This window comes from Notolepis coatsorum, assembly GCF_963971535.1.
Source record: "Notolepis coatsorum genome assembly, chromosome: 10".
Taxonomy (NCBI): Eukaryota; Metazoa; Chordata; class Actinopteri; order Aulopiformes; family Paralepididae; genus Notolepis; species Notolepis coatsorum.
This window is the reverse complement of record NC_140174.1, coordinates 20,169,482-20,241,570: the sequence shown is the minus strand read 5'-3', so window position 1 is coordinate 20,241,570 and position 72,089 is coordinate 20,169,482. Positions and strand designations below refer to the sequence as shown.

The 72,089-nt window shown below is 45.2% G+C and overlaps 1 protein-coding gene across 1 annotated transcript; it reads right to left on the bottom strand.

Moving 5' to 3' along the window:
• Positions 1-34,195: 34,195 nt before the first annotated feature.
• LOC311236061 (carbonic anhydrase 4-like) lies at positions 34,196-48,872 on the bottom strand. The gene is made up of 9 exons (XM_084323651.1): positions 48,815-48,872; positions 44,559-44,631; positions 44,428-44,454; positions 42,729-42,899; positions 41,588-41,736; positions 39,909-40,004; positions 39,727-39,805; positions 38,970-39,133; positions 34,196-35,627 (listed from the first exon to the last, which is right to left on the bottom strand). The coding sequence occupies exons 1-9, from the start codon at positions 48,833-48,835 to the stop codon at positions 35,409-35,411; spliced, it is 999 nt and encodes a 332-aa protein (XP_084179777.1). The 5' UTR covers positions 48,836-48,872; the 3' UTR covers positions 34,196-35,408.
• Between the last annotated feature and the right edge of the window lie 23,217 nt (positions 48,873-72,089).

Sequence of the window (72,089 nt, the reverse complement as noted above, 5' to 3'; positions counted from 1 at the left end):
TCTCATCCAGTTTTAGGAAAACATCCTCACCTGTGCATGTTCCCTCCAGTGCAGTGCACACAAGCATGTCCTCCTCCAGCTTCCCATCAAATGTGTACCTCACAAATACAAGCAACTGGGCACAGTTCGAGATATCTGTCGATTCGTCTAGTTGCAAAGCATATTTGCCTTGCTTCACTCTGTCAATAAGCTGACACTTGATGTCCTGGGCCATATCTGTGATGCGCCGGGCAATTGTGCCGTTCGAGAGCGGCACGGATTCAATTTCACGAGCCAGTTTATCCCCATGCATATTCCGACTCAAAGCTATAGCAGCGGGTTTGATGAGAGTTTCCCCGATTGTGTGTGGCTTTTTTGCCCGAGCAATTAAATATGCCACCTCATATGAGGCCTTTTGCGCTTTCGCAGGGACTGATGTTTGTGTATATATCACCTTGTTTTGGCCTAGCAACTCTCGCTCTTTTCGGCGAAAAAAATCAACGTGTTTCTCAGCGAGAGAGGGGTGCTTTGTTTTTAAATGCCGTATCATTTTGGAAGGCTTTAAGCTTTCATTTGAAAGGACCTCGGCACACACGACACATTGAGGAAGTTGCACCTCGTTCACAACTTTACATATGAATCCATGTTGGATATATTCCTCACGATATTTTCGATATCTATAGGTAGGCTGTCGCTGGTCCAACTTTGGGTCGGTGCTTCTTTGTGTCGCACTTGGCCCTGGTCCCACATCATCCACATGGCTACTTTGACTATCACCTCCTCCCAATCCCGTGTCAGTTGATGGCCTTTCTGGCGGTGGAACTGTTTCTCGACTCTCCTCCGCTGGCTTCTCTGCTTCTCTGCTTTTTGCCGCAATTAACCAACGTTTCATTTTGAATTTGAGCTAGCTAGCAACAAGTATACATTTGCAACCGAAATTCAAATAACCACAGTGTGTGTCGCTAGTGTCTCGCCGTACCTCAAGTCAATCAAGAGTTTTATTTGTCACGCATACGAGTATATAAGGTGGTCTTGCCCGCAACGATTGTGCATAATAATATATAATAGAATCCAATAATACCTGTCACGTGCATTATGTATACGGACCATGGAAATTCATAGGCTGAATATTATTTATTATCATTTATTAGCATTTCTTTTTACCAGTAATGTAATTTTTTTTTTTTTTTTTTTTATTATTATGGGACATTCTGGAAATCATCTCGCGGCCCTCCCGTGGCTGCTCGCGGCCCACTTTTGGGTCGCGACCCCAACTTTGGGAACCACTGAAATAGGTGACCAGCTTTAGAGAAGTGTTTATTAAAAGCAAGGCGAATGTCATTCGGATCAGAGATCACGCAGTCATTTATTGTAATACTAAGGGGCAGAGTGCTAGAAGGCCGATTTTTGGTCAAATTAACTGCACCCCAGAATTTAGCAGGATTAGAATAGGAGGTGGTTACAAGATTTAAAAAGTAATCCGTTTTAGCTTTCCTTACAGCTGAAGTGCATTTATTTCTGAGCTGTCTAAATGACAGCCAGTGCTGGGGATCATGTGTGTGTCTGGCACGGGACCAGGCATTATTCCTATCATTAAGGAGGGTAGACAGCTCATGAGTAACCCATGGCACCACCCTATCTTTGATCCTAGTCATTTTATATGGGGCATGCTTATCTACAAAGCAATTAAATGCACATATAAAGGAGTTAAGAGCGTCCTCTATCTCATCGAATTGGCCCACGCAACTCAAATCCCAGTTATCCATATCCCACAGGAACCCCTCTGCAACAAACCTCTTAAAGTTCCTCTTAGAAACCAGTTGAGATGTAGTCTTTTTCACTTTTATATTTCTCACACATGCAATGGGACGGTGGTCACTGACTCCCAATGCAAAGACACCACTGGTATATTTGCTAGTCCTGTTGGTGAAGATTAGATCTAAAAGGGAGGATTTTGAGTAATCTTTGGGGTTTGGTCTGGTTGGTTCAGTAATTAGTTGTGATAAGTTGATGCTGCAGGTTTGATTTTTAAGCTGCAGAGAAACATCACTAGCCAGTTGAGATTTAGGTCACCTAAAACGAGCAGTTCATCTTCACAGAACTTCGACAGCAGATTCACCAAAGTGTCGGTTGCATGAGAGTCAGCTGAAGGAGGGCGGTAAATGCCGACTACTGTTATTGGGTCCGGACCATGGTAGACTTTAAGCGCGAGAAATTCAAAACAATTGGGAAGAGAAACTGATTTAAAAATTGATGCTGAGAGATGAGATTTAAGATAAATTCCAACCCCACCCCCCCTACTTGAACGATCCATTCTATAAAAATTATAATTACAGGGAGCTCCAGTAGCTCACCACGTGCCGCGAGTGCTATTTCAGCGCCGTGGACAACCGCGCTCGCGCGGATCTGGGGCTGAGCGCGTTCGAATCCCGGACGGCAGCCGTGCCTTTCCCAGAGTGTCTTTCCCCCCATCTGAACCCTTTCAGCCTGCTTCTGTCGGTCGAACTTGACCAAGTATGAATGCGAAGAAAAAGCGATAAACGCTAAAAAGAACCAGCTGACTGGTCAAAGTTTAAAAAAAAAAAAATTATAATTACAAAGTGCCACATCAGCACTATCTATATTCTCCCTAAGCCAGGTTTCACTCAACACAAGAACATCAGGAGAAGTCCGCTCCACAAGAATGGTTATGTGGTCCAAGTTCTTAAGCAGGCTTCGTATATTCATATGTATTAAACCCATATAAGTCCATTGCTTGTCTTAAAACTTAAAGGAGTAAAGGGAGGGTCAGTGGCAACAGATGTACTAGGCCTAACCGCGGGAGTAGGCCGTGGACACACCGTGATTAAATTGGCTTTGAAGAATTTTGTTTTTCTGTGTCTTTTCACAACTGGATTCCTTTGTCTGGTTGGCATGGTTTCTTTGTCCATTTTATGACCAACAAGGCTGCGACTGTTCCAATGGGACACAATATTTACAGGGGAGGGAGGGTGTTGGTCCAGCTGAGCATCCAACACAGAGAAGGTGTTATGTCAGGCCACGATGTTGGAGATGTGACATGCAAAGTTTTTGGCCAGAACTGCAATTCCATTGTGATTGGGGTGGAGTTTGTCATGTTTGTAGAGTTTAGACTCAGTCCAAAATGAGTCAAAGTGGCTGATAAAGCCGTGTCCACAAGGTGAGCTGAAATGTCGCAGCCACTGATTGGCACTGTATAGCCGACTAAAATATTCTGAGCTCTGTCTAAGGGTGGGAATTAGACCGGAGAATGTACAGGTTTTCCCAAGGCTCTCTATCAGCTCTGCCAGCGCTTTGTAGTCTTTGGTGAATTTGATGTGCCCATATGTCTCGCGATGGTCTTGTAGTGACTACATTATTGGTTCGTGTTCTCCTCTGAATGTGTTGTGTAGTGGGAGGGAACGAATGATCTGGCGCCGCGGCCAGAGGGGACATCTATTGCGGTTGCACTCGCTGTTATTCATTCATTGATTCATGTGCTCTTGTGTTCTTGTTTACTGACGTGGCTTTGTATAATAAACAAGCATTACATTACCTCCGTTCATTCCTCTTTCCTCCGGCACTACAGTCTACTGATTGTTTACACCTGAGGCTGACGTCATTCACTCCCACATGCACAATTACTGTATGAGCAGATGGGTAGCGCTCCACAATGGATGGGATATGTTTGATTAGGTCAAGAACTTTTGCACCAGAAAAGGAGTAAGAGATACCCTTGGGAATCGGGACGTTTCTCACGATGGAATCCCCCACGAGGATGTATTCGGGAGGAGAAAAGAAAGAGGGCTTGCCATTATTTGCGGTAGCAGGAGGAGGTGGGTGACTAGCATCAGCTATGCTAGCTGTAGCAGCGTTAGCAACATGTGAGGAATCGGGAGAGGCTGTGGGGGCCAGCGGGGAACATTTTCGGGGACGCTTACCGGAGGGAGAGAGAGAAGTAGACCGTGACCTGGAAGCGTTGCTGCTGGCAGAAGTGCGTTTTCTACGCGGGGTAGCCCCGTCACTCTTCACCGTCTTGGACCAGGCAGCTAGTCCAGCGGCGCTGCACGGCCGAATTGGAGATATCTCAGGGCAGTGAGACGGTGGCGTTTCACCGTGGAGATGAAAGGGTTCCTCATCACTCAGGGGATCAGGAATCAGCTGCGAGGTCAGCCTCCTTTTCTTTGGTCCCGATCCATTTGTTTCCACCGAGGCCCTTGAGAGAAAATGGTGGTTTTTTCAATGTATATTTGGTTTATAAAACTGATATAAAGAGACGCTTTAAGAGGGTAATATCATTATCATCACGGGATGATATTGACGGTGGAGAAGAAGAGGTTTCACAAGCACACTGCCAGCGAGGGTGTTTGTTTTGAATTCCGATTGGAAGACAAAACAAAGATAAGGGGCCACAGAGGCAGAGCGCGATGGAGGTTTTGACAGTAACTGCGTTTTGATGTGTGTAAAGGTTATTTAGCAGTTGTCATGACAGCGCGGCACATGACAACCAGAAAGGGGTGGGCCGTCGTTGCTACGACGAAGATCTATAAGTCGAACAGTGTTTCCGGGTGTGAGGCAGACCAAAGAAACGAATCCCACAGGAGGGAAGGGACCAAGAGACTCTCTCCTCTTATCACAGAGGGGGGGGGGGGGGGGGGGGGAGAATGCCACACCATCATTAGCTCCGGCTACCACGAGGATGGTCTTGGCTAACGAACAGGCCTGACCACTGTTGGACTGAGAGACAGAGGGACAATAGACTGGACTGAAAGATCATTAGATAGACTGAACACACCGAAAGGTCATTAGAATAGACTTTGCAAGGACAATACAATCTGTTAACATCTGAGCTGAGGTTCCTGTTTATAGCAATAAACAACGCTTTTCCTCATAAGTTATTTCACGTTGTCGAAGTGTCGAATTCTTACGGAGGTGGAGAATTATTATGGTTTGCGGATTGTACTAACGGGGTGAGATAAGGATTTAATCAACCGGTATCGGAGACGTCAGGACCATTAAAATGACACAACGCAGAGGAATTGGATGGAGAGCCAAACAGACGAAGACGTGATACTGGCCAGTTTGATCAGGATCTAACACCCTGGAGTATGCGGTGTGGGGTTTGCTACCTGTGGCTAGCGTTAGCCCAGGGTAGGCAGCCAGCGAAGCAACGCTGCCACGCCGGGGAGTCCGATCTGGCGAAGCTGCTCCCTGGATAACACCATGCACGCCAGAAGAAGGTAATCCTGAGGCGTCTAAGCGTTCTGACAGTGGAGCATAATGGTTAGAGAGCAGTGGGGAGTCCATGGGGTCGAAGAGAGGAAGGGATACCTTTCTTTTCCTCCTCACAACTGTTGCCCAGGAGGAGCGAACAGGCGAGGTGACAGCGGCCGATGGCTCCGGACTATCCAGCCGGATCAGGAGCTTGTTTTGACGACTGAGAAGTTCCACAATGAGGTGCTCAATGGATTTAAGCTCAGCCCAAACAGAACACAAACAGGTTCATTAGTTCATTAGTTATATATCAACTGGCTATCGCGTCTCGCTCTGCCAACTGAGATAACCCCTTATCTCCACGCACCTAGTGTGCTCCGGGGAACAAAACAAATGCACCCACTTGCACGTGACCACGCCACTCCCATGCGTCCCCTATATCAGTGGTTCCCAAAGTCGGGGTTGCGACCCAAAGGAGGGTCGCAAGCCGCCGCGGGTGGGTCGCCAAATGATAAAAAATTAAATAATAATTTTTTTTTTTTTATGCCACTGAACTTAGGACAGGACAGTGTTTCTAGTTGCAGCAGCGCAATAGTTAGATAACCTAGGTGGGGAACAACCAGGAGATCACTGCAACTCACACAAGTTGGAGAACTACTGTATCTCTCTCTCTCTCTCTCTCTCTCTCTCTCTTGCTCTCTCACACACACACACACACACACAAAAGGAGCCGCATGTGATTGGTGGAGGCGGGACCCTTACAAAAAACTGTTGTTGCTAATCATTGACACATGCTAGCCTGTAATAATCCCCCCTAGAAAAATCTACTTTGCATTTGATATATTGCAAATATATGCCATCACACACACTGGCATTTAAAGGGTTAGAATTATAAAATTAATATGTGGTGTTATGATCAGGGCTGAAGTTGAATAAAAGATTGTATTATTTTCAATCTGACATTACAAAAAAACTGAAAATCCATCAAAATCAGTGTTGTTGCTACTCATACATATTATGCTAGCCTGTTTTTTAACAATAATTTGTGATGCCATCACAAACACTGGCATTTAAAGGGTACAAATAAAAAAAATCCTGCACCAGAATGCAGGAAATTAAGTCTTTTTAACAAGAAATGTCCTAGTGGGGGACCCCCAGACCCCCTGCTTAAAAAGTGGCCTGACTGGGGCTATATTTTGCACCAGTGGCGGCTCGCCACTGGGGGCGCTAGGGCGCCGCCCCCCCCTGGTAAAGAGAGCAGGAGAAGAAGAAAATGTTTTATTTTTATTTTAGACCCCTAAAAATTTAATAAACATGTTTAAAATGAATAATATTTACTCATTTTAAGTATGTTTGTGTTTCCAATGCACAATATAATGTTAAAATATCAAATATTAATAATCGTTTTCCTGAACAGGAAGTGACGATTCTGTCTGATAAAGAACGTTCCATTACCGTAGCCGCATTTCTCCTGCCGTATATCTCTCGGGCTAGACGCAATAGCGCTCTGAGTGCGCGTCACTGTTTCATCGCTGTATCCGTCGCAGCCAATCAGTGCGTAACGCGCTGTGCGTTGAATATGATGTATTATGATGGAACTCGGGCGCGTTTTGAAGCGGTCTGCAAGCAGCCGAGCGTCTATAATTTCCATAGCATAGCCGCATTTCGCGGAGAAGCTCTCTGATTGGCCGACGCGGCGATGCCAGTTCTTTCCGTAGCCGCAGTTTGCAACATGTTCGAGGCTGTGTGTTGTGATTCAGTCTGGAGTCTGGACAGTGGGCAGTGAGTGGATATACATCGACAACAGTCTGGGGGACAGTCAGTGGACATACACTTTATTAAGCCCTCCGGCTGGACCACGTTTCAATTAAACAAAGTGAGTTAATTCTCTCTCTCTCTCTCTCTCTCTCTCTTAGCCAACTCAGCTAACGTTAGCTGCTGTTAGCCACTCAGCTAATGCTTAACTAACGCTCTCTCTCTCTCTCTCTCTCTCTCTCTCTCTCTCTCTCTCTCTCTCTCTCTCTCTCACTCTCTCTCTCTCTCTCTCTCTCTCTCTCTCTCTCTCTCTCTCTCTCTCTCTCTCTCTCTCTCTCTCTCTCTCTCTCTGTGCCTATGCGTGTGTTTGGAGACGGAGCGAGTTTGTTTCTAGCTTTTCTATTTATATATTGTATTTCAAGTTGTGAATTAGACTGTACTTTATTTGGCCAATGCGTGGTACATGTTTGCAAAATGTTTGGTATAGCGCCCCCTCTGGAGAAGAATTCAGGAGCCGCCACTGTTTTGCACTATATTTCCTGGCCTGAATGATTTCCCCAGTCCGGCCCTGGTTAAAAGCCTCCAATGCTTATTAGTGTGTGTGCGTTTGAACGTGTGCATGTTTCAACCATACATTTCCATTTATAAAAAAAATAAAAAATAAACGTAACCCCGTTATTTTTGGGTCGCGGCCTGAAACGTTTGGGAACCCCTGCCCTATATTACGCTGGAAGTGGTCACACCTCACCCTCCCTCTTTCGTTTCCAACGCGGAAGCAGCTCAGTGCACTTCTGAACTGGAACAACTTAGTATGTAGTGGATGTTGGGCTTCGCCAGAGGTACGTCAGCCCCCGGATCCTTCTCGGCGCGTCCACAGCACGGCGGTCCTATCCTGTGTTTTTTCCTCGTCGCTTGACAGCGGACCGATGGTCAGCAGGCACACGTAATTTGGGTGGTAGTAATATCACTACAGGGCTACGGTGTGTAGAGACTAGGGCTGACCCCTATTAATCGATTAGTCGACTAATCGGTCGAAAGGAGCCGTAGTCGACTGGCCAACCTCTTAGTCGAATATAATTAAAAAAAAATATATATATATATATAATTTTTTATTTAAATTTTTATTTTTTTTATCATTCTTTCCAAAAGAAAAGAGGCCTAGAAGCGTGGCTAACGCTAATGGCACGCATACCAGAGGCTAACTGCCTACGAAAACAGGCACAGAGGCACTGAAAGAGGATTTCAGCCATCTAATGAACACACTAGACTAGACAAATATCAAGATGTATCCATCAGTGGACCAATGGCATGCTTTTGCAGAGGACAAGAAGCCTTCAGTCGACTCCTTCAGACATTAAGCACCCCCCACAGCCCAAATGGAATGATAAAAAATGTATATATTAGCAGTCGAGCTACGTCATGCCCAGGTAGGACCTGCGCTAGCAGGCATTGATACTGGCATGGGTAATACTGCTCGTTGTCTCGTGAGACGACCGAGTGATGTATTGGTGCAGGGGGCGGGATATTTGGATAAATGTTTTCTCTGGTCTGCATCCCCTTAACAATTGTATTGTTAAGCCCATTGGGATAGCCCATTCTGCAATATGTTAATGGATTTTTGTTCATTCATTCATTTATCCCTTACACGGGTGCACCGCAGTGGAGGTTGTTAAATGACTACTAGTGGAGCAGTGCTTCACTAGTAATAGACTTTGGTCAGCAGCTGCCTGGTGTTGTATCTGTCGACGGAGCAGGGTTCCCTGTATCTACAAAATGTTGTCAGAGGGGGAACTCTAGGCCCAGGAGGTCGCAGCGTGGGTTCCCCCCAGCCTCGCCCTCGCCAGGCCGGGTATTACGTTAGTGCCTCCCCCGTCTGGACTTCCGATCCCGCGGTGGTCAGCAGGCACACGTAATTTGGGTGGTAGTAATATCACTACAGGGCTACGGTGTGTAGAGACTAGGGCTGACCCCTATTAATCGATTAGTCGACTAATCGGTCGAAAGGAGCCGTAGTCGACTGGCCAACCTCTTAGTCGAATATAATAAAAAAAAAATATATATATATATAATTTTTTATTTAAATTTTAATTTTTTTTATCATTCTTTCCAAAAGAAAAGAGGCCTAGAAGCGTGGCTAACGCTAATGGCACGCATACCAGAGGCTAACTGCCTACGAAAACAGGCACAGAGGCACTGAAAGAGGATTTCAGCCATCTAATGAACACACTAGACTAGACAAATATCAAGATGTATCCATCAGTGGACCAATGGCATGCTTTTGCAGAGGACAAGAAGCCTTCAGTCGACTCCTTCAGACATTAAGCACCCCCCACAGCCCAAATGGAATGATAAAAAATGTATATAAAAGAAAAAGATTTTTTTTTTTAATATTATATATTTTATTTTTTTTAAGTCGACCAATAGTCGACTAACGGCAAATTTTGGCCAATCCTAGTCGACCATCCAAATCCTTAGTCGGGGACAGCCCTAGTAGAGACCCACCCTATCAGGCAGTGTGGGACCACACACCATGCATGTCCAGCTGCAGAGCAGGCTGTCCTCAGCAAGCTAAGCCGGGAAGATGCTCAGCGGGGGAGCCTATGTTACCAGGGGTGATGGCCGCTTCCCCCGTATCAGACCGCCCCTTCTGTCGGGGTCCCCCCCTTGGGTGCGATTGCCTCGTTGGTAGAGTCAGGGTGCGATATCCCGGCTCCGCGGTTGGCGAGACCAGGGTTGACGACGTACAGCGGGAGGGACCGGGCCACCTATCTACGATTCCTAGCGGACCAGCGGCATTTGGCGGCGGGGGCGCTTTTGAATTTTTTACCACGTATGGCTGCAGTAGTAGCCATATGTCGGTGTGGATGGAGAGAATGCTGAGGGCGGCGCTTGTCTTTCAGTTTACACACCCCCGCCCTCCGTTTTTGGGGGGGGGGGGGGGGGTGTCAGACCCATACTGGACCTGTCCCATGGAAGGTTCAGAATGTGACCGTCACCCACCTGTTAAGCGCTGTCAGGTGGGGGACTGGTTCACCTCCATAGACCTGAAGGATGCGTATTTGCATCCCGATCTTCCCTCCTAGGACATACCTACGCTTCCTTTTTCTGGGCTTTTTCTGCCATTCGGCTGCTCTCTGGCTCCTCGCATCTTCACCAAGTGCGTGGAGACCGCGCTGGGGCCTCTGCGTCATCAGGGGATACGAATTTTATTCTACCCTGGACGATCGCCAGGTCTCATACCAGGCAGGTGGTGGAATTCCTCACCAGCCTCGGTTTTGCTGTAGACTGGAAGTAGAGTACTCCTCTTCCCAGTCAACGGGTGGAGTACTTGGGCTTATTTCTAAGCTCAAGGTCTATATGGGCATCCCTCTCAGAGCGGCGGCGAGTGGATGTTCTCGGCGCACTCTGGAGGTTCCGTCCTAGGACGTTACGGCGCTGTCCGTGATGCGCCTGCTCGGTATGATGGCATCTGCTCACTCTGTGGTCCCTCTTGGCCTCCTCTTCATGAGGAGGATACAGAGGTGGTTTTCCAGTATGGAAATAGACCCGGTGAGAGACAAGTGGAAGCGGCTGAAGGTTCCCATGTCAGTACTGGGGGACCTCGCCCTCTGGGGAGGGCCTGGGGCCCTCACCGGCGGGGTCCCCATGGCAGCAGGCTGTCACACATCACAGTCTTCACCGACGCTTCCCTCATGGGATGGGGGGGGACGTGTCGGGCCAACGCAGTAGGGGGCAGCTGGCAGGACCATGCTGCCCGGTCTGCACTACATTTCAATGTGTTGGAATTGAAGGCAGTCCTTCTGGTCCTCAAACGGCTCGGCCACCTTGTGGTGGGCAAGCATGTTTTGATCAGGACTGGCAACACGACGTCAGCGTCGTGTATCGACAGACAGGGAGGAGTACGCTCCCCCCGTCTGCACTGGGCGGCGGTCAAGCTCTGGCTATGTGGGTGCAGATGTGATGTCGCGGGCGGTCCTCACCCCGACGAGTGGGGACTACGTCCAGACATAGTCAGACAGGTCTGGGACCGATTCGGGAAGGCCACGGTGGACCTGTTTGCGAGCAGACAGTCCCACCAGTGCCCCTTGTGGTTCTCGGTCAGTCGGAAGGACAACCCCTCTCTGGGGGTGGTGCCTTCTCGATGTATCCGTCGCCGCCCGGGATTCTGTATGCGTTCCCCCCCATACACCTGATAGCTCAGCTGTTGGGGCGGGTACGTCAGGAGCGCGGGACTTTGATCTTGGTCGCGCCGGGCTGGGGCTCAGCTGTGTGGTTCCCGGCCCTGATTAAGCTCTTGGTGGCCCCGCCGTGGCCTGTTCCGTGGTCACCGCGGAACTCTGTTCTGCCTCCTGTTCTGGGGCAGCCTCTAGGCTTGGCTGCTGAAAGGGTGAATCTGGTGGGGATGCGTCTTGACTCTTCTGTGGTTAACGCCATCCGGAACGCGCACGCTTCGTCCACTACCGCAGCTTACGCAGGGAAGTGGCGTATGGTCGAGAGTGGGGGGCAGAACATTGTTCAGCCACCCTCTCGTGGGACTTTCTTGCTTGGCGCACGGCGTCTCAAGCCTGTGGAACGTTCTCTGTCTCCGAGTCGGGACCTCCAACTGTTCTGGAAAGGCTGTTGGGGGCCCCGTTTGAGCCTCTTGAACAGGCGCCATTGGATCGTCTGTCTTACGACCGCGTTCCTTTTTTGGGCCAGCACCTCCGCTAAATGCGTGGGTGAGCCATGTGCTCTCTCGGTGCAGCCTGAGTGCCTGTCTATTCGGCCGATAGCGGGGCGACTCTGAGGCCTAATCCGGTCTTCGTGCCAGAGACTATCCGGAGCTCTTTTCGCTCCAGGGATATTGTGATTCAGGCGTTTCATCCTCCTCACGCTAGTGGGTTGGAGTCGAGCCTTCGCCTGTCGTGTCCTGTCCGTGCACTGGGGGTTTACCTTAGGGTCTCAGGGCATCCGATCAACTGTTTGTTTGTTACGGTGGCCCTCGCGCGGGTGAGGCGCTGTCCAAGCAGCGCCTGTCACATTGGTTGTGCGAGGGCATTGCCCTCTGCTACACGTTGGCTGGACAGGTCCCCCCCGGGGGCGCCAGGGCGCACTCCACTCGTGGTGTGGCGGCCTCTGCTGCCCTGTTAGAGGGGGCCTCGGTGGAGGACATCTGTGCTGCGGCCTCCTGGTCCTCCCTGAGTCCTTCGTTAGGTTTTACCTCATGGACATGACTGGGGGTTCTGTCTCCCAGGCGGTCCTGAGGTCCGGGACCTCTCCTGCATCCCGCCATCAGGTGGGCTAGCAGGGGTGTGTGGGTGTGGACCGCGGGGTGCTGTGTCACACGTGGTCCCGCTTGCGCTGTACGTTTGAGGGTGCCTGGTTCCCCCTTTTCGCACTTTGGTGGAGTTGACTGCCTCCTCCCCTTTCGTTAGGACGGGCGGGTGGACGGGACTCCCCTCCTCCCTGGCTGGGGCTTACGGGCCCTCAGGGGGTGCATTTGTCGGGGCCACGCGTCCGCTCTGCCCTTATCTCAGTTGGCAGAGCGAGACGCGATAGCCAGTTGATATATAACGTAAGGTTATCCTATAACCCTATTTATATGATACTGGCTGAGCGTTTCGCTCTTAGCCCCCTGAGGTCCCTTGGATGTTCCGCTTATGGAAATCGAACAGGGAAGGGTGAGGTGTGACCACTTCCGGCGTAATATAGGGGACGCATGGGAGTGGCGTGGTCACGTGCAAGTGGGTGCATTTGTTTTGTTCCCCGGAGCACACTAGGTGCATGGAGATAAGGGGTTATCTCTGTTGGCAGAGCGAGACGCTCAGCCAGTATCATATAACTAGGGTTATAGGATAACCTTACGTTATTGTTCATCATATCTGAACACAAACAGGTTCATTTAGTTATTGTTCATCATCTCTGAACACAGCGATGGTTACTGACAGGCGTTATGGCTTCCCGGGTGTCTCCTCTAACCCTAACTCCCCGGGTGTCTCCTCTAGCCCTAACTTCCCGGGTGTCTCCTCTGGCCCTAACTTCCCGGGTGTCTCCTCTAGCCCTAACTTCCCGGGTGTCTCCTCTAGCTCTAACTTCCCGGGTGTCTCCTCTAGCCCTAACCCTAACCACACATCGATACTGATTAGGGATGTCCGATATTATCGGCTGATATTGGCATTAAAATGTGATATCGGAAAATATCGGTATCGTTTTTTTTTTACATTTCTATAACCTTTATTTACCCAGGCAAGCAAGTAAGAACAAATTCTGATTTTATTTATTGTCAAAAGTATGCATAATGTTGTGTTAATTCCACAACAAGAGATATGTAATGTTAATTACCTGAAATTATTCGTATAGGTTTTTTGGGGGGGAAACCCTGCATACAGGGCCGCCTCAGGGGGTGTGCAAGCAGTGCGGTCGCACAGGGCCTCGCGGGAAGGGGGGACTCGCAAAAAAAAAAAAAAAAAAAAAAATTATTTATTCTTTTTTTTATTTTTAATTTTTTTAATTTTTAATTTTTTTTGCGAGGCCCCCCTTCCCGCGAGGCCCTTTTTCATCACAGACCTAAAATCTAGTTTTGCTTATATGCTTATATATTTCACATTAGACAAGTTTGTAGAATGTGTCTGACTTGTTCCTGGCTCTGCGGCTCTGCAGATACACTATTGGAAGCAGCTCTGAGGCTCTGCAGCAGAATTGGTTTCAATGAGGGGAGGGGTTACAGGTAAGGTAGCGTCTGACTATTTCGCGCGTGCAGCATTGGAGGTTATGCCAGCCAAGATGAAGAGGACATCGTTCGGCAGATGGACTGAAGATGAAAGTTGTTGCATGTTAGACAGTTCAGTCACACTAGCGGCTAGCCATCCCGGCTAAAGACAGGGACAGCTAGTTAGCTTTAGCTACGTTATAATATTGAGTGCTAACGTGTGGTTCAGTCGGAATAGCCATGATGATGTCGGCTAGTAGCTAGCTTAGCTAAAGGCTAACTAGCGTTAGCTAACCTAGAGAGAGCACGTGCAGCATTGTTATGCCAAGATGAATGAATGAATGAATGAAAACTTTATTTAACAGATTGCAGAATGGGTACAATACAGTACGGCTCAATACATACAATTGTTAAGGGGATGCAGACCTGAGAAAGACGTTTGTCTTGTTTCCATCAGGGTCCCCCATTTTCAATTCATATAGACATTTATGACATACATAACATACATGACATTTATGGCATAGGGACATATAGGTATTTAGTACTGATACATTTGTGACATAGGCGGTATTCAAATATACAGTACTGTTACCCCTAGATCCTGACAGAGTATATACATATGATGGGGAGGGGACTGTACATTAGGAGGGGGTGGGTGGGTGGGAGGGGAATATACATACGGCGGGGAGGGAATATATACATGCGGTGGGGAGGAGACTGTCTATTAGGAGGTGGTGGGGGTTTTGGGCATTTACGGTGGCCAGTTTCGAATTGCAGCCTCCCGTAGGTGCTCTTTAAGGGCGGTTTTGAATGTGGGCAGGGATTCACATTCCTTTACAGCTTTGGGTAGGGCGTTCCACATTGTTGTGGCATAATTGCGAAACGTGTTTAGTCCCTTGTTTGAGCCGAATCTGGGTTTAACATGATTTGTTGAGCTTCCTCTGGTGTAGTGGTTGTGGTATTCACTGACCTTTGGGAAGTATTTTGACATGTACATGGGCACCCCGGTCGTATAGTGTATCTTGTAGACCAGGCCCATTGCAAGTTGCTGTACTCTGTCGTCTACTCTAAGCCATCCTAGGTTGGCAAAGTGGGCAGGGGTGAGGTGGGTTCTGGGGTTCAGGTCAAGTAGTAGTCTGACCAGTTTGTTTTGTGATGTTTGTAATTTTGTTTTAAGCGCCTTTGAGGTGCTTTGGTACCATGAGGTGCACGCATAGTCATAGTACCCTTGAATGAGTGCTCCTGCCAGAGTCCTCAGGGTATTCTTGTTACCCCAGAGAGGAGATCCGGTACAAGAATCTAGTTCGTTGGTTGACTTTTTTTATTACATTGGATGCCATTTTGTCACAGGAAAGATTTGCCTCTAGGATGGAACCCAGGTAGGTAATTTCGTCTTTCCTTGTGACAATATTGTCACCCACTGTAACTGAGAAGCCGTCGGTCTTGCTGAGTTTGTTATTTGAACCGAAGAGAATGGACTCTGTTTTGCCCATGTGTAATGATAGTTTGTTATCAGCGAGCCATATGCAGATTTTGCCTAGTTCCGTGCTGAGGGTTTTTTCAACCTGCAATTTGTTCTTGTCAGAGACCAGCAGGGCTGAGTCGTCCGCAAACAGGAACAAGTTGCAGTCACAGGCTGACGACATGTCATTTGCATAAATTAGGAAGAGTAGCGGTCCTAGTATGCTTCCTTGTGGAACACCACAGCTCACTGTGAGGGGGGGGGATAGAGTACCGTTTACCTCTACCATCTGTTCTCTCCCCTCCAGGTAGGATTGCATCCAGCTCACTGATAGGCTATCAAAACCAATTGCTTTTAGCTTGTCCATTAGAATGGAGTGATTGACAGTGTCGAAGGCCTTTTGTAGGTCCAGCATGACCATGCCGCAGTATTTGCCAGCGTCCACCTCTTGTTTGATGTGGTCGTTCAAATAGAGGAGGCATGTGTCAGTGGAGTGGGACGTTCTGAAGCCAGATTGGAATTCGTAGATTAGGTTTTTTTCCGCCAGGTACTTTTCGACCTGTTCGTAGACTATTTTCTCCATGACTTTCGAGATGGAGGTAAGAATAGAAACAGGGCGGTAGTTGCCTGGGTCTAATTTGCTGCCCTTTTTGTGTAGAGGGGTCACTCTCGCAATTTTGAAGTCCTTGGGGACGTGCCCCTGTTTTATAGAGAGGTTTATTATGTGTGTGATGACTGGGGTGATGGCGGCTGCTGCGTCTCTGAGGAATTTGGAGGGGATGTTGTCATGGCCAGTGGCCTTGTTAGGTTGGAGGGCGCTCAATTTTTTGAGTACCTCATCGGTTGTTACCATTTCAAGTTTGAAGTCGTCTTTGTGGACCCCTAGGTTTTTGTAGTATGCTACTATGTGTTCTACCCCATAATGCCCTGAGTGGGAGGGTAGTTTGTTTACCAGTGTTGTGGCTATGTTTGTGAAGAAGATGTTTAAGTAATTGGCTACATCCAGCTTGTCTGTGATGAGCGTGTTGTCCGTCTTTATGTTTATGTTTGAGAATCTGGTTTTAAGTTTTTTACTGCAGCCTAGTTGATTATTGAGTAATTTCCAAAGTTCGCGGGGTTTGTTTTTGTTTTCCTCAGTTTTGTCGTTGATGAAATTTCTTTTTGCGGTTCTGATCATGGTGTTTACGTCATTTCTTAGTCTCTCTTAGTCCTCTTAGATGAAGAGGATGGTCGTTCGGCAGATGAACTTCGTCAACTCCACGCGGTTGTCTCCATCCTCTTGGACGATTGGTGAGTTTTTAATGCACTCTATTCTATTCCCGCCGTGGATATCTCTCTCTCTCTCTCTCGGGAGCCAAACGGGCCGACTAGCTGTTGTAGTAGCTAACGGTGTGTGGCCTGGTGTCAGCACCTGGTGCGAGGGAGGTGAGCTTGGTGTTTCATTATGAGAATATCTCCATGCTCAAGTCGGCTATAGTCCGCAAGGGACTTGTTGCCGGCACCGCTTTGGTAAACACCACTCTGTAGTGGGACGTGTATTGCCTTCTTTTTCCCTTCTCTCTTCGTATGAGAAGAGGAAAACACAGCGGCTGTCTGAAGTGTTGGCCTGTATTGCTTTTCTCACGTTGTACAGTTTTTCAGTGGTAGCCGCATAGCTTGCTTCTGCGTTAGCTAATGGTTAGCGATAGACGGGTTGAGCTAACTGTTAGCCAGTTAGCTGTTTAGCTACGACGTTAGCTGCTCGTTTTCGCTCGGCTGGGAACGTTAGCTTGATGCTATCAATTAGCCTAGAGTTAGCTGTTAGCTTGTGCTACGACCATTGACATTAGCCGTGAGAATAACAGGCCCTGGCACTCTGACTACGACATCATCTTTGACAGAAGATGTAGTCGGGCCTGCACCATGACAAGGCCCCGGCCATAGCTTCTTTTTGTCCCGCCAGCGAGAGGCCTTTCGTCAACGTGGAGACCTGTGTTGCGGCCTTTCGCCCTGCGTTCCTTGGTGCAGGTAAGATGTCCATTGGACATTACCCCACTCTTCCTTCCTTCCCCTCCCGAATGTTTTGTTAATAACAATGTTTTTTTCCAGGCAAGACATATGTTACTTCACAACATTTGGAGATACGACATGTGCTGTGTGTGAATTGTCTTGGTCGTTTGTGTAGCTTGGGTAGCGTTGGCCAAAGCTGTGTGTGGCCTGGTGTCAGTACCTGGCTACTCTATTTGCAGTTAGCCTATTTAGCTGATGTCGGCCATTGGCTCCTTGCTACTTTGTTTTCTCTGGTATAGACCCTCTTCTCTTTGGATTTAAGTGTTGATCTTTGTCCTTTTGGATCTATGTATATTCATGTTGCCTTTGTGAAGTTATCTTTTCCTTCTGTTTTGTTCTTCCATTAAAAGTTGAATATCCTTTAGGGGCTCATCTTTGCTTATCTCTCTCATACATGCTCTCTCTCTAACACACAGACACACAGACATGCTCTCTCTCTCTAACACACAAACACACATGCTCTCTCTCTCTCTCTCTCTCTTTCTAACACACATATACATGCTCTCTCTCTAACACACACACACAAACAGACATGCTCTCTCTCTATCTCTCTCTTTCTAACACACACAACTGTGCAGCGATAACACTGTATATTGACTGTAGAACGGGAGCTCTCTCTCGCTCTCTCTCTTGCTATATGTTGACTGTATCGCGTTTAAATCTCGCACAGGGCCTCGCATTTCTCCCAGGCGGCCCTGCCTGCATATATCGGTATTGGTTGATATTGGTTGATATCGGTATTGGAAATTAAGAGTTGGACAATATCGGTATATCGGTATCGGTAAAAAAGCCAATATCGAGCATCCCTAATACTGATCTGTGTTCTCTTGACCCCGTCGTCAGATCTTCAGAGATAAGAGGAACTGGCTTAACCGCTTCAGGGTTCGTGAGAAACAGGCTGTTGAGACACAGTCTTCTGAGCAAGTCCTTTGCTCACTCTTTTAAACTCTTTTAAAGCCAGGACTATACTGAGATGCATTGTGGTATTTTCTTTAATTAACCTCAATTTGAATCTCTCAGAGTAATCAGCACCACCTGGTGACTGGGAGGCAGAAGGCTATACGTTCACACTGCAAGCGGAAGTGTTTTACTCAGATCTGATTCTTTCATGAAATCACATATGAATCTGATATTTTCAGATACAGGTTTTCAGATTTCTTGCTTCAGTCTGAACAGTCGTGTGACTTTCATGTTTAGTTTAGTTCTGAACGTTTTCTCATGACTCTGCGATAGTGGGATGTATAAAGGACGGTGACGAGAGGGATTACCGGGAACTGGTAGTGGACTTCGTCACATGGTGCGATAAAAACCACCTGCAACTAAATGTGGCGAAGACCAGAGAACTGGTGGTGGAGCTGGGGAGGTGGAGTGCACCTGTGACCCCCGTTTCCATCAGGGGAGTCGATGTGGACATGGTTGAGGAGTACAAATACCTTGGTGTGCACATCAACAACAAACTGAACGGGTCAAAACACGCAGAGGCACTGTACAAGAAGGGCCAGAGCCGACTCTACTTCCACAGAAGGCTGAGATCCTTCAATGTCTGTACAAGGATGTTGAGGATGTTCTATGTGGTGGTGGGCGCCTTCTTGTACGCTGTGACCTGCTGGGGCAGCGGACTGAGAGCAGGGGACACAAACAGGCTGGATAAGCTGGTCAGGAAGGCCAGTAGCGTGGTTGGGGTGGAGCTGGACTCCCTAGCGAGGGTGGCGGAGAGGAGGAGCCTTGTTAAGCTCCAGGCCATCAGGGAAAACCCCTCCCACCCACTATACACAGACTTGGCTGACAGGAGGAGCATGTTCAGTGCTAGGCTCACACTACCTAAATGCAGCACTGAACGGCACAGGAAGTCCTTCATTCCGACAGCCATCAGACTATACAATGCATCACTGTGTCTCACTGCATCACTGAGCACAGAGTGACAGTTACCATCTTCCTGGGCCCTCATTCATCAACGTGGACGTAGAAAATGTTCTATTTCCACACGTAAGCACAGAATTTAGAATGAGTGTACGCACGGAAATATTGGGATTCATCAACCGTGCGTACACAGGTCCTATGCTCCCCCGTGTTGATAAATACCACTTTGTTCTACCGTCAATGCTCGTGCATGATTATCCATATATGGTCATGAAACACCCCCCTTGGGATGTGAAATAATGGACTGACCCGAGCGGGACTCTGAGAAACTCCACGGGAGATTATTCACTGAGGCGCTGTCGAACCAAGAAGACACAACGCGTGTTATGGGATAAATAAAAGGCTGACTTGTACACGGTGATGTCAGATATCAACGGCTCCCTAAGACCATTGCTGCAATTCTGCCTGGACAGCTCAAAACACTAATAAAGACCGTTCGTTGACCACTGTTTGGCGTTGGTTGTGTGTCATTATAACCGTGCTGTAATATGAATGCCTTTATTAGTTGTGTTCGATTGGCTATAATATGATTTTTAGAGGCATCTATTTTGTTGTCGGTATTACCGACAACAAAATAGATGCCTCTAAAAATCATATACTATTAGGTAGCCTATATGAATTACATATAATAGCAGCCATAGCCTACATTATGCAACAGTAACTTGCGCATATATAACACACAGCCCTGCGAAGCCTGCATACAGTAAACTAACTTGACAGACGTCTACACGTACGGTGATGTCGGATATGATATCTATTAACCATTGCTGCCTGGGCAGCGCAAACACTAATAAAGACCGTGCTGGAATATGACTGCCTTTTTCCGTTTTGTTTGATTAATACCCAGGGATTAAAGTTCTCCTCAATTTTATTCCAAATCGCGACGGATTTTCCGTCAATTTTCTACCTGCTGCATATGATTTCTAGAAGCATACAATCTATTTTGATGTCAGTATTGGGTAGCCTATATAAACAATAATACGAGAGCATATACAAGAACAATGAATATCACTGCCATGTATGATGTAGCCTGCCTTTCAATACATGAACTTGAATTCCATCATGTCTGTGTGCTGAGCTCAGTGAAGTTTCAACGGAGCGAGGTAATCTATTCTAATCAACAAATTGAAGTAGAAAGCATTCCGTTGTGGCCAATCTTATTTGGAAACATGACACAAAATAATAGTATGTCGCTTTTTATTTGAAACAATATTTAATCGCGTTTGGAGGTGCGTTCTGCTTCTGCCCCCCGTGCCAAACAAGCAAGCCAACCTCTTGTTCCCGCATGAGCCCGTTATAATTACACACTACTGTCGCTATTTTACAATGAACTATAATGAATTACGGGTCATACAGAAGTTGAACACGCCAGTGTTGAAACTAATGCACGGAAGCTTATTTCCGCCTTGAAACTAATGCAGAACTGAGGAGCGCTTATGCCGTAGTAACGATGTTCTACCACTGGGCATCAGCTAAGTGTGCTCCGAGCTGTGCGTAAATATAAGCACAGAGTCAAGTTCAAGTTGAAATTGATGAATCCCACTCTTTGCTTAGAAATGATCGTACGCACAGGTTAAGCACAAATCTGTGCGTAAGACACGTTGATGAATGAGGGCCCTGGACTCTTACTTTTGAAACAGCACTGTGCAATACGACACCTACTGTAGACCTCAGTATATTTTTACTGTATTTATTTACTGTATATTTGATTCCATTTTTATTCTATTTTATTCTACTCTTATCTTAGGCAATTTGATTTGTTTTGTTATTCTTATTCGTGACCTGTTCTGTCTAAATGTTTAATGTTGAGCGATTTGCAGTGTCAAATTTCCCTTGGGATAATAAAAGTATTTCTATTCTATTCTATTCTATTCTATTCTATTCTATTCTATTCTATTCTATTCTATTCTATTCTATTCTATTCTATTCTATTCTATTCTATTTAGGATCCCCATTAGTTGTTACCACAGTAACAACTACTCTTCCTGGGGTCCTCTCAAAATAACATAACACATTCAAACATAAAATCATTGTACAATCAGAATAAAACAATACTTCCATGCAACACCAAAACAAAGAATAATAATGACAGTAAAGATAGTAATTTGTCTGTCTACATGAATGAAGCTCCACAGAGGTGGAGAGGTCATAGAGGTCCCAACTCTCCCCTGCCACCACACAAATGCCCTAATTTGAATAAAAAAAAAAAAAAAAAATTATCATAAAATGATTTCTTTCTGTAAAATAGCTGTTCTCAATTTATTTTTGAAACGTGTCTTACTGGTAATGTCATGTGTTAGATGTAATAGCAGTTTGTTCCAGTTTGACATAGCTCTATACATTACAGTTTTCTTTAATTACTTAGTTTTGGGTAGTAGAAGCGTAAATCTTTCCATAGCTGCATGTCTGGTATTATAAACATGTTGATCTTTTGTATGTATCATCTGTGTATATAAACATATAGGCACTCTCAAGGTACAGATATTTCTACCAAATAGGATGATGCTACAAGCCTACAAGTCTTCCACCCTCAACATGACAGCCTGGCAGTGAACAGTGAAGGGCCAGGCGGGCAGCTCTGTTCAGAGTCAGTTGGATCTTGTTAAGCTCTTGTTTTGAGGCACTAGACCAGACAGCAGTCAAGGCGGGATAAGACTAGGTGTAACTGAGGGGTACAATTCCCTGACTGTATTACTAGATATGATACTTACTACCACTACCTTTGTACTTAATATTCGGCCACCCAGTACACGGCATAAATATATTATCATGAACACTCTCACGTAGATGAAACGGATCCAACACAAATGTACGAATTAGAAACAGGTCTTTATTTCCTACACAGCGATGGTGTGTAGAATAAACACTTAATCACTTAATTACATTTATGAATTGAAATAGTATGCACTTTTATGGCAAGGAGTATTCGTCGGTATATCAATAGATAATGTCCAATCTCTGAAGGCGCAGGTGGTAAATATACGACCTGGAATAGTTAAGGAATAATAGCAATGATACTTTAATGATTATAGGCTGGATACACTGGAGGGGGTTAATCCGGTCGCTTGTAAGCCGACAGGAGTAGGAGGGGGGGGGGGCTAGAATCCAGCTGCCTCGTCCGGCCAAGGGTATCCCAGGAGAACCCACTGTAGTGCCGTTCAATGCGCCGGCGATCCTTGGACCACAGATGAAAGCAGGTGGACTCTTTGTGGGCCGGCTCTCTCCGGTCCACGGGGGAGAGATGTGGAGAGACCTCGTCTTGCAGAGCGTCTCCTCACCTTGCGTCCTCTCCAGGGGGGGGGGGGTTCCAACACACGGTAGTGTCGGGGGTCTTTATCCATATAATAATCAAAGTATCCAAAGCATAATCCGTGCCTGGGAAGGCGGGCTGTCGTCGGTAGAATAATCCGGTATACAGGTCCACTCGCTCGTCGGCTCTGGGGCTCCTCGGGTGCAGCTTCACATAGGGTCAACCACCCTGGGTAAGCAGCCAGTTCTCTGCCCGAAACGATGGGGTACTGACTACGGTAGTATTCTCACCGCACGAAGCACTATATATTAACAGACTATTATTAGCTTAATAGACTACGTCCAACTCGACGATATAGTGCCAAATATGACTATTCAAATATTAATATACACGATGTCTCAATACCGATGGTAGGCCGAACTTGGCCTTACTCCCACACGTGGCATCGCGGGGAGGCTTTACGTCGGTGACTCTATTGGAGGGTAAGAAACTGGACTGAAAAGAAAAGTCCTACTTTAGTAGCGCAGTATATATACGCACTATGAACAAATAGTCCCATTAGTGGTGCGGTAGCCAAATTCCTACGCGGAACTAGGACTTGTTCGTACATGTCGAGCGGTACGTTTGAACTGGGTCTGAGGGGTATGGCAGCCTGGCACCAAGGTCTCGACCAATAGTAGAATGGAGACTATTATGGGATGTTCAGTAGGCTAGAATGGATATTCAATGCATATTGTACAAGGAATATACAAGGGATATCAGGGAATATTAGAGAATATACAAATACAATTAAATATATATATATAAATAAATATATATATTCGGTCTAATCTGGCCCTTCACAACAGCCACCCCCTGAATAGGTCCCAGACCTAATCAGTTAAACGGAGACAGATTAATCGCGTTGTCTATTTACACATAAGGGTTTGCTGTAGGGGTCAGTCAACTTCACAAAGTCATAGGGTTGTAGGGTCATGGTCATCATCGATTGTGTCTGGGAGTCGAGGCAGTTCTATGAGCCTTGCCACGGGACGGGTGTAAGTGCGACCCTGGACGAGCACTTCAGCTGCTCGGACCTTGCCGTCGGCACCGGTGATCACTTTGCTTACGCGGCCGGCCGGCCACATAGCTCTGGGCAGTGATTGATCAATAATCATGACGACTGTTCCTTCTGTCAAATTGTCTCTCTCCTTTACCCACTTCTGGCGGGTCTGTAGAGACGGTAGGTAGTGCAGTAGGAAACTGTTCCAAAACTTGTCGGCTAATACTTGGCTGTACCTCCACATTCGTCGGCCGTTCGCTTCTTCAGGCCGGTACATTGTCTGGGGTAATGTGGGATCTAGCCGCCCCATCAGGAGTGTGTTGGGGGTAACTGGGTCGATATCCGCCACATCACTGGAGACATATCCGAGGGGCTTCGAGTTAAGTACTCCCTCAATCTCCGTGAGGACTGTCATTAGGACTTCTTCCGCCACAGTCTGGGCCCCAAGTACTGCGTACAGGGCTGTCTTTATGGAGCGCACTTCTCGTTCCCAAGTGCCACCGAAGTGGGGTGCGTTTGGGGGGTTGAATTGGAAATCAACCTGTGCTGGAGCGAGGTGGGTCTTAAGTTCTGGGCCCATAGCTTGGAAGCTCTCTCTCAGCTCTCTTTCGCCGCCTTTAAAGTTTGTCCCATGATCGGACAATAGGGTAGACGGTCTTCCTTTCCGTGATATGAATCTACGGAAGGCCATAAGGAATGAGTCTGTGCTCATGGTCGGGAGAAGCTCGATGTGTATCGCTCTGGTGGTCATGCATTTGAATACAATACCCCACCGCTTCTTGGTTCCTCTTCCTTTCTTTATGTGCAGCGGGCCAAAGCAGTCCATACCCGTTGAGTGGAATGGCTTGTCACCGATTCGGAGGCGACATGGAGGAAGGTCAGCCATCCTTGGTATGCTGGGCTGCGCGCGCCACTTGCGGCAGTCTAGACATGTTCGTTGGAAGCGTCGTACCGCCTCTCTTCCTTGTAGGATCCAGTAACGACGTCTGATTTCCGCGAAGACTCTTTCTGCTCCTGCGTGATGTACATCCTCATCGTATTTCTTTATAATCAGCTCTGTGACCTTGTGTCGGCTGTTCAATACGATCGGGTATTTAATGTCATCCGGTAGATTGGGGGCTCTGCGTAGGCGACCACCCACTCTGATGAGGGTGTGAGCGTCGCTCTCGGGGGCCAGGTGAATTAATCTGCTGTCGGATGGGACGGGCTTTCCTCCCTGTAGACAGGCCAATTCATCGGGGAACGAGTCTCTCTGGGCTCGCTGCAGTAGAAGCAATTCTGCTTCCTCGTAGTTAGCCGCTGACATATCAGCGGGGGACTTGCACTCCGGGTGGTACCGCAGGAATGTTCTTTGTTGTGCACTCTCTATGGACGTGCAATCGTTTATGTTAGGGTCGGTGGAGGCTACGGTGCTCAATCCACAGAACACAAACTTCTTAATTTCCACCTCCTCTGGACTTGCTTCCCTCGGGATAGGCATGGGCCACTGTCCTTCCGGGAGTCTTAGGAATGCGGGGCCGTCACTGTAGACATTGCGACGGGTGAGGTCATCCAGGGGCATCCCCCGGGTGATGACGTCAGCTGGGTTCTGTTTTGTATCAACGTAGCGCCACTCTGTTTCTCCGGTTAACTCTTCGGTTAAGTCTTGAATCTCGGTGACTCTGACTCCCACAAAGACTTTGTACTTGCATGAGTCCGATTTGATCCAGGCGAGTACCGTCGTGGAATCTGACCACAGGATTGTTCTAGACACCGGTATGGTGAGCTCACATTGGATGAGCGTGGCTAGGTGCGCTCCGGCTAGGGCTGCGCAGAGCTCTAGACGTGGGATAGATTGTTGCTTGCGTGGGGCTATTCTCGAGCGGGCGAGGACAAATGCTGTGTAGATCTCTCCCCCCTGGTCTTGGGCCCGCAAGTAGGCTACTGATCCGTATGCGACCTCTGAGGCGTCACTGAAGACGTGTAAGTCCATTTTACATGTCTCTGGCCTCACCGTGGGTGGGAAGTAGCTTCGGCGCATATTAACGCCTGGGAGTGAGTGGAGCTCCATCTCCCACTCTCTCCAGGTGGATGCAAGGTGTGCGGGAATGGGGTCGTCCCAGCCCTGGTCCTTGTCCCACAATGCTCGTACAATCATTTTTGCCCTGGTGGTGTACGGTAGAATACATCCTAGCGGGTCATATTGTCGGGCGAGTGTTGTGTACACACTCCGTCTGGTGGTCGGCGCCGCCGCCGGCCTTCCCTGCTCCGTAGTCAGGGGCTTGTGTCTGTAGTGAAGCGAATCTGTTTTGAATCGCCACACCAATCCCAGGGTCATCTCCTGGGCTTCTCCCGGGATTGTAGCCATCCAGGTCTCGCTGCTGGCTGCCTTGTCCTCGGAGGAGAGGCTGCGCAGTACTTGCGGATCGCTGCTGGCCCACTGCCTGAGATCAAAGCCGCCTTTGATCAATGAGGCGCGGAGTTTAATCAGGAGAGCCTCGGCTTCTTCCTGGGTTGAAAGGCTTTGTAGACAGTTGTCTACGTAGAAGCTGTTCTTTACGCTGTGTCGGACCTCTTCGTCCGCTGCTGGGTCCTCTGCTACATGTTTCTGTAGTGCAAATGTCACACAGCAGGGGCTGCACGTCGTTCCGAAGGGGAGGACTTCCCATTGGTAGATGGCTGGGTGCTCATCTCCTGGCTTCTCTCTCCATAGGAAACGTAACAGGGGCTTGTCCGCCTCTACTAATCTCACCTGCAGGAACATTCCTTTAATGTCCCCGCTGATGGCCACCTTTTCCTGGCGGAAGCGGAGTAGAACGCCGAGTAGGGAGGGGCCGAGTGTGGGACCGGGCAGTAACTCTTTATTCAGATTTTGGGATCCGATCTGGTAGCTGCAGTTAAATACTATGCGGTCTTTACCGTTGTGATGGACCTTGTGGTGGGGCACGTACCACGATTCAGTGGTCTGGTCAGCCTCTTTAATGTCCATCTTTGTGACCTGTCCCGCTGTGATGAGCTTCTCAATCTCAGCGCGGTATACACTCTCTTGGGCGGGGTTCTTGGCTAAGCGCCGCTCCGTGTTCAGCAGGTACCGTTCTATGGCGTCTGTCTTGGCGTGGAAAGTAGGCATTCCTTTTCGCCGCAGGAGTGGCGTGGCGTATCTCAACACGCCGTTGACCGGGACTCTCTTGGTCCCTGTCTCGAGGAGGTGAATGGCGTAAATGTCATCTTTAGAGCGAATGTCTTTCTTTCCATTCTTAAAGGGCATTTGTTCCAAGCTCCATAGCCGCTCTACGTGTTGCAGGAGTGCGGTTTCTCCCTCTGTGACTCGGGAGTGGAGACATCTAGTGGCTGTACTTCGGTTGAGAGATTTGGCGAGCGGGCCTTGGAGAGTCCATCCCAAACGGGTCTCGACTGCTGCAGGACAGCCTCGGGGTCCGGTATGAACCCGGTCTATCGGGACAATGAGGTCTGCATGGTCGGAGCCTATCAACAGGGTCGGCATAGCATTGTCTATGAGCGGGATCGGTAACTTGCGCAGATGTGCATATTTCTCCATCAGCTTGGCGACGGGGTATGTGTACCGCGACAGTCCTATTTCTTGGCTGGTGAAAACGTCTGCAATCTGGTACCGTCGCTCAGGCTGGCCGCTTGCTGCGATAGAGAATGAGACATTCTCGCCCTTTATCGTCTTCAAATCTCGTCTTATTGTCCGAATTGTCATTTGGGTTTCGCTTCCCCGCAGCCCTAGCTGGGCAGCAGCGGAGGCGAGCAGCAGGGTCTTCTCTGACCCGTCATCGAGGACGGCGTAAGTGTCCAGGACTTTATTCTGGTAGCTTAGTGTCACACGCACTACTTTTAGGAGTACTCGGGCTCCACTGCTGCTGGCGGGATCGATGTACATGACGCTCGCTTTGCGGCTGGATGGTGCAGGTGAAGGGCGCCGTCTGTTACTGTCGTGAAGTATGTCCAGATGGGCTCCATCGCACTTGGTGCACCTTTTCTTTAAGCGGCATTCGGCTGCCATGTGTGAGCGCGCACAGCGAAAACAGCGCTTGTTGGACTTTATCCATTGACCTGCTTCCTCCGCGTTCAGCTTGGGGAAGGAGTCACATTGCGCTAGCCAGTGTTCTTTCTCACAGTAGGGGCACACTATCTTCCACTTCTCCGTTCTGGAGGGGGTACTGTGGCTCCTGCTGCTCGGTACTGACTCCGATTGGTGCATCACAGTCACCGATCTTCTTCCATCATTTAGTCGTCTGGTTCCTTCTCTGGAGCCAGGGGTGCTCCGTCCGAATGTATCTAGCCGTAGGCTGCTGACTTCTCTCGCCAGGAAGTCTGCTAGATCGAGGAGGTTCGGTTCGGGGCCATTCGGGTCTCTGTGGTCCCTCTGCCGCCTAAAGCGCTCCTGACGAGCGGGCGGCAGCTTCTCCAGGATCCTTTCCACATTTGAGTTGGCGTAAAGTTCATACTTCCCCTTCTCTCTTTGCGCTCCCAACATCCCTACCAGGGACTGCACTCTGATGGACAGGTCGTCCAGTGCTCGATTGTCTATTGCTGGGGGTAAGCGGTCGATGTGTCGGATCTCCTGGATCACGTAATCCCATATGCGCCCATACCTCTGGTCCAATGCTACCAGCGCTGCTGTGTATGGGGTGGTGGAAGTCGCGTAGGCGAGCGCTATATTATGTGCGCGGGGCACCTTTAAGTGCTGCAGTAGGATGGCGTATTTGTGGCGTTCATCCAATACATCCACCAACATGGTCTCCAGACACATGCGGAGTTCTGTATACTGGGCCCGGTTCTCTTGGGTGAAGTCGGGTACCATAGGCGTGCCAATGTATGACGCTGACTGTGGATACATCGGCGAGCGTTGGGGGGGAGGCCTCCTAGGCGAGTCTCCTCCCGCTCCTTGGTATGGGCTGGTACCGGCAGTGTACCATGGCCCGCTTGTCCAGGTGCTGTTCCTCGGTGCGGGTCGTGCGTCGTGCTCACCCGTGTATAGAGTCGGGGGTCTGTAGCGCAGCTCCGCAGGAGTATAGCCTGGGCTGTACCGGACCTCCTGGTCCGGTAGAGTACTGTGCTGTCTTCGGGCGCGGTTCTCCTCCTCTTCCTCTTCGTCTTCAGTTAGGTCATCCAGTGCTTGTAGTCTCTGGTTTAGCCTCTCCACAGGATATGCTGCTCCTTCCCGGTTGCTAGGTCTCGCTTGGACCGGTGGGGGGAGGTGGTCTGTGGGGGGTATAGACCTCGTCTGTTGGTCAAGTTCAGGGTTGTTTACTCGGCTAGGGGATGCCGCCCTGGAGGTGTGTCTAGACGAGTTCCTGGAGCCTCTGGCGGAGGGAGAGGGTGTTGTCCGTCTGATCAGCTGTTCTATTAGTTGCGCTTGCTGTCTGTCGCGCTCTGCGTCCCGTAGAGCACCAGCAGCTGCTCGCTGGCTGTCTGCTCGGTCTCGGGCCACATTCTCTTCCATCTGAATGCGTCTTATTTCCAGGCGTATGTGCTCTTCTTCGCTCCGTTGCTGTAGCTGCAATCGATTGCGTTCACCCTGGAGTCTATCGCGTTCAGTAGAGGCTTTCAGGCTGACGAGGAATGCCTGCTGTAGGGTCCTCTCTGCCTCGCTGGGAGAAGGCGGTTGTATAGGGGAGCCTTCCCTCGGGGTACTCCTTGCGGAGCCTTGGAGCTCTATCTCCACGGTGCACTCCCCGTCTTCTTCCGTGCCGAGTTCTCTCTCGGTAGCGTTGTATTCCTCCCGGGACTCATCGGGGACTACTTCTTCAGTACTGGCGGGGTGTGAAGTCATGTCTGGTTCCCACTGGTCCCCACCGTGAACTTGGTCAGTTACATTAGAGCCCGTAGGGGCCTCTATGGTCGGGGTAGTCTGGGCGTTGGGGTTAGACATACTTTTACTTTCTAGTTTTACCGCGTTTACTGTTAGTAGAAGACTAGGTTGTTGACTGACAGCGTAAGCCTCTAAGTACTGAGGGAGCCGTCGTTCGCGCTGCGGGCGTTGGTTAGGAGGATCGTTTCGTGGAGTGTTCATCATAGGCCATTTCAATATTAATAACACTATATTAATATTACACTAATTACCCTCCGGCTCGAAGGACCAATTGTAACTGAGGGGTACAATTCCCTGACTGTATTACTAGATATGATACTTACTACCACTACCTTTGTACTTAATATTCGGCCACCCAGTACACGGCATAAATATATTATCATGAACACTCTCACGTAGATGAAACGGATCCAACACAAATGTACGAATTAGAAACAGGTCTTTATTTCCTACACAGCGATGGTGTGTAGAATAAACACTTAATCACTTAATTACATTTATGAATTGAAATAGTATGCACTTTTATGGCAAGGAGTATTCGTCGGTATATCAATAGATAATGTCCAATCTCTGAAGGCACAGGTGGTAAATATACGACCTGGAATAGTTAAGGAATAATAGCAATGATACTTTAATGATTATAGGCTGGATACACTAGAGGGGGTTAATCCGGTCGCTTGTAAGCCGACAGGAGTAGGAGGGGGGGGGGGGTAGAATCCAGCTGCCTCGTCCGGCCAAGGGTATCCCAGGAGAACCCACTGTAGTGCCGTTCAATGCGCCAGCGATCCTTGGACCACAGATGAAAGCAGGTGGACTCTTTGTGGGCCGGCTCTCTCCGGTCCACGGGGGAGAGATGTGGAGAGACCTCGTCTTGCAGAGCGTCTCCTCACCTTGCGTCCTCTCCAGGGGGGGGGGGGGTTCCAACACACGGTAGTGTCGGGGGTCTTTATCCATAGAATAATCAAAGTATCCAAAGCATAATCCGTGCCTGGGAAGGCGGGCTGTCGTCGGTAGAATAATCCGGTATACAGGTCCACTCGCTCGTCGGCTCTGGGGCTCCTCGGGTGCAGCTTCACATAGGGTCAACCACCCTGGGTAAGCAGCCAGTTCTCTGCCCGAAACGATGGGGTACTGACTACGGTAGTATTCTCACCGCACGAAGCACTATATATTAACAGACTATTATTAGCTTAATAGACTACGTCCAACTCGACGATATAGTGCCAAATATGACTATTCAAATATTAATATACACGATGTCTCAATACCGATGGTAGGCCGAACTTGGCCTTACTCCCACACGTGGCATCGCGGGGAGGCTTTACGTCGGTGACTCTATTGGAGGGTAAGAAACTGGACTGAAAAGAAAAGTCCTACTTTAGTAGCGCAGTATATATACGCACTATGAACAAATAGTCCCATTAGTGGTGCGGTAGCCAAATTCCTACGCGGAACTAGGACTTGTTCGTACATGTCGAGCGGTACGTTTGAACTGGGTCTGAGGGGTATGGCAGCCTGGCACCAAGGTCTCGACCAATAGTAGAATGGAGACTATTATGGGATGTTCAGTAGGCTAGAATGGATATTCAATGCATATTGTACAAGGAATATACAAGGGATATCAGGGAATATTAGAGAATATACAAATACAATTAAATATATATATATAAATAAATATATATATTCAGTCTAATCTGGCCCTTCACAACACTAGGGATTGTATTACTTGTACCATTGCAATTTCTGTTAAGAAATAGGCACACCTTCTAATGACTGAAATGCCTCTGCTCATTTTGGCAACTAACTTATCAATGTGAGTGGACCATGAAAGTGTTTTGTCAAGTGTGACACCCAATAATTTGGCCTCAGTAACCTGCTCAATCAACACTCCTTGTAAATATAATTATGATTAGCTCTGGTCTATTTTTAAAGCATGCTTGGTGCCTAGTAATAACAGATTCTTTGTTTTTGAGATATTCAATTTGAGCTTGTTTTCAGAAAATCAACCCATTTCCAGCATCAATTCACTTTGGAGGACTTTGCTAAGCCCCTCAGTCTTGTCTGCTGATGCATACATGGTAGTATCATCAGCATACATAGCCATTAGCCATAGATGCATATTTTAAGACACATGGCAGATCATTTGTGAATATGCTGTATAGGAGAGGTCCTAAACAGCTCCCCTGTGGAATTCCACATTGTAGTGATCTAAAGCTTGACATGGTACCATTAAATAAAACACACTGTTGTCTATAAAATAAACAACTTTTCATCCAATTGATAGCTGATGTTTTAAATCCATAAACAGATAATTTGACTCATGATCTATTAGATCAAAGGCTGCACTAATAATAATAATAATAATAATGAATTGGATTTATATAGCGCTCTTCATGACACCCCAGTGACCCCAGAGCGCTTACAGAGTCCATTATTCGTTTATACACAGTCATACCGGTGGTGGTAAGCTACAATTGCAGCCAGAGCTGCCCTGAGGCAGACTCACGGAAGCATGGCGAATAATCATCGCCTACGGCCCCTCCGACCACCACCAACATTCATTCACATGCATACACATTCATACGAGGCAAGTAGGTTAAGTGTCTTGCCCAAGGACACAACGGCAGTGGGATGGACATGGGCTTGAGCGGGATTCGAACCACCAACCCTTCGATCATTGGACGACCAGCTCTACCCCTGAGCCACGCCACCCCAGAAGTCCAATAGTACATACAGTCCCTACTAGGGGTGGAACGGTACGCATTCGAACCGTGTACCGAACAATACACACATGACCGAACCGTGGAGGTCGTAACGAACGGTACGCATTCGGGGCATGTATGTATTGTTCGGTTATATAACGTTACGTTAGCTACAAGCTAACTAACTTTAGCCGCAAGCTAACTAATGTTAGCCGCAAGCTAACCGTGGAAAACGCTCACAGAGAAGTGATCCACGACACCAGTTCGATTAGGGGGGAAGGGGGATATATTGATGAGTTAATACTTTGACAAATGTTGCCTATATTTTTCAGTCAGTTTGGTCTTTGTGTGCCAAACATTATTAAAGGTAAACTTTTTTTTACCAAATAAATGAGAAACATGTTTAAATCAGCAATGCCTCCCCTCTTGCTGTACCAAAATCTCTCCTAGCTCTAACCGTCACTGTCAAAATAATGTGCCTGATGTCAAATGGCCTCATTATTTCAGTTTTTGCATGACTACGTCCTTGAGAATAACTGAAAAGTTGGATTATTTTTAGGCTATATATCTTATGTTGATGTATGTATTTTTGGAGTGTTACAATTTATTTTTTAATAAAAAAACAACGTATACCGAACCGAACCGAAAACAGTAAACCTAAAACCGTGATACGAACCGAACCGTAGATTTTGTGAACCGTTCCACCCCTAGCCCCTACCATTAACTTTCTGTCAATCTGTTGTAACCAGTCATCTGTTAGTTGTGTTAAGGCTGTACATGTTGAATAACCCTCTTTATATGCATGTTGGAATTCAGTGTTGATGCTGTTTTCTGAGAGATAGTGCTGCATCTGTTTAAATACAACACCCTCCATGATTTTGCTCCAAACAGGCAGGATACTGATAGGTCTACTATTTTGTCCATTAAAATATTCTTTGGTAGAGGAGTGACCTGCACCTTCCACATCTGAGGAACAACACCTTCAGAGTCATGTGACTTTCACTCTAGACTGACATTTTGAACAGTCATACATACTTATACCTCCATGAAGCTGTAATGTATGGTGTTGATGGGAGTTGTTTTGATGTGTACATGGCGGCACCGTGCAACACCAACACATCTTTTAATTTAGACCTTTTCAACCGAAAAGAGGGGGTTAATTCTTCCTTTTGTTTTGGGTCGAGGCCTTTTTCCAGGGAAGAAAACACAAGGACGAGGATCAAGTACTGTACTTGCCGATTAGAATCACATTGTAGGCAAAACAACAATGGAATCAGAGTCTCCAGTTCACCCTGCTGTCCACCTCTCTTCACTGAGAAGCCCGCAAATAGCTTTCAGCGCTCTGGAGAGCTGCCGCGCCCTCCGTCTCACGCACACAATAGGCTGCAGTGTTCGGGGCTCCGCTCGGACCTTCTCCAGTGTCTGGCTCAAATCCAGAGACAAAAAGTACAACTACAGGATTAAACTCCACACAACGGAGTTCAACCCATCAAGTCAGGCCGTCGTGTTTCCACCACGTCCAGAACTACAGTTGCTTATTAGCCGGCTGCTAAAACTGGCACCTTTACAGTAATGTTGATTAATGATGTGCACTGTCCTTTTTCACATCAACACATTCCACCTACTGCACAAGAAGGAGAAGAATGTGTTAAAGAATAATTAACTCTTTATTTACAATTTTTAAAACATCACACTTTTAGGAAGAAAATATCATACGCATGCAGGTAAATGGTTACATGTTAAAAACAGGGATAAGAGCCATATGAAATCCGTAATTCTTTTTTCCAAATTCCATAATTTTTTTTTCCAAATTCCGTTTTTTCCGTTTTAATATTTCAGAATTCTGTATTTTGCTTTGTACGCTCATTTTACCATCAGAAATAGTGTCTAATAAATGGGAATGAATAAATGTCCACAATTTAATAAGATACAGTCCATTTAATAGGGCTGTCTTAAATACTTCGAAGCTTCGAAGCTTCGTTCGATGGGCATGGGATTCGAATATGAAAATAAAATTCGATTTAAAAAAAAATATATTATATATATATTTTTTATTTTTTATTTTTTTTGTGCAAAATCAACTCTGCCTCTCTTTGTTAATTACAACAAGCAATGCTGTTTGTTATTTAAGATGAGGTCGGACTCGGCACTGACAGAATTGTGTTCATTGTGCTGCTTTTATAAAGCCTCAAATGATGGCTTACAATATTTCATGAAAGCAAAGTGTTTTGTTTGTCTAAGATTTAAAAAGGTTTAAACTTTACAGCACTGACAAAGTTGAACAAAGTGCTGTACAAGTCCCACAACATACAAAAAAAATTATTATTATTATAATTTTTTACAGTTGATTCCATTTTTATTGCTCAATTCCGCGATTCCGTCCGCGATTCCGTGAACGCGGATTTCATATTGCTCTATATGATATATCCATCTATGTCGCCCTCGGACGGGCCCTCCATCGGTGCTTCCAGTCATCCCGATCCTCCATGCATCTGGCTAGCTCGCCGGTGCTTTCTGCTCCCGCATCTCTCCCGAGTTCGTCCACATACGATAACTTAGCATCAAACATTGTTATGATAAATAATAATGGTGTTCTTCATGTGAATGACACAGCGATCCTTCAGTCCACCATCACAGCACAGAGATCTCCAGCGGAAATACCACCTTTCATCCAATTAAATTAAATTAGGCACAAAGCCACCATCTCTTCTCATTGTCATTGTTCCTGTTGAGTGTAGCTGCTGCTGCAGAGTGTTTGTTGAGTGTTTGGATGTTGAGTGTTTGTCGAGTGTTTGTTGAGTGTTTGGATGTTGAGTGTTTGGATGTTGAGTGTTTGTTGAGTGTTTGTTGAGTGTTTGGATGTTGAGTGTTTGGATGTCGAGTGTTTGGATGTTGAGTGTTTGTTGAGTGTTTGTTGAGTGTTTGGATGTTGAGTGTTTGTTGAGTGTTTGGATGTTGAGTGTTTGGATGTTGAGTGTTTGTTGAGTGTTTGGATGTTGAGTGTTTGGATGTTGAGTGTTTGGATGTTGAGTGTTTGGATGTTGAGTGTTTGGATGTTGAGTGTTTGGATGTTGAGTGTTTGTTGAGTGTTTGGCTGCTAGTTGGAGACAGTCTTCAGCAGCAGCTCTAGTTGGAGATGCTCCTCACAGCGGCTGCTAGTTGGAGACAGTCTTCAGCAGCAGCTCTAGTTGGAGACAGTCATCACAGCGGCTGCTAGTTGGAGACAGTCATCACAGCAGCTGCTAGTTGGAGACAGTCATCACAGCAGCTGCTAGTTGGAGACAGTCGTCACAGCGGCTGCTAGTTGGAGACAGTCGTCACAGCAGCTGCTAGTTGGAGACAGTCGTCACAGCAGCTGCTAGTTGGAGACAGTCGTCACAGCGGCTGCTAGTTGGAGACAGTCTTCAGCAGCAGCTCTAGTTGGAGACAGTCTTCACAGCGGCTGCTAGTTGGAGACAGTCGTCACAGCAGCTGCTAGTTGGAGACAGTCTTCACAGCGGCTGCTAGTTGGAGACAGTCGTCACAGCAGCTGCTAGTTGGAGACAGTCTTCAGCAGCAGGCTCAGGGCCATGAGGCCCAGCGAGAAGCTGGCTCTGGAGGTGGAGCTGGTGGTGGGGGCGGTGGTGGTGGGGGCGGCGGTGGTGGTGGTGGTGGTGACGGGCTGAGCGGGCTGGACGTTCCGGAAGACGTTGGTAATCAGCGGCGAGGAGGACACATTCCTAACATGCAGCTGGCTGCTGAAGAGGTCAATCTGGAGGCCGGAGAGGTCAGGCGGTTAGCAAACAGAGAGGATTGTGGGACAGCGCTGTTAGCCTTTTCTTCACAAGCGTTACCTAGCAACAGCCCCATCTCACTTCAAACATGTAAATATGAACTAGTAAAACTACGTTATAGCCATGAGTAGTATATCAACGTATTTTATAAAACATTTACAATGTGTACATATTACAAATAACTACATATTATATTACATATTATTACACTCTTGTAATCCTTACTATTTCTGTCTTTCTTTATTTGTCCAGTAACTCCTGCCAGAGCTTTCACACCACCCACAAGTGTAAGGTATCAAAACGACCGGCTTGGTCCAACCCGAGTTGCTATTACTTTTTGGAAAGTTTCACCACACCGTTTGGCTACAAATCGACTCTAAACGGGCAATTTTGGTCCATAGGAATGAATGGCGGAATGTTAATAACTAGAGTGTAGAAACTGCATTTTTTTGTTTTAGCATCACCTTTCGTAAATTGCAACAGTGGTCTCAATTTTGGACGTAGCTATAAAAACAACATACCAAAACGATGCCATTACTGTGCCCTCGCTCATAAAATAAATGGAATTGGACATTTCTATCTCAACGTATGGCCATTTCTTTGACAGTCCACATACACACTAATGGACTCTCCACTCTAGCTGTGATTTCACCGTTCCTTCCCTTGTCTTCTGATCGCCACACTGGCCACAATTGTCGACAGAATTACACAATATCGCACATAACCCTTCATGAAGTTCCTCAAGTGCTCATATTAAAAAAACTAAGCTTCATCTCTTATCGTTTTGCTTTAATTATGGTGAGAGTGAAGGAAGCGCAGCCACATTGAAATGCATTGGGGATGGATTTGCGTCAGTTAGGATTTGAATTGTACTGAGTTGATTGACACCTGCATGTGCATGAGACTTAAGGGAGGTGTCAATCAACTCAGTACTGACTTCTACATTCATTGGTGGATGTTAGCCATGACCTCTATACAATGGGTTAACCCTTTAACTATACCACTTACATTAAACACTCTAGCAACACCCTAGAAACCAACTAGCAACACCCTAGCAACCACCTAGAAACACCCTAGCAACCACCTAGTAAGAAACACCCTAGCAACCACCTATAACACCCTAGCAACCGCCTATAACACCCTAGCAACCACCTATAACACCCTAGCAACCGCCTATAACACCCTAGAAACCACCTATAAACACCCTAGCAACCACTTATAACACCCTAGCAACAACATATAACACCCTAGCAACCACCTAGAAACACCCTAAGAACCGGTCTAGAAACACCCTAGCAACCGCCTATAACATCCTAGCAACCACCTATAATACCCTAGCAACCACCTATAACACCCTAGAAACCACATAGAAACACCATAGAAACCACCTATAACACCCTAGCAACCACCTATAACACCCTAGCAACCACCTGGAAACACCCTAGCAACCACCTATAATACCCTAGCAACCACCTAGCAACACTCTAGCAACCACCTAGAAACACCCTAGCAACCACCTATAACACCCTAGCAACCAACTAGAAACACCGTAGCAACCACCTAGTACACCTTAGTAACCACCTAGCAACACCCTAGCAACCACCTAGTACACCTTAGTAGCCACCTAGAAACACCCTAGCAACCACCTATAACAATCATTTGTCATAGAGACTCGCGAGAGACCCTCTCCTGTTAGCCGGCGGTGCACAGGCATCACCCACACTTTCACAATTTCCCCCGTGGAATTGTCTAGTTATTATTATTAAAAAATTACGTTCTCAGAAAACGTTTGAGTTCCCCTGCTGGAGAACGAACCCGGGGCTTCAAGACACCAAGACACCCTCACCAGAACCAGAACCACACTGTTACCTTTCATTAATAATTAATAATACCAAACCCTAACCATAACCATTAGCTGTGTTTGTATCAGGGTGGGTGGGTGTCTTAGTCTAGTGGTGAGAGCTGTGTTTGTATCAGGGTGGGTGGGTGTCTTAGTCTAGTGGTGAGAGCTGTGTTTGTATCAGGGTGGGTGTCTTGGTCTAATAGTGAGAGCTGTGTTTGTATCAGGGTGGGTGTCTTAGTCTAGTGGTGAGAGCTGTGTTTGTATCAGGGTGGGTGTCTTAGTCTAGTGGTGAGAGCTGTGTTTGTATCAGGGTGGGTGTCTTGGTCTAATAGTGAGAGCTGTGTTTGTATCAGGGTGGGTGTCTTAGTCTAGTGGTGAGAGCTGTGTTTGTATCAGGGTGGGTGTCTTAGTCTAGTGGTGAGAGCTGTGTTTGTATCAGGGTGGGTGTCTTAGTCTAGAGGTGAGAGCTGTGTTTGTATCGGGGTGGGTGTCTTAGTCTAGTGGTGAGAGCTGTGTTTGTATCAGGGTGGGTGTCTTAGTCTAGAGGTGAGAGCTGTGTTTGTATCAGGGTGGGTGTCTTAGTCTAGAGGTGAGAGCTGTGTTTGTATCAGGGTGGGTGTCTTAGTCTAGTGGTGAGAGGTGTTTGTATCAGGGTGGGTGTCTTAGTCTAGAGGTGAGAGCTGTGTTTGTATCAGGGTGGGTGTCTTAGTCTAGTGGTGAGAGCTGTGTTTGTATCATGGTGGGTGTCTTAGTCTAGAGGTGAGAGCTGTGTTTGTATCAGGATGGGTGTCTTAGTCTAGAGGTGAGAGCTGTGTTTGTATCGGGGTGGGTGTCTTAGTCTAGTGGTGAGAGCTGTGTTAGTATCAGGGTGGGTGTCTTAGTCTAGAGGTGAGAGCTGTGTTTGTATGAGGGTGGGTGTCTTAGTCTAGAGGTGAGAGCTGTTTGTATCAGGGTGGGTGTCTTAGTCTAGTGGTGAGAGCTGTGTTTGTATCAGGGTGGGTGTCTTAGTCTAGTGGTGAGAGCTGTGTTTGTATCATGGTGGGTGTCTTAGTCTAGAGGTGAGAGCTGTGTTTGTATCAGGATGGGTGTCTTAGTCTAGAGGTGAGAGCTGTGTTTGTATCGGGGTGGGTGTCTTAGTCTAGTGGTGAGAGCTGTGTTTGTATCAGGGTGGGTGTCTTAGTCTAGAGGTGAGAGCTGTGTTTGTATCAGGGTGGGTGTCTTAGTCTAGTGGTGAGAGCTGTGTTTGTATCAGGGTGGGTGTCTTAGTCTAGTGGTGAGAGCACTCACCCACAACTACAATCATTGTTGGTTCGACTCCCGGTCACTTTTGGACTTTTGCCGACTTATACAAGACGTATTAACTTATGGATATAACATAATTTACATTATGTACCTTTTTTCCTGTGGTCGATCATTTACATTTATCTTGAGACTGTGGTGCCAGCTAGCTAACATCTATTATGAAATTAAACCTCACCAAATCTTTGCTGATTTTGATTGATTCCTTGAACACGGTCCAAACCACAGCCTCGTTGCAGGCAGGGGTGGTCAAGGAGCCCAGGTAGCGGTAGTACTTGGTACGATCCACGTTTCCTAGCAGATCGTCCAGTGAAAGGCCTGCTGGCAGGGTTGCGTGCTGACCTGAAGACGAAGAGACAGACACAGGTCCTCAGAGACGAAGAGACACAGACACATCCTCAGAGACGAAGAGACATAGACCGGTTAACCATCTGTAGTGTGATAGTAAAGGGTTAACCTTGTGTAGTGTGGTAGTGAAGGGATTAACAAGTCTTAAAACGTATTACGTTCATAATTCTCCATTTAAAGCCTTAAAAGGTCTTGATTTAACTTGTTGAACCTATACAGCCTGATAGGAGATGATTTAACTTGTTGAACCTACAGACAGCCTGATAGGAGGTGATTTAACTTGTTGAACCTGCAGACAGCCTGACAGCCTGATAGGAGATGATTTAACTTGTTGAACCTGCAGACAGCCTGACAGCCTGATAGGAGATGATTTAACTTGTTGAACCTGCAGACAGCCTGACAGCCTAATAGGAGATGATTTAACTTGTTGAACCTACAGACAGCCTGATAGGAGATGATTTAACTTGTTGAACCTACAGACAGATTGATAGGAGATTATTTAACTTGTTGAACCTACAGACAGACAGCCTGATGGGAGATGATTTAACTCTCGTTGGAGAAGACGACATATTGAAACATCCTCTTACCTTTCAGCGTGATGTTGATTAGGTGGGAGGTCAAGGTGCTCCAACTTGCAGGTGAGTTAGTCGCATTTCCAGACATTTCCTGTCAAAACGCAGTCATAGTTTAGCGCTCGAGTCTATTGTACCCTGTTCTCTCTCACACACACACACGCACACCACAGCACAGCACACCACAGTGTCCTCACCTCGATGAAGAAGCCGAGGGCAGCCAGCCCGGTGGAGTCGGCGACGGCCAGTGTTGTGTTCCCGCTGTGGGACGACTTGAAGTTCACAATGTGCATCTGAGAGGAAGCGATGGGGCGGTTAATGAACATCTGGGGCTCAAAACACTCGTCTGTGGCCACTTTGGACTCCTTTTTCAACGCACCTGCGTCTTTTTTCTATTGTTTTCAATGGGCTTACCGTGACAGATGGTCTTATCGCGACAGATGGTCATATCGCGACAGATGGTCTTATCGTGACAGATGGTCATATCGCAACAGATGGTCTTATCGTGACAGATGGTCATATCGCGACAGAATGTACGTGACGTTAGCTGAGGTAGCAGTAATGTACGTGACGTTAGCTGAGGTAGCAGCAGTAATGTACGTGACGTTAGCTGAGGTAGCAGTAATGTGATGGTAGCTGAGGTAGCAGCAGTAATGTACGTGACGTTAGCTGAGGTAGCAGTAATGTGATGTTAGCTGAGGTACATGTAGCAGCAGTAATGTACGTGATGTTAGCTGAGGTAGCAGTAATGTACGTGATGTTAGCTGAGGTAGCAGTAATGTACATGATGTTAGCTGAGGTAGCAGCAGTAATGTACGTGACGTTAGCTGAGGTAGCAGTAATGTGATGTTAGCTGAGGTAGCAGCAGTAATGTACGTGACGTTAGCTGAGGTAGCAGTAATGTACGTGATGTTAGCTGAGGTAGCAGTAATGTACGTGATGTTAGCTGAGGTAGCAGCAGTAATGTACGTGATGTTAGCTGAGGTAGCAGCAGTAATGTACGTGACGTTAGCTGAGGTAGCAGTAATGTACGTGATGTTAGCTGAGGTAGCAGCAGTAATGTACGTGACGTTAGCTGAGGTAGCAGCAGTAATGTACGTGACGTTAGCTGAAGTAGAAGTAATGTGATGTTAGCTGAGGTAGCAGCAGTAATGTACGTGACGTTAGCTGAGGTAGCAGTAATGTACGTGATGTTAGCTGAGGTAGCAGTAATGTACGTGATGTTAGCTGAGGTAGCAGCAGTAATGTACATGACGTTAGCTGAGGTAGCAGCAGTAATGTACGTGACGTTAGCTGAGGTAGCAGTAATGTACGTGACGTTAGCTGAGGTAGCAGTAATGTGACGTTAGTTGAGGTAGCAGTAATGTACGTGACGTTAGCTGAGGTAGCAGTAATGTGACGTTAGCTGAGGTAGCAGTAATGTACGTGACATTAGCTGAGGTAGCAGTAATGTGATGTTAGCTGAGGTAGCAGTAATGTACGTGACGTTAGCTGAGGTAGCAGTAATGTGACGTTAGCTGAGGTAGCAGTAATGTACGTGACGTTAGCTGAGGTAGCAGTAATGTGACGTTAGCTGAGGTAGCAGTAATGTATGTGACGTTAGCTGAGGTAGCAGTAATGTACGTGACGTTAGCTGAGGTAGCAGCAGTAATGTATGTGACATTAGCTGAGGTAGCAGTAATGTACGTGACGTTAGCTGAGGTAGCAGTAATGTGACGTTAGCTGAGGCAGCAGTAATGTATGTGATGTTAGCTGAGGTAGCAGTAATGTGGCGTTAGCTGAGGTATATATACAGATATATATACAGAGTTGTAATATTAATATGTCCAGTGATACAGGTATAGAGACCCAGTCTGATCCCGGCTTGAAGCCGTACCTCCATGGCGTAGCGTTGGCCGTTCACTTTGTGCTCGGACCCCTTCACCTCAGAGCCGTTGCCCCAGTGCAGGTGGAACTGGAGGCTGTCGTAGGCCTCGGACAGACCCCCCCCAGACACCTGCACACCACTCATCAGATTCACTTTGACTGGAAGACAAACAAACAGAGGGGGGGGCGGGGTTCAGCTACGTGCCACCACGCTACGGGTTCAAATCCCGGCTTATGCCCTTTCATCGAATTGTCATGGTGCACAATTCGTCTAACTAAACGTCCCTCTATTCATAACTGCTAAATTGTCCTCTATTCATAACTGCTAAACTGCCCTCTATTCATAACTGCTAAACTGCCCTCTATTCTTAACTGCTAAACTGTCCTCTATTCATAACTGCTAAACTGCACTACTGCTAAACTTATTGCACTACCACCCCTGCAGGTCCTATTGCACTACCACCCCTGCAGGTCCTATATAACAAGAGGTGCAAATCCAGAGCCTGCAGAATAATGAAAGACCCTCACCACCCCAACAACAGCCTGTTCAAGCTGCTGCGGTCAGGCAAACGCCTGCGAACACCAGCAACTAGGACAGAGTGACTTCGGCTCAGCTTCTTCCCCCAGGCCAACATCTTCCCAACCCCCTCCAATGTACAGTAAATTACCTAGTATGGTTGTCAATGTACAGTTTTGCTTGTTTACAGTGTTCCCCCCCCAACCCCCTCCAATGTACAGTAAATTGTACAGTTATACAGTGTTCCCCCCCCCAACCCCTCATATCCAACCCCCCCCCACCCAACCCCACCCAACCTCCTCCAATGTACAGTTTTTACGTCAAATGTATATACTCTCTTTTCTGGACTCTTTTTGTATCACAAACAGTACTGTATTTGCAAATCTGGTATGTCATAAATGTATAGATGTAGCAGTACTGTCTATCTGTATGTCATGTATGTCATATATGTCCTGATGAATTGAAAATGGGGGACCCTGATGTAAACAAGACGAAAGTCTTTCTCTGGTCTGCATCCCCTTAACAATTGTGTGTATTGAGCTGTACTGTATTGTACCAATTCTGCAATCTGTTAATAAAGTTTTCAATCAATCAATCAATCAATTGTCAATACAGGTTCCCTATCGTGGCTCACCTGTCTTGCCGGTGTTCTCGATCTGTAACAGGGCAGAGGTGTTGCCGTAGTTGACGAAGGAGAAGGCAGTGAGGGCAGAGTCCTCTGTGGCATTAGCCGACACGATGTTGATGGGAGACTGTCTGGAACCATTGCAATGTTCTGGGGCGATAGTGGGCCAGTGGCTTTCACCTGGATACAAAATATACAATATACAAAATTAAAGTACAAAATGCTATAATGAGGTAGAGATGTAGTGCAAATCTTTTAGTAATACATAGATAAAATATGATGTAGTGTTAAAAAAAAATTATAGTGTCTAAAGTGAATGTTAAAAGTGAGTGTTTAAAGTGGAACGCGCCAATATTATGGGAAATTATCTTATCATCTACTCCAGAGTCAGACAAGAAGATAGATACCAGTTTCTTTTCTGTAGAAAGATATCCTGCTGAAAGCTAGCCTAGCTTAGCACAATGAATGGAAACAGAACAGGCAAGCTAGCCGAGCTTAGCACAATTAATGGAAACAGAACAGGCAAGCTAGCCGAGCTTAGCACAATGAATGGAAACAGAACAGGCAGCGTGTTGCTTTTTAACAGCGGAGCAGTGCAAGAATGTGACAATTTGACCATGTGACCGCGGCAACGCGGGAGAGCGGCATTGCGGAAATAGGCTGTCTCTAAGACAAACTCTAACCTTAACCAGCTCCTTAACAGCGCCTAAACTTAACCGTTCTAACCTTAACCAACTCCGAAACAATGCCTAACCTTAACCTTAACCTTAACCATGCCTAACATTAACCTTAACCATAGAAAGAATATTGCCATTCTCTAAGACAAACTCTAACCTTAACCAGCTCCTTAACAGCGCCTAAACTTAACCGTTCTAACCTTAACCAACTCCGAAACAATGCCTAACCTTAACCTTAACCATGCCTAACCTTAACCGGCGAAAGAATACACGTTAAAAAAAAAATCACGTTAAAAAAAAAAAATTCATGGGATTCGAACTCGTCAACAACGGACCACAGGACCGCTGCTCTGCCAGGTGAGCTGAGCGCCGAATGAAAATCATGGCGGATTAGGGCGGTTACATAATTCCGCAAGCTCTGCCGCTCCGCTCCGCACAATGAATGGAAGTGGATATAAACCAGCTAGCCTAGCTTAGCACAATGAATGGAAACAGAACAGGCCAGCTAGCCTAGCTTACTGTAGCACAATGAATGGAAGCAGATACAAACCAGCTAGCCTAGCTTAGCACAATGAATGGAAACAGAACAAGCAAGCTAGCCGAGCTTAGCACAATGAATGGAAACAGAACAGGCAAGCTAGCCGAGCTTAGCACAATGAATGGAAGTGGATACAAACCAACTAGCCTAGCTTAGCACAATGAATGGAAGTGGATACAAACCAGCTATCCTAGCTTAGCACAATGAAGGGAAGTGGATACAAACCAGCTAGCCTAGCTTAGCACAATGAATGGAAGTGGATACAAACCAGCTAGCCTAGCTTAGCACAATGAATGGAAACAGAACAGGCCAGCTAGCCTAGCTTACTGTAGCACAATGAATGGAAGCAGATACAAACCAGCTAGCCTAGCTTAGCACAATGAATGGAAGGAGATACAAACCAGCTAGCCTAGCTTAGCACAATGAATGGAAGTGGATACAGACCATAAAGTTGGCGTGGTCCTTTACAAAGAAAGCAGGTAAAGGTACTTACTGCAGTTTTGCTCATGGTAACACCAGTCTGTGGAGAAGGAGATGCGTCATTACTGTGTTTCTCACTCACTTCAATGTGACATTGTCTTCCAACATGGATGAATGAGTAGAGACCGTTAGTGGTTCCATTACCTATGTTGTCTGCAGCACCGTGCACCGTGGCGCCGAGGGCACACAACACAAACACAACGACGAGTGGATTCATCTGGAGAAAAGGAGGCAAGGAGAACACAAGAGAAGAGGCTGTTTACAAATGGAATCCGGTGAATTATTTACATTTAGTGACTTTAGCTGAACACGCTTATCCAAAGAGACTTACATTTAGTCACTTAGCTGAACACGTTTATCCAAAGAGACTTACATTTAGTCACTTAGTTGAACATGTTTATCCAAAGAGACTTACATTTAGTCACTTAAAGCCCAACCTCTAGGTTAAACCCTACTCTGCAATTATGGGTAGTTTACATCATTGGTATCTAAATAAATTATAAATTTTTTTCCATTTGACGCCGGAAATTTCACTCAGAAATGGTTAAAAAGGTCCATGCACGAATAACATGCACGAGCAAATCTAAAAGCTTATCAGACGCTAGCACGGCCGTGACGTCACTTCAGGAGCACGGCCGTGACGTCACTTCAGGAAACGTATGCCTTATGCCCGTCCGGGTCATAGTACTACTCGATATATGGCGCTGGCTAACGTTAGCATTATGTCAAATGTCGTGAACCATTTGAGATCGGGGCATGTAGAGGAGTTTGGGGAACGAGTAAAATCATGTGCAGGTCCTCTTCTCAGACCTGTGTGGCAAAGCACTGCACACGCATCATGCAAGCTACACGTCGCTGCATGTTGATCAATGGTGGCCCACTCGGTGCATCACAGTGGGCTACTATTGTGCTAACAACAACCGCGGTGTCCGGCTTGTCGGCCGGCATGAGTGCTCGATTTGGGGTGGTTCTCTCCTCTTTGTGTGCCCCCGTTCTCGCGGGTGTCCTGCCGGGGAGCTTGTGGATGCGACAACAGCGGCGGCCGTAGGGTGTTTGAGCCTGTAGCGTTAGTTAGCTCATAGATATCGTGTACCACTAGCGTTACGGCGGGCTCGAGCAGCCTACGGCTGCCGCCGTTGTCGCGTCCATGGGCTCCCCGGCAGGGTACCCGTGAGGACGGGGGTGTACAGAGAGGAGAGAACCATTTTGTGTCGGGGCGTTCTTGCCGGCCAGCGAGCCGGACGTCGGGATATGTTGTTAGCACAATAGCTACCAAGCTAAGCTATGTTAGCTTATAACGGTGTATACACAATATGTACAACGACACAATGATTTACATTATTACAAATATGGTAACGTGGTTGTGGCTTTTACAAATAGTGGTTAGCTTTAGAGATGGATGGCTATGATCACGGAGCAATAGTGTTGTTAGGTGAAACAGATACATTTTCATTCGGCTAGTAGTAGCAAGGCTCTCTGCCTGCAGTGCCCGCCACTAGCTGTGTGTGACTCTCAGAGCCCCCTGGTGAGCCCCCTGGTGCCCTGCACCTGTTGTGACGACATCATTTCGATTACACGCGCACGTTATGAACCATTGATTAAAATATCCACGTGGGTGGTGATTGTGTTGGGCAGACAAAATGTTTGATAAAAACGCTAAAACTGGGTCAATTTCAATACTTTTTTCCCCCTTCTTCATGAAAGTCACCGTTGGCCTAGTCCACATTGTTCATTGAACAAAAATACAACATGAAGGTTGGCCTTTAAGCCCCTTTTCCACTGCATGGTACCTACTCGACTCTACTCTACTCTACTCTACTCGGCATTTTCGGTTTTCCATTACATTTGGTACCAGGTACTTTTTGGGTACTTTTTTAGTCCCTGCTCTGTCGAGGTTCCAAGCGGGTAGAAGTGGTACCAGAAAAGTCACGTGAAACACTGCAGAACACTGATTGGTCAGAAGAGTGACTCGTTGGAGAGTCTGCACAAAAACAGAAAGCCGCCATCTTTATTTAGCCTCGCGTAGAATTTCATTATGTTTGCAGCAGGAACAAGTGCAATAAACAAAAAAGGATACAGTCACTGTGTATTCTGCCTCATTTATTGATGAAACAAAACCAACATCAACACAATTTGCCACCGAGCGGAGAGTTTAGTCTCACAAAAAGATTGCTGATTTGTTAAGCTTGTTGTGCTTGTTGTGCTAATGTGCTAGCGTTTTAGCATGGCTATCGTACATAGCGTGATCAATATAACTCGCTATTGATTGTTTGTACTAGTAACGTTAATGCTAGTAGAATAGACACAACATGAGGTAATCACCATCCATTTTAAACCGGTTATTACCTAATGCCAACGTTAGCAGATAGACGTGAGAGGTAACAAAAGCTTGTTGTTAGCCTTAATAAATTGAAATGTTTTTATTATGTTTTTAATTTTAATTTAATTTTATGTATTGATCTTTTACTGAAATGTTATTTTACTGTGCTTTTACTGTGCCATACTTTTATTACTGTTTTCTTATTAATGTGATGCTTTATATATGCGTTTGTGTACAGCACTTTGAGCTACATGACATGTATGAAAGGTGCTTTATAAATAAATAAATACTTACTTACTTACTTACTTACTTACTTACTTACTTACTTACTTACTTACTTACTTACTTACTTACTTACTTACTTACTTACTTACTTACTTACTTACTTACTTACTTACTTACTTACTAATGCTAATGCTAATGCTAACATTAACGTTAGCAGATACACGAGATCCTAGGTAACGTTAAAGCTTGTATAATAGACACAATGAGAGGTAGCGTTAGCAGAATAGACACAACAAGAGTCTGGTTAATGTTGTTATTGATTGATTGATTGAAAACTGTGTTTTACTCTGGCTTGCGCCAAGCCCTCACGGACATAGCTATGCTGGAGCTCTCATGCTGTACACCAGCGGCCCCGCCTCCCCACATGGAGACAAACTGAGTACTTAGTACCTGCAGTGGAAAAGGAACGAAGTACCAGGTACCTAAAGCGAGTAGAGTAGAGTAGGGTAGAGTCGAGTAGGTACCATGCAGTGGAAAAGGGGCAATAGTTGAGCACGTTTATCCAAAGAGACTTACATTTAGTGACTTAGCTGAACACGCTTATCCAAAGAGACATTTAGTCACACAAAGAGTCAAACAACAACCTTCATGTTGTGTATGTCATAAATGTCATTATGAATTGAAAATGGGGGACCCTGATGTAAACAAGACAAAAGACTTTCTCTGGTCTGCATCCCCTTAACAATTGTGTGTATTGAGCTGTACTGTATTGTACCCAGTCTGCAATCTGTTAATAAGAATGTTCAATCAATCAATCAATCAATCAATCAATCAATCAATCAATCAATCAATCAATCAATCAATCAATCAATCAATGTTGAACTTGAGTGCTACAGTGTTGAGTGCATAGTAGCATAGACCAATCTGTTAATAAGAATGTTCAATCAATCAATCAATCAATCAATCAATCAATCAATCAATCAATCAATCAATCAATCAATCAATCAATCAATCAATCAATCAATCAATCAATCAATCAATCAATCAATCAATGTTGAACTTGAGTGCTACAGTGTTGAGTGCATAGTAGCATAGACATAATTACCATGAGAAGTATAAATATAGAAGCATAGTAGTAGGGTATATAATAGTACAATTATGTATTTTTTATGTTTGGAAGAGGTGTGTTTTTAGTTGAAAAATTGGCCGGGTTTCAGCTGTCCTGACTGTGATAGTTTCAGCTGTCCTGACTGTGGTGGTTTCAGCTGTCTGTCCTGACTGTGATGGTTTCAGCTGTCCTGACTGTGATAGTTTCAGCTGTCCTGACTGTGGTGGTTTCAGCTGTCTGTCCTGACTGTGATGGTTTCAGCTGTACTGACTGTGGTGGTTTCAGCTGTCCTGACTGTGATGGCTTCAGCTGTCCTGACTGTGATGGCTTCAGCTGTCCTGACTGTGGTGGTTTCAGCTGTCTGTCCTAACTGTGGTGGTTTCAGCTGTCCTGACTGTCGTGGTTTCATCTGTCCTGACTGTGGTGGTTTCAGCTGTCTGTCCTAACTGTGATGGTTTCAGCTGTCTGTCCTGACTGTGATGGTTTCAGCTGTCCTGACTGTGATGGTTTCAGCTGTCCTGACTGTGATGGGAACCAATAATTCATCACCAATAATTCAAAGCTCAATTCTCCACAAACAACAACAGTACAAGAGTGAGAACACAGCCAAGTAGCATGATTGAGGACAAACAACAACAAAAACAGTCCCTTGTAAGTCATTAAATGTTTCTGTCAAATATTATATTGGTAACATTACCTGACCTACACAAATTGGCAGCAAAAGTTCCTGAAAGTTTCATGTCTTACCTTCTGAGTGGATATGTCCATACCTTCCTCTGTGTTCTCCTCCTCCTCCTCCTACTCCTTTTTATTAGGCCCAGAAAGACACGCCTCTACGGACCTTTTTTCTGTTTAAATATATCCTCCCTATAGGGATCAAACACAGGTTCAGGTTGTGTAACACAAATACCTTATCAGGACCGAAAGGGGTTGAACCATTACTGCGTTGTATCTGGGGTTGAACCATTAGTGCGCTGTGTAGGTGTAGACATGCTGTGCTCACAGCCAGCCTGAACGTCCACTGAATCAGACAAAATAGGCAATCTCACTGACCCTTAGCTGCCAGAGTTGTACCCTTCCTGCTGACTTGTTGTACAGAACTTGTAAGTCACTTTGGACAAAAGTGTTCAGCTAAAATGACAAAAACAATTGATATTTCCAAATGAGAGGAATGTGTTTTTATCTGGAATCAAACAGAGCCCCCAGGCCAGAGGGACAGTTGACTCACCGGTTTGAGCCAAGATGTCGACCATTGTGGCCCAATGAGGCAGTATAGCCACACCGTCCGTAGTCATCTGTTTATTGAGCTGTCAATAAAATGCTTTGTTTCAGTCGGCATCTGGAGAGCAGACTGGTTCTTGACGGAACTAAACTGGCCCGTTAATCTGCATGACAAATAAAAACGTCTTGAAGGGTGTCAAGTCCTTTTTAAACAAACTAAACTCAGGCCTTTTGGAGAAGAAATGTACTCATTCTTATTTGATCCCATTTACACTTGATATTACGTGTGCTATAAGTGGTATTTGTTAAAATAAGTGTTAAGTAGCTCTACATTCTGACAGTCATCACTGATATAGGCTACTGTAGAGTGGTTGGTCAGTAACATGGGTCTCTCTGTCCCTCCACTCTGCAGTAAACACAAAATACATTTTCTAGTATCCCTTCCCACTTCATCCAATCAAGATAGAGAACCCTAGATATTTTTTACTTATTTCAAGAAATCTTGCCAAGCCAAATTTGCTGGCAGATTATTTTACTTATTTCAAGCACATAATATCAGTTTTTATTTTCTTATTTCTCTCTCTCCTGATTGTATGAAGTGGGAACGGGATACCAGGAAATGTATTTTCTGATGATGGCTGTCAGAATGTAGAGCTATTATTTGAACATGTAGACCACTTACTTTAACAAAGAAGAAAATGCTTACAGCACCTTTAACATGTAGAACACTTATTTTAACAGAGAAGAAAACGCTTATAGCACCTTTAACATGTGATCTGGATCTGGATCAGTTCAGTTAAGTTCAGTTATCTTTTATTTCGGGTTTTGGACACATAACAAAGGTCATTCCATAAATCGGCAACGTTTTACCAGCTGCTGTTGCAGCATTGTCCAATTGTCCGAAAAGGGCTAGGGAGAAGCACTAGGCTTGTCGGGCCCTACCCCTGAAGACTTACGTTTCTTTTTTTCTTTTTTTCCCCCTTTCCATACATACATACATACCGGTAGTACATACATATAGTACACATTACAGTACATACATATAGTACACATTACAGTACACATTACAGTATAGTATACCTGCAGTATATAATAGTATATAGTATATAATAGTGTATACAACACATATATAATGTGATATGAGATATATAGTACATGATATATACAATATAATATAGTACCATAATATAATAGTATATCGTGTAAATATAGTTTAATATAATATACATATGAATTATAATATGATTATTATAATTCTGGATCTAGGTCATGAAATTAACCTGTTATTTATATAATTTTTTTTCGCTGTCTGCCGTCTAATTTCTCAACATGCAATATGCACACGTTCACATAACAACATGCAATACGCACACGTTCACATAACAACATGCAATATGCACACGTTCACATAACAACATGCAATACGCACACGTTCACATAACAACATGCAATACGCACACGTTCACATAACAACATGCAATACGCACACGTTCACATAACAACATGCAATACACACACCTTCACAATAACAACATGCAGTACGCACACGTTCACATAACAACATGCAATACGCACACGTTCACATAACAACATGCAATACGCACACGTTCACATAACAACATGCAATACGCACACGTTCACATAACGGATCACATTCACACCTGGATCACTCCTGCTTCTGATCACAATGTGAACCGGGCTCCCTGTGGAAGTGGTCTGATCTGATCACAATAATAATAATAATAATAATAATAATAATAATAATAATAATAATAATAATAATAATAATAATAATAATAATAATAATAATAATTACTTGCATTTATATAGCGCTTTTCTAGACACTCAAATCGCTCCCCACAATGTAGGGTGGAAATTGCCTCCTTCACCACCACTGGTAGCACCCAACCTTAGGCTATGCAGGCTCAATGACTACCATACACTGGCACCAGGCACACATTACACTATAGGGCTGACCCCTATTAATCGATTAGTCGACTAATCGGTCGAAAGGAGCCGTAGTCGACTGGCCATCCTCTTAGTCGAATATAATTATTTTAATTTTTAATTTATTTTTTATCATTCTTTCCAAAAGAAAAGAGGCCTAGAAGCGTGGCTAACGCTAATGGCACGCATACCAAAGGCTAACTGCCTACGAAAACAGGCACAGAGGCACTGAAAGAGGATTTCACCCATCTAATGAACACACTAGACTAGACAAAATAATATCAAGATGTATCCATCAGTGGACCAATTGCTTGCTTTTGCAGAGGACAAGAAGCCTTCAGTCGACTCCTTCAGACATTAAGCACCCCCCACAGCCCAAATGGAATGATAAAAAAAAATTAAAATATATATATATATATATATATATTTTTAATATTATACTTTTTATTTTATTTTTTTCCGACCAATAGTCGACTAACGGCAAATTTTGGCCAATCCTAGTCGACCATCCAAATCCTTAGTCGGGGACAGCCCTACACTATACAATGACTACCATAGACTGGCACCAGACACACATCACACTACACAATGACTACCATACACTGGCACCAGACACACATCACACTACACACTGACTACCATACACTGGCACCAGACACACATCTCATTATACACAATGACTACCATACACTGGCACCAGACACACATCCCACTACACAATGAATACCATACACTGGCACCAGACACACATCCCACTACACAATGAATACCATACACTGGCATCAGACACACATCACACTACACAATGACTACCATACACTGGCACCCGGCACACATCACACTACACAATGACTACCATACACTGGCACCAGGCACACATCACACTACACACTGACTACCATACACTGGCACCAGGCACACATCACACTACACAATGACTACCATACACTGGCACCAGGCACACATCACACTACACAATGACTACCATACACTGGCACCAGGCACACATCACACTACACACTGACTACCATACACTGGCACCAGACACACATCACACTACACAATGACTACCATACACTGGCACCAGACACACATCCCACTACACGATGAATACCATACACTGGCACCAGACACACATCCCACTACACAATGAATACCATACACTGGCACCAGACACACATCCCACTACACACTGACTACCATACACTGGCACCAGACAGTGACACACATCACACTACACACTGACTACCATACACTGGCACACATCACACTACACACTGACTACCATACACTGGCACCAGGCACACATCACACTACACACTGACTACCATACACTGGCACCAGGCACACATGTTTGTAACCTTTATTTTAACTCGAACAACATTGAGGTTTCCCTCATTTACAATGACGACGAGTTTACACAGACATGAGCAACACAATGAAAATATAAAAAAAATAATAGAAGAAACAAAAGAAATTGCAATTTGACAAACAGAGATTTAACACGTGTTTAAAAGCAGAAGCAGATGGGAGGACCTCTAACTTTAGGGTTTGTTGAAGAGTGTTCCATGTGTTGGGGGCATCAATAAAAAATGCTGTCTTGCCCGGATCCGAACGTGCTTGTGGAACCCTAAGAGTAAGCCAGCTGCTGGATCTGGTCTGATGAATGAATGAATGAATGAATGATGAAATGAATGAATGAATGAATGAATGAATGAAAACTTTATTTAACAGATTGCAGAATGGGTACAATACAGTACGGCTCAATACATACAATTGTTAAGGGGATGCAGACCTGAGAAAGACGTTTGTCTTGTTTCCATCAGGGTCCCCCATTTTCAATTCATATAGACATTTATGACATACACAACATACATGACATTTAGGCATAGGGACATATAGGTATTTAGTACTGATACATTTGTGACATAAACGGTATTCAAATATACAGTACTGTTACCCCTAGATCCTGACAGAGTATATACATATGATGGGGAGGGGACTGTACATTAGGAGGGGGTGGGTGGGTGGGAGAGAAATATACATACGGTGTGGAGGGAATATATACATGCGGTGGGGAGGAGACTGTCTATTAGGAGGTGGTGGGGGTTTTGGGCATTTACGGTGGCCAGTTTCGAATTGCAGCCTCCCGTAGGTGATCTTTAAGAGCGGTTTTGAATGTGGGCAGGGATTCACATTCCTTTACAGCTTTGGGTAGGGCGTTCGACATTGTTGTGGCATAATTGCGAAACGTGTTTAGTCCCTTGTTTGAGCCGAATCTGGGTTTAACATGATTTGTTGAGCTTCCTCTGGTGTAGTGGTTGTGGTATTCACTGACCTTTGGGAAGTATTTTGACATGTACATGGGCACCCCGGTCGTATAGTGTATCTTGTAGACCAGGCCCATTGCAAGTTGCTGTACTCTGTCGTCTACTCTAAGCCATCCTAGGTTGTCAAAGTGGGCAGGGGTGAGGTGGGTTCTGGGGTTCAGGTCAAGTAGTAGTCTGACCAGTTTGTTTTGTGATGTTTGTAATTTTGTTTTAAGCGCCTTTGAGGTGCTTTGGTACCATGAGGTGCATGCATAGTCATTCTACCCTTGAATGAGTGCTCCTGCCAGAGTCTTCAGGGTATTCTTGTTTACCAGAGAGGAGATCCGGTACAAGAATCTAGTTCGTTGTTTGACTTTTTTTTATTACATTGGATGCCATTTTGTCACAGGAAAGATTTGCCTCTAGGATGGAACCCAGGTAGGTAATTTCGTCTTTCCTTGTGACAATATTGTCACCCACTGTAACTGAGAAGCCGTCGGTCTTGCTGAGTTTGTTATTTGAACCGAAGAGAATGGACTCTGTTTTGCCCATGTGTAATGATAGTTTGTTATCAGCGAGCCATATGCAGATTTTGCCTAGTTCTGAGCTGAGGGTTTTTTCAACCTGCAACTTGTTCTTGTCAGAGACAAGCAGGGCTGAGTCGTCCGCAAACAGGAACAAGTTGCAGTCACAGGCTGACGACATGTCATTTGCATAAATTAGGAAGAGTAGCGGTCCTAGTATGCTTCCTTGTGGAACACCACAGCTCACTGTGAGGGGGGGGGGGATAGAGTACCGTTTACCTCTACCATCTGTTCTCTCCCCTCCAGGTAGGATTGCATCCAGCTCACTGATAAGCTATCAAAACCAATTGCTTTTAGCTTGTCCATTAGAATGGAGTGATTGACAGTGTCGAAGGCCTTTTGTAGGTCCAGCATGACCATGCCGCAGTATTTGCCCGCGTCCACCTCTTGTTTGATGTGGTCGTTCAAATAGAGGAGGCATGTGTCAGTGGAGTGGGACGTTCTGAAGCCAGATTGGAATTCGTAGATTAGATTTTTTTCCGCCAGGTACTTTTCGACCTGTTCGTAGACTATTTTCTCCATGACTTTCGAGATGGAGGTAAGAATAGAAACAGGGCGGTAGTTGCCTGGGTCTAATTTGCTGCCCTTTTTGTGCAGAGGGGTCACTCTCGCAATTTTGAAGTCCTTGGGGACGTGCCCCTGTTTTATAGAGAGGTTTATTATGTGTGTGATGACTGGGGTGATGGCGGCTGCTGCGTCTCTGAGGAATTTGGAGGGGATGTTGTCATGGCCAGTGGCCTTGTTAGGTTGGAGGGCGCTAAATTTTTTGAGTACCTCATCGGTTGTTACCATTTCAAGTTTGAAGTCGTCTTTGTGGACCCCTAGGTTTTTGTAGTATGCTACTATGTGTTCTACCCCATAATGCCCTGAGTGGGAGGGTAGTTTGTTTACCAGTGTTGTGGCTATGTTTGTGAAGAAGATGTTTAAGTAATTGGCTACATCCAGCTTGTCCTTGATGAGCGTGTTGTCCGTCTTTATGTTTATGTTTGAGAATTTGGTTTTAAGTTTTTTACTGCAGCCTAGTTGAGTATTGAGTAATTTCCAAAGTTTGCAGGGTTTGTTTTTGTTTTCCTCAGTTTTGTCGTTGATGAAATTTCTTTTTGCGGTTCTGATCATGGTGATAAGCACCAAGACTCCAATCCAGCAAGGATGATATAATAAGGAGGGTGTTATGGCTTTGAAGATGAACAAGTACCAGTGGTAACTGCGCCTCTGAGAAAGAGAGGGCCAGCCCACCTTTTCATAAAGAATGCAGTGGTGAGTATCATAACTGTCACCAGTGATAAATCTAATAGCGGAATGATATACAGAGTCCAATTGCTTCAACGTAGATGCAGCTGCATGCCTATAGATATCACCATAGTCCAATACTGACAAGAATACCGCATCTACAACTCTCTTGCTACTGAGCAAAGGGAAGCTAGACTGGTTTTCGGAATAGAAAGCCAACCTTCTGCCGAAGCTTGGAGGCGAGGCTGTCAATATGAGTTTTGAATGAGAACTTCTCATTGAGCCATAGCCCAAGATATTTGTAATCGGTAACTCTCTCTATAGAAGAGCCATCAATAGTAGATATGAGAAGTTTAGTAAAGTCCACATTTCTAGCTCTTGAGAATATCATAAATTTAGTTTTCATCGAGACAAGCCTGAGCTGAGAAAGGGTGTCCTGCAATGAATTAAAAGCGAGCTGCAAGTTGACGGTAGCAGCCAGCGGGCTATCCGCAATACAGTAAAGAATAGTGTCATCTGCATACAAATGGGCTTGGCAACCGGTTAGTGAAGAGACTAGCTCATTAATGTAGACAGTAAAAAGTACAGGCCCCAACACCGAACCCTGTGGGACACCTTTTGTAACAGTTAAGAACTCCGAATTGCCATCTGATGATTTTATACATTGACGTCGGAGAGATAGGTAGTCACGAAACCATGCAGAAGCACCCATATCCAAGCCGATATCGGACAGCTTTTTTTAAAGCAGGTGGTGATCGACTGTGTCGAAGGCTTTTGAGAGGTCGACAAAGAGGGCCGCGCAGTGCTTCCTCCTATCCAAGGCAGAGACTATATTGTTGGTTACAAGAGTGATAGCAGAGATTGTACTATGGCCAGGTCTGAAACCGGATTGGTGAGGACTAAGAATAGAGTGGCTTGAAAGGAAGCACTTCAATTGCGAACTGACTAAGGTCTCAAGTACTTTGACCAAGCAAGGAAGGGTGGAGATTGGACGATATAAATCCAGATTATCTCTAACACCCCCCTTGTGTAAAGGGATGACCAGTGGTGCAGTGCTGGTATAACGCGGTATAACGGCGTTTTACCTCGGTCACTGAGGCTGAAGTACGCGCAATCGCGCACGGATATGTTCCCGCGTGTACGCGCAGTCACACACACAAAAATCCGCTGTTCCCATTCGTAGTAACTAAGTACCGGCTCGGCCCGCGGCCACCGTTTTTACATAACAAAAGCACAGGTAGAGTAGGCTGACCAAACGTCCTCTTTTGACCGGACATGTCCTCTTTTCACGCCCTGTCCGGGGCGTCCGGGGGGGGGTTTATTAATTCATCGAAATGTCCGGGGTTTCACTGTTTTTCTGTTTCAGTTTCACGGCCCTTTGCGAGCATCTGAAGGCTCGGGGCTGCATTTTTTGCCGAACATATAAATGACAGAATAAAGCGCTATTCGTTGCCGTTCGAATGCCATCTGGATCGCCAAAATCCGTGCCTCGGTTCTCGAGTTACATGCCGATATGTCAGGCATGCGACTTTTTACATGGCATTATCCAACCGGACTCCCGGAGAAGCATGCAGCTGCAGAGCCGCAGAGCCAGCGGCGCTCTCTGGGCCGCGCGCTGACGGCCGCGCTGTGAGGCAATAGTATCCAGCTGCAGGACGAGAGCACCAACACTCTCAGGACCTCAACACTTTAAGGACCCACACTTTAAGGACCCTCGCTTCCATTGGCTGATTTGGGTCACATGACCGTCCCACCCAATGGCTGAATTGGAGTATTGCACTGCGGGATTGATTGATTGATTGATTGATTGATTGATTGATTGATTGAAAACTTTATTAACAGATTGCAGAATGGGTACAGTACAGCTAAATACATACAATTGTTAAGGGGATGCAGACCAGAGAAAGACTTTCGTCTTGTTTACATCAGGGTCCCCCATTTTCAATTCATCATAACATATATGACATACACGACATACAGATAGACAGTACTGCTACATCTATACATTTATGACATACCAGATTTGCAAATACAGTACTGTTTGTGATACAAAAGTTTCATACGCTGCTACCTTTTTCAGCTTCTCTATTTCAAGGCAAAAAAAACAAACAAAAAAATCTGTGCCAAAAAAAACTGTGCACGCGCGCACGCGCGCACGCGCGTGGAGCGTTTGACCTACTGTCAATTTGCCACTGCACCACTGGGGATGACTCATGCAGACTTCCAGTTCAGTGGGAATGAGCCAGAAGAAATTGATAGATTAAAAATATGAGTTAACGGCTCTCTAATAATTGGCGCAGCTAATTTTATGAAAAAAGAGTCCATGATTTCGGGTCTATGGATTTTAAAACTTTGAAGACCTCCGAAGATGTAAACGGTCGAAAGGAGAAATGAGGGACATGATTCATGGGGAGAACATCATCAGAGACCTCCAGGGGAGGGAGACCTGGAAACAACCTCAAATAGGTGACCAGCTTTAGAGAAGTGTTTATTAAAAGCAAGGCGAATGTCATTCGGATCAGAGATCACGCAGTCATTTATCGTAATACTAAGGGGCAGAGTGCTAGAAAGCCGATTTTTGGTCAAATTAACTGCACCCCAGAACTTGGCAGGATTAGAATAGGAGGTGGTTACAAAATTTTAAAAGTAATCCGTTTTAGCTTTCCTTACAGCTGAAGTGCATTTATTTCTGAGCTGTCTAAATGACAGCCAGTGCTGGGGATCATGTGGCACGGGACCAGGCATTATTCCTATCATTAAGGAGGGTAAACAGCTCATGAGTAACCCATGGCACCACCCTATCTTTGATCCTAGTCATTTTATATGGGGCGTGCTTATCTACAAAGCAATTAAATGCACATATAAAGGAGTTAAGAGCGTCCTCTATCTCATCGAATTGGCCCACGCAACTCCAATCCCAGTCATCCAGATCCCCCAGGAACTCCTCTGCAACAAACCTCTTAAAGTTCCTCTTAGAAACCAGCTGAGATGTAAGTAAGTAAGTAAGTAAGTAAGTAAGTAAGTAAGTAAGTAAGTAAGTAAGTAAGTAAGTAAGTAAGTAAGTAAGTAAGTAAGTAAGTAAGTAAGTAAGTAAGTAAGTAAGTAAGTAAGTAAGTAAGTAAGTAAGTAAGTAAGTAAGTAAGTAAGTATTTATAAAGCACCTTTCATACATGTCATGTAGCTCAAAGTGCTGTACACAAACATAGGCATATATAACGATAAAAGCAATAAAGTCACAGTGATCAGTTAAGATCAATGTTAATAATAATAATAATAATAATAATAATAATAATAATAATAATAATAATAATAATAATAATAATAATAATAATAATAATAATAATAATAATAATAATAATAATAATAACGTAAAAATGAAAACAGTCATTTGCTGACCAGTTTGGGAGAACAGGTCTGCACAAACATGTCCGTTCAGTAGCAACCGGAAGTAGGAAATGCACTAATGCACTTGTACAGTAGGTAGCAATGTTAGCTCTTATAACGTTAGTGTAGTTACGTTTTTTTTTATGTAGTCTTTTTCACTTTTATATTTCTCACACATGCAATGGAACAGTGGTCACTGACTCCCAATGCAAAGACACCACTGGTATATTTGCTAGTCCTGTTGGTGAAGATTAGATCTAAAAGGGAGAATTTTGAGTAATCTTTGGGGTTTGGTCTGGTTGGTTCAGTAATTAGTTGTGATAAATTGATGCTGCAGGTTTGATTTTTAAGCTGCAGAGAAACATCACTTAGCCAGTTGAGATTTAGGTCACCTAAAACGAGCAGTTCATCTTCACAGAACTTCGACAGCAGATTCACCAAAGTGTCGGTTGCATGAGAGTCAGCTGAAGGAGGGCGGTAAATGCCGACTACTGTTATTGGGTCCGGACCATGGTAGACTTTAAGCGCGAGAAATTTAAGACAATTGAGAAGAGAAACTGATTTTAAAATTGAAGCTGAGAGATGAGATTTAAGATAAATTCCAACCCCACCCCCCCTACTTGAACGATCCATTCTATAAGCACATCAGCACTATCTATATTCTCCCTAAGCCAGGGCCCTATTCCCCGTACCTGGTTCAACTAAGTCGATCAAGAGTCCCATTATCCAGATTCAGTTAACCCGATGTTTGAAGCCGGGATTTTCTTGTTCCTCGAAGGTGGATTCAGTCTCGTTAACTCGAACCAGACTTGAGACCCAGGATAAGTGCGCGCGGCCGCTTCAGTTGAAAAGCCAGCACGTATCGATAGCAGAGATCCTGATTTTCTAACGGCATTGATTGATTAATTGATTTAAAACTTTATTAACAGATTGCAGTACGGCTCAATAGCCTCGCCGACAAGTTAAATGCATGATCTATAGGCTAATTTTAAGTCCCTCATTACCCCAATCATTCAGATTATATTTCTTTAAACTTGCCTGCTGGCAGTAGGTTTATGGATTGAATAATCAAATGAGATCTTGCTAGCGAAAATAATTAGTTTAACTGTTATACAGAATAAGGATACGGCTCTCTTACCCATTGATTGATGTATGGTGGATCTTTTACTTATCTGCACTGTGGTGTAACGGTTTGTGGTTTTGACTTTCACGCAGACGGCCCGGGTTCGAATCCTAGTCTTTTCCTTCTTTTTGCAATGTAGGAATAATTCAATTTGGTGCACGTTGAGAGCTATATAAAGAATGACATCCTCAATGCATGTAGATTTATAATATTTTAACTTAAAACTAGGCTACTTTTGCGTATAATCATTAATATTATATTCCAAAAAAATTATATTGGAACCGCGGGGTTTCAAACACCGGTCGCCCGGTTGCCAGGATTCAGCACTAGCTTCTACGCCACTGTGCCAGACGGGATAAATTCATTGTTTATCCATTAATGGACGAGAGACCCGCGTTTAGAATATTTTACTTTTGAATGACGTTTTATCTCTTTATTCTCAAATGCATTAATGTGACGTCAACGGCTCATTCAATTTCTCAAATCCGTCAAACAGCGCATCTCATCAGACATTTTAATCCCAGTTACAATATCACACAAAAACCACAATCCCCGCATAGACACTTCAATTTTATGCTTGAATGAAACACAATCCGGGCGCTCCGTTAAGCAAATCTACAGCGGAGAATATATGAAACTAATCAGAGCCAAACGGCCGTTTCATTCATTAAAAATATCCCCGCGGGATTCACATTTGCAATGCGCCGTTATTAAAATAACCACATGCAGCGTGTATCGCGACTCCGAGCGCCGTATATGACGTGCATTATTTTATTTAGGACAAAGTAAATCTATAGGCTCAATATGATTTATTATCAGCATTTAGTTCTATTATTATACATTTCAAAAGCCCCCTCTAGGAAAACGAAGCACAGAAACGTAATTCAGAATGGTATAATGCAGATCCTAGACTGTGAGAATAATTTCAGGAAGCGAGCTGTCATTTCTTTGCGGGGGCGTGGCCATGGTTCATCCGGCTAACTGAAGTTAACCCTGCTCCCGACCAGGCTCAAACTTTTTGATCTGTTGTCATGGTGATTTAGACAATCGAGCGTCAGGGAATGGGAAGGTCCGGCTTAAGTCAGGCTTGACTGGAAATTATCCGGCTAACTCAGTTATCCAGGTACGGGGAACGGGGCCCAGGTTTCACCCAACACAAGAACATCAGGAGAAGTCCGCTCCACAAGAATGGTTATGTGGTCCAAGTTCTTAAGCAGGCTTCGTATGTTCATATGTACTAAACCAAGTCCACTGCGTGCCTTAAAACTTAAAGGAGTAAAGGGAGGGTCAGTGGCAACAGATGTACTAGGTCTAACCGCGGGAGTAGGCCGTGGACACACTGTGATTAAGGCTGCGGTTAGACTGACTGATATTTTCGTTTCGTTTTGAAGATGAGTTCCGCTTTTCCAGGTCGCAACGTAGCAGTAGGCGAGTCAGACATTCGTTTTGCAACCTGAGCACTTTCGTTTTGTCACCTGAGCACAGTGATGTAGTACAATGCCAAAGCAGTAGGTGGCAGTAGGTGGCGAATATGAAGGCAATTTTCAACCAATCAGAACTTGAATGAGGACACTCCACATCCTGTTCAAAATCTCAAAAACCACCATCTTTAAATGCCTCCGCGAGCCATTTTAGCCAATGAAGCATTATTTTTCAGCAAGAAATAAAGTGCAATAAACAAAAACGGATACATTCACTGTGTGTTCTGCCTCATTTGTTGATGATTTGTTGATGAAACAAAACTAACATCAACACAAGTGACCACCAAGAGTGGATAGTTTAGTCTCAAAAAAGATTGCTGATGTTGTTAGCTACATGCTAACGTGAATGGAATATGCCAGTATAACAGTATAGCATTGTGGCTAGCAGCTAACGTTAGTTAGCCAGCCAGCACCAGGATGATATCGGGAGCTATCAGTAGCTAGATAACATTAGAGACAACGCCTCATGTATTAAACAAAAGTGAATAGATGACTGGGCCATTTTGTTTAATGCTTGTTATGTTGAAAGAGGGGCTCTGAGCTAACAGGGTCTGGTAGCTAACGTTAGCTCACATTAGACAGCTGCTCATGCAATCGTTAATGCTAGCAGAATGAATGGATGTAAACTTTATTTAACATATTGCAGAATGGGTACAATACAATACGGCTCAATACAAACAATTGTTAAGGGAATGCAGACTGTTGTAGCTTGGACTGGGGTCCTTATAACAATAACTTGACAACACATGGTAGTTGCAGCTATAGCTCTGTTGTCACCGGACGTTGGTGAGGGCATGCAGATGTGGGTATCTACTGCGCATGGGCGTTGAGCAACAACGGCTAGTTTTTGGTGTTTTTCCAAAACGGAAACACAATTTAGCGTTTTCAGTAGGGCCAAAAAGTTTCCTGCCAAACCGGCATTTCTAACTAACAGGGACAGCAAACGTATTCAAAACGTATTCAAAACGAACACAAAAACAGTCTGTGTAACAAGGGCCTAAATTGGCAGAACCGCGAGGCAGCAGGTGGGAGTGGGAGGTAGTGAATGAATGAATGAATGAAAACTTTATTTAACAGATTGCAGAATGGGTACAATACAGTACGGCTCAATACATACAATTGTTAAGGGGATGCAGACCTGAGAAAGACGTTTGTCTTGTTTCCATCAGGGTCCCCCATTTTCAATTCATATAGACATTTATGACATACACAACATACATGACATTTATGGCATAGGGACATATAGGTATTTAGTACTGATACATTTGTGACATAACGGTATTCAAATATACAGTACTGTTACCCCTAGATCCTGACAGAGTATATACATATGATGGGGAGGGGACTGTACATTAGGAGGGGGTGGGTGGGTGGGAGGGAAATATACATACGGCGGGGAGGGAATATATACATGCGGTGGGGAGGAGACTGTCTATTAGGAGGTGGTGGGGGTTTTGGGCATTTACGGTGGCCAGTTTCGAATTGCAGCCTCCCGTAGGTGCTCTTTAAGAGCGGTTTTGAATGTGGGCAGGGATTCACATTCCTTTACAGCTTTGGGTAGGGCGTTCCACATTGTTGTGGCATAATTGCGAAACGTGTTTAGTCCCTTGTTTAGGGCAACGTGAGTTAGTGATAGGACCAACAGTGATAGGAAGAACAGGAGCACAAATGGGGGGAGCCAGTGCAGGGGTTGGTTGGGGAATGTACGGTTGGGGGGGGGGGGGGGGGGAGGGCGGTGTTATGCTGTCCATTGTCTCTGGAGATGTGGTGTTAGCAGCTGTATTATAACTTTTTTGGTGAGATGTGGTAATTATCGGACTCACCCCAATCGGACTCACCCCATTTCAGGCCACATCCACTGTTCTATGTTTCCGGTCCAGTTCCCTACTCCCACTCACTGCAGATCTCAGAGCCATGTCCATACCCACAGAGAGCAGCCAGGCTCCATTCCAGTTGGGATGAAGGCCATCCCTAGCAAAGAGCTCCGGACGTCTCCAGAAAACATAGAAATTGTCTATATACGGAATCATTTTTAGGCAACAGTAACCCTTCAGCCAGATATGAAGTTCACGGATCCTGCTGTACTTGCCATCCCCATACCGAGGGGAGGGAAAGGGACCAGAGATAATACAGGCTTTATTAAAATACTGAACTGTGGAGATCAGGGCCCTAAAATCCTCCCTCAATATCTCAGACTGTTGATACTTAATGTCATTAGACCCGGAGTGGATGATCCTTGATGAGTGAAGGGAGTACTGCCTTGATGTCCGAGACCCTGGCTCCTGGGAGGCAGTAGGTTCTGGCCCTCGGGACAGCCACACACATCACACTACACAATGACTACCATACACTGGCACCAGGCACACAACACACTACACACTGACTACCATACACTGGCACCAGGCACACATCACACTACACAATGACTACCATACACTGGCACCAGGCACACATCACACTACACACTGACTACCATACACTGGCACCAGGCACACATCACACTACACAATGACTACCATACACTGGCACCAGGCACACATCACACTACACACTGACTACCATACACTGGCACCAGGCACACATCACACTACACACTGACTACCATACACTGGCACCAGACACACATCCCACTATACACTGATTACCATACACTGGCACCAGGCACACATCACACTACACAATGACTACCATACACTGGCACCCGGCACACATCACACTACACAATGACTACCATACACTGGCACCCGGCACACATCACACTACACAATGACTACCATACACTGGCACCAGGCACACATCACACTACACACTGACTACCATACACTGGCACCAGGCACACATCACACTACACACTGACTACCATACACTGGCACCAGACACACATCCCACTACACACTGATTACCATACACTGGCACCAGGCACACATCACACTACACAATGACTACCATACACTGGCACCCGGCACACATCACACTACACAATGACTACCATACACTGGCACCCGGCACACATCACACTACACAATGACTACCATACACTGGCACCAGGCACACATCACACTACACAATGACTACCATACACTGGCACCAGGCACACAACACACTACACACTGACTACCATACACTGGCACCAGACACCCATCACACTACACAATGGCTGAACGGCTCAGGAGACAGGGATTGATATTAAGCCAATTAAGGGGAAGGGGTGATTAGGTGGCCTTGATGTCAGAGACCTGATTGCGAATTTGGCCAGGAACGTCGGGGAACCCCCTTTACGATAGGTGTCCTCACAATGTTAGCCAGACTCCCTCTGGAAGTGGTCTGATCTGATCACAATGTGAGCCTAGACTACCTCTGGATCACATGTTAATACCAGGTGTAAATGGGGTCTTAAGTGTTTACATTGTCCTCTGTTTTGAAAGATATGTGTGAGTGAATGGGTAAAATATGAGGAACAAATTGTAAAGTACTTTGGATAAAAGCTCTATATAAATGCACCATTTACCATTTCTGTTAGTGTCTGTTACCCCCGCCAGGGTGGGACTCACATAACTGGTCTTGTGTGTTTTTGTCTGAGAGAACAGGATATCTTGAAAAGGGATTACCCCATGACACCATGGCCTCTCCCCTTGCGCCACCATGGATTTTACACCATTGTGACAGAGTTGTACCTTCCTCCTGCTGACTTGTTGTACCTTCCTGCTGACTTGTTGTACCTTCCTGCTGACTTGTTGTACCTTCCTGCTGACTTCTTGTACCTTCCTGCCTTGTTGTACATAACTTGTAAGTTGCCTTGGATAAAAGCGTTCAGCTAAATGACTAAATGTAAATGTAAATGGTTTATACCAAGATAGTTAATACACCTCTCTGGAGGGAGATAGTTAATACACCTCTCTGGTTAATAAGCCCCTTTTAATGTTTATTTAGTTTGTGATTAATAAGCGCCTTTTAATGTTCATTTCGTTTGTGATTAATACGCCCTTTTTAATGTTCAGTTCGTTTGTGATTAATAAGCCCCTTTTAATGTTCATTTAGTTTGTGATCAATAAGTCACATTTAATGTTAATTTAGTTTGTGATTAATAAGCGCCTTTTATTGTTCATTTAGTTTGTGATTAATAAGCCCATTTTAATGTACATTTAGTTTGTGATTAATAAGCCTTTTTAATGTACATTTAGTTGATGATTAATAAGCACCTTTTAATGTTCATTTAGTTAATGATTAATAAGCGCCTTTTCTCCCATTTAAATTTTTTTCTCCCATCCCAATTTCGCCTCGCCAATTCTCCCTTCAATTCTCCCCTCCCCTGTCTCGAACCTTGCCAGACCATGCCTCCCACTGGTCGGCTGCAGTGAGGACGAAGCCTTGCATCACGTGTCCCCTCCGGTACACGAGGAGGCAGCCGTCGCATCTTTTCACCTGTACAGCGCAATCTCTCAGTGGCGAGGAGTAACGCGTGGGAGGCTCACGCTGCCCCCATTACTTCCTGATTCTGTAATAAGCGCTTTTTAATGTTAATTTAGTTTGATTAATAAGCCCTTTTTAATGTACATTTAGTTAATGCTTAATAAGCCCTTTTTAATGTTCATTTAGTTTGTGATTAATAAGCCCCTTTTAATGTACATTTAGTTAATGATTAATAAGCCCTTTTTAATGTACATTTAGTTTGTGATTAATAAGCCCTTTTTAATGTTCAGTTAGTTTGTGATTAATAAGCTCCTTTTAACCCTTTGGGTGCTGCTAACGTAGAACTACGTTTCTGTCGCCCAACGGTTGAGTGCCGGAAACGTAGATCTACGTTTTTCTCACGGTATTTCTTTTATTCGCTATTGCCATTCATAATTCAGCGGGGCACCTTGTGCATGCTGTTCTGAGTGTGTCTGAGCTGGCAGACGGTCTTATACCGCCCTCTAACGCATTCGGCCGCTATTGCACTCCATTATAAACTATGTCGTTTCTTTTCTCTACCGAGCTGCGGCGTGTGGGCGGGTCCTAAACACTCCGGCAAAACACGCGCTTGTAGGGATGGCTTGGACAACTGACCCCGCCTGCCCGTTCATGTGCAATGCCCAATAATGTCGGAGACAGGATCGCTGTGGATAACTGGAATGGCGATCAGATAATTGGATTATTTTTTTTGCATTAAATCAGAGACCAGGTAAGGACTCTATATATATCCAATCTTGCGTTGATCTGATATTTCTTTCTCCCGCAATTGAAGCTGTCTGTGTGGACTGTGTGTGGCTGTTTACCGTTGGGTGCAGGAGGGGGGGGGTGGGATAAGTGTATTCCACTAAAACACTATTTTCGCATCTTTTTCCTGGAATTACTCAGAAGCACCCAAACTATATTCATATTCAAAACGGTATAAAACGGAAATGTGCGGATGAAAAAAGAATCCGTTTTTTGCATGTTGACCAGAAGCAACTCACTGACAATCGACGGCGTTATTAGATCCATAGCTATAATATAAAATATAGTTTTAGCTCTACAAACAAGGTGAGCATTTACATGGGGTTAATGGACGGCAAGGCCAGATGCACTTCCCGGAAGGGGCGTGGCACTCAATGTGTTCATGTACATTTAGTTTGTGATTAATAAGCCCTTTTTAATGTTAATTTAGTTTGTGATTAATAAGCCTAATTTTAATGTTAATTTAGTTTGTGATTAATAAGCTCCTTTTAATGTTCATTTAGTTTGTGATTAATAAGCCACTTGAAATCCTGAGTTTATCACACTTGACTTCCGCCACTAAGTCTGTTCTATTTTTCTCAAGCGTTGCTTAGCAACATGCAGGTTCCCATGGAGCTGGAGAGGATCTGGACTCTCATCTATACCTGATCAGCCCTCTGTAGTAATAATAATAATAATAATAATAATAATAATAATAATAATAATAATAATAATAATAATAATAATAATAATAATAATAATAATAATAATAATAATAATAATAATAATAATAATAATAATAATAATAATAATAATAATAATAATAACTTTATTTATATAGCACCTTTCATACATGGATTGCAGCTCAAAGTGCTTCACAGCACAATAGTGTAAAATGAACATAGGCATACAGTTGACAGAATAAAAGCAATGCATAAAGTGCAGACATAAGAATAGGCATAAAATAAGTATACAATAGACAGGATAAAAGTAATGCAGTAAAATAACTCTCATTTCTTTAAATGTTATCCATATCAAAAGGCCAAGGTGAAAAGATACATTTTCAGCTTACTTAAAAATACTTAGTGAGTTTGCCTCCCTAATCTCCATAGATATTGTGTTCCACAGCTTTGGTGCATAACAAGCAAAGCCTGCACCCCCAATCTCCTTCTGGCTATTGTTAGGAACCTTTAGTAAACAAGTGGTAGATGATCGTAGTGTTCTTGGCGGTATATAATTAATAAGGGAATGTGTAATGTAGCTTGGTCATGTTCCATTTAGTGCTTTGTATACAAGGAGGAGCACCTAAAAATCAATTCTAAAAGTTATCGGTAGCCAGTGTAGAGTATATAACACTGGAGTAATGTGCTCTCTCCTCTTGTATTGGTTCTAGTTAGTAGTAGAGGTAGTCATTCTCCATCTCATGCTAGACGGTGTTATCCTGTTCAACTGGACATTGAAGAGGAAGTATTTATTTATTGCACACATTGCAACGTAATTATGCAGCGACACACAGGAAACACACACATGTGATGGAGACACAGAGGAAACACACATGTGATGGAGACACAGAGGAAACACACATGTGATGGCGACACAGAGGAAACACACATGTGATGGCGACACACACAGGAAACACACACACGTGATGGCATTGGCGACACACACAGGAACACATACATGTGATGGAGACACACACAGGAAACACACGTGATGGAGACACACACAGGAAACACACACATGTGATGGCAACACACACAGGAACACACACATGTGATGGAGACACACACAGGAAACACATGTGATGGAGACACACACAGGAAACACACGCATGTGATGGCAACACACACAGGAAACACACACATGTGATGGAGACACACACAGGAAACACACACATGTGATGGAGACACACAGGAAACACACATGTGATGGAGACACACACAGGAACACACATGTGATGGAGACACACACAGGAAACACACACATGAGATGGGCGACACACACAGGAAACACACACATTTGGTTTGAGATCAAATTCACTCCGTGGAATCCTGAGAGCTCCTCACACGTTATATATATGACCTCTGACCTCTGACAGTTTCCCACGGTATACATCATGATGAGAGGAGGATCACCATGAAAGATGATTTCTTAATCTCACCTGCACTCATGTTGTCTGCCACATACTCCAATCTAAGAACATCTAAATCTGTTGTTGGTCCCACCTTCATGCAACACATTCTCTTCCGTCAGACGGGGCCTGTGATCGGGACAGTGTTGGAATCGGGACGCACAGAGGCAGTCGAGCTCCTCGGGGGTCATCATCAAAGAGAAGCAGCGTGTCGAAGTGTCCTTGAGCAAGACACTTAACCCCTAACTGCTCCCGATGAGCAGGTTGGCACCTTGGCATGGTCGCCTCCGCCGTCGGTGTGTGAATGTGTGAGTGAACGGGTGAATGTGAGGAATAAGAATTGTAAAGCGTGTTGGATAAAAGCTGCTATATAAATGCACCATTTACCATTTTATATTCTAGCATTGAGAGCCCTTACACCCAAATGAGGTTTATATTCTAGCATTGAGAGCCCTTACACCCAAATGAGGTTTATATTCTAGCATTGAGAGCCCTTACACCCAAATGAGGTTTATATTCTAGCATTGAGAGCCCTTACACCGAAATGAGGTTTATATTCTAGCATTGAGAGCCCTTACACCCAAATTAGGTTTATATTCTAGCATTGAGAGCTCTTCCACCCAAATGAGGTTTATATTCTAGCATTGAGAGCCCTTACACCCAAATTAGGTTTATAATCTAGCATTGAGAGCCCTTACACCCAAATTAGGTTTATATTCTAGCATTGAGCTCTTACATCAACATCAGGTTTATTTCGCATTTATTTAAAAAATGTTGGACTTCATGGTGTTTTTGTTTTGTTCTTGATTTATTGTGATGTTTCTTCTTGACTTGTTTAAAGAAGACGTGTCCGGCCCATGGGGACATTGACGTGTGTTGTCGGGCCTTACAAATAAATTTGATTTGATTTTATTTTATTTATATTCTAGCATTGAGAGCCCTTACACCCAAATGAGGTTTAAATTCTAGCATTGAGAGCCCTTACACCCAAATGAGTCTCTGGCTTTTAGTGCAGTTTGAGGTTTGTTTTATTCCAGTCTAATCTTGTTCTATTATTTTATTGTATATCTGTACTGTACTCTATTGCCTTTGTTCAATGCGTGGCCTGGAGGAGCCAGAATCGAACAGATTACCAGACGACACAAATGACCGAAACTGGCCTGCTGAGGAATGACACTGGTGTTCTGACGTAGCAGGCCTGAGGACACGGTATCTGCGTCCGCCGCTGTGGGAGGGGGCCTGTCGGGCTCTGCGTGTCAGGGCTGATGAAGGGGAAGATATGCGTGTCTGATCTGTACGACGGTACTGAGCTCACGAGGAAGAGTCATGTACGCAGTGACGCAGTGAGACGAGGGAACGTGTGGAATGGAGGGGAGGAGGGGGGGGCAAGGGGTGATCATTATGAGTTGATAAGAGGGGAACAGGAGGAGGGGGGCAAGGGGTGATTGAGTTGAGTTGAGTTTGTATACTTGTGACCCACCCACTTTTAACTATCTACACTGTCTTCTAACCCTGACCCTAACCCTGGGTGTGAGCTGTACCCTGACCCTAACACTGACCCCTGACCCTGGGTGTGGGCTGTACCCTGACCCTAACCCTGACCCCTGACCTCTACTGGATCCAGGAAACGGCAGCACATTACATTCTGGTTCTGACTGGCTGCCTGTAAAATACAGATAGATTTTAAATTGATTGATTTTAAAATGTTATAATTAGTTTCTGAAGCCCTCTGTGGGCTTGTTTAAGTATCTGTATTGTATCTGTATTGTCCCAGTAACAGCGAGGACCATGACGAAAATAAGTCCCCGAAGTTGATTATGACTTGTGCTTCGTCAAATAAACTAAACGTATCAGCACCACAGTACATTATTGACCTCTGACCTCCCTGCTCCCAGGTCACTGAGGTCATCCTCACAACAGCACCTCAGTCACTCACTCACATCTTATAACCAGAGGAGACGGGCTGTTTCTGTTGCCGTCCCCAGACTTTGGACCCGTCTCCCGTCTCACACCGTCCCACTATGATCACATCTAAAGACCCTTTTGTCTCTTGTTTTATTCAAGTCTAATCTTGTTCCATTATTTTTATTGTTTATCTGTACTGTATTCTATTGACTGTTTAAGGGTCATCAAGGAGAAGCCGCCTTTTCTCAGTCCTTGCTCCACAATGGTGGAATGAACTTCCCACCACAGTTAGGACAGCCGAAACCCGTCCAATCTTTTGCCGTCGACTAAAGACGCACTTCTTCAACCATTATCAGATTTTTATTTTATTTTTTAAATGTTATCTAACCCTAACTAACCTCATTGTCATTCACTTGTCCTAATATACTAACCTACACTGTAGCACTCAACACTTTGATGAACATTGTTACTCAGCTGATAGAGTTGTGCCCTTCCTGATGACTTGTCGTACAGAACTTGTAAGTCGCTTTGGATAAGAGCGTCAGCTAAATGACTAAATGTTAAATGTAAATGTAATGCATCTTATTTTATTGTATATCTGTACTGTACTATATTGCCTTTGTTTAATGCATCTTATTTTATTGTATATCTGTACTGTACTCTATTGCCTTTGTTTAATGCATCTTATTTTATTGTATATCTGTACTTTACTCTATTGCCTTTGTTTAATGCATCTTATTTTATTGTATATCTGTACTGTACTCTATTGACCCCAACTCCGGTTGTTTTAATGTCTCTAAATTAAAGTGACTGAACAGGTTGAGGTGCAGAGTTTGTCGTGAGCCTCACCTCCCGCTTAACAGTACAATCTCACATTCCAAACCACGGACGGTCTGGTTCGTCCACTTTGAGGACACAAGAATGCATCGCCGCTCACGACAGCGTATGTTGACATTAAACCGAGTTTATGTAACTCTCCCACAAGCCAAATACAAAAACCGCTTGGCCACAAATTACATGGTGGATTACAGTAATTTAGACCATGATCTCATAGTTGCCTCATTGTTTAGTAGCCAGGAAGACCAACTGTACAGTGCCTCGCAGAGTATAAATCCCTGTACATCTTCCTGTACATTTTTCATATTACTGTATATCAGTAGACTGTATATTTTAGAATGTATATATCTGACCGTATGAGATTTTTGACGGCCTGAATGTTCATTGTGAGCGATCTGTGCTGCTGAATCTCCCTCTGGATCAATAAAGTTCTTGTATTCCAGCATGTGATTCTAACTCGAAAGCCAGTGGATCAATAAAGTACTTGTATTCCAGCACGTGATTGCAACTCTAAAGCCAGTTGAAGACAGAGGTCAGGCAGAGCAGCGAGAAGGTCCTGGGTTCAAACCCCCGGTGGACGGGTCTTTGCATGGGTTTGGATGGCTGGAGTTGGTCCCTGGGTGCCGGGCTGTGACTGCCAACTAGTGCCAACTAGTCTCAACTGCTCCTAACTAGTCCCAACTAGTCCCAACTGC

Coding starts and splice junctions, on each gene's coding strand:
- LOC311236061 (XM_084323651.1), bottom strand. CDS start 48,835: ATGGACATATCCACTCAGAAG. Junction 40,005..41,587: donor GCCAACGCTACGCCATGGAG/GTACGGCTTCAA, acceptor GCTTCCTCTCAG/ATGCACATTGTGAACTTCAA. Junction 39,806..39,908: donor CCCTCGGCTTCTTCATCGAG/GTGAGGACACTG, acceptor GCGTTTTGACAG/GAAATGTCTGGAAATGCGAC.